This window comes from Oncorhynchus gorbuscha, linkage group LG08, assembly GCF_021184085.1.
Source record: "Oncorhynchus gorbuscha isolate QuinsamMale2020 ecotype Even-year linkage group LG08, OgorEven_v1.0, whole genome shotgun sequence".
Taxonomy (NCBI): Eukaryota; Metazoa; Chordata; class Actinopteri; order Salmoniformes; family Salmonidae; genus Oncorhynchus; species Oncorhynchus gorbuscha.
The window spans coordinates 51,580,776-51,652,864 of NC_060180.1; the positions used below are offsets into that span (position 1 = coordinate 51,580,776).

General features: G+C 42.5%; 1 protein-coding gene across 2 annotated transcripts; it reads left to right on the top strand.

Annotated features, from left to right (window-relative positions):
* The first annotated feature begins 22,198 nt into the window (after positions 1-22,198).
* On the top strand, positions 22,199-35,546 carry LOC124041789 (vacuolar protein sorting-associated protein 4B). Of its 2 annotated transcripts, XM_046359816.1 has the most exons (13): positions 22,199-22,357; positions 23,811-23,922; positions 27,213-27,313; positions 28,852-28,963; positions 29,342-29,492; positions 29,597-29,655; positions 30,995-31,114; positions 31,376-31,532; positions 31,754-31,902; positions 32,014-32,095; positions 32,406-32,625; positions 33,320-33,460; positions 33,612-35,546. In XM_046359816.1, the coding sequence occupies exons 1-13, from the start codon at positions 22,337-22,339 to the stop codon at positions 33,711-33,713; spliced, it is 1,527 nt and encodes a 508-aa protein (XP_046215772.1). In that variant the 5' UTR covers positions 22,199-22,336; the 3' UTR covers positions 33,714-35,546. The 2 variants fall into 2 exon arrangements, with proteins under 2 accessions (XP_046215772.1, XP_046215773.1); XM_046359817.1 differs by lacking the exons at positions 22,199-22,357; positions 23,811-23,922; positions 27,213-27,313 and adding an exon at positions 27,645-27,875.
* Positions 35,547-72,089: the final 36,543 nt, after the last annotated feature.

The following is a 72,089-nucleotide window of genomic DNA, read 5'->3' on the forward strand; positions in this document are numbered from 1 at the left end:
TCTGTTACTTCCCCCTTCTTATATAAAAGTGACAGCACACCAACAGCCATTGATCCCCCCGGGACCCCCGTCTCAAGGATGGCCTTCAAGACTTCGAGGACCACTGGTCCAAGTATACCCCAAAACTTGAGATAAAACTCAGCCGGCAGCCCATCCATCCCAGGCACATTCCCTTTTCCCATCCTCCTAAGCGCCCTCTCAACCTCTTCTAGTGAGATCTGGGCCTCCATCACTTCTCTAATGTCCTCCGGCAACCGCCTGGACAAGTGTTCTAAAAACACATTTCCCTGCTCTACATCTATTTCCCTTTCCTTAAATAAACCTTGGAAATGATCAGTTGTCACCCTGACCATATCCTCTGGTTCTCTAACTATACTACCATTTTCTTCCCTAACACCATGCATTACCTTCCTACTCTGTCTGGCCCTAACCAACTTAAAGAACATAGCAGAACAAGTCTCATTATGTTCTAGAAAGCCACTATGCGCACGCTCAAGGAAAGCTTGAGCCTTCCGCTCCTGCAACTCCCTGAGTTGCGCCTTTAGGGTTGCGGATCTCTCCCAGTCAAACGACCCGCCGAGGTTGCTTGCCTCGTATTCGAGTTCAATTAACCTCTGGATACGATCCACCTCCCTCCTCTCCTCCCTTTTTTCCTCTTGCAACACCCTATTATAAAAGCCATAATCCTCACCTTAACTAATTCCCACCACTCTAACACCCCCTCGCACATGGACCGGAGGCCCTCAAGCCTCCAAAAGAAACCATAAAACCCGTCAACAAAAGCCTGCTCCTCCAGCACATCCCGATCTAGCTTCCAGTACCCCCTACCAAAGTGGCAGACTGGCGACCCCACCTGCAGGAGCACCCAGTCGTGATCCGAAAAGAAAACAGGCAACAGCCGCCCAGACAACTTACCCAAAGACCTGGGTACAAAAATATAGTCGAGCCTCCGCTCAACCACCCTGGAGTTGCGCCATGTAGGACCGTCCATTTTCGGAGTAGTGTGCAGACCACCATCTACCAGACCATGGCAAGCCATTAGCCTGGCAATGGCGCCCGCACTGCTATCCCCCCCCTCTTAAAATCCCCCCCCTATCACTAATTTCCTATTTGTGACACACAGGGGCGTCAGACAGTCCACCATCTCCCTCCTGTCTGCCACCACCTGTGGCCCATACACCACCACTAATCTAAATTTACAATCCTTTATCGTGACATCCACCCCTATAACCCTCCCCCGCATTACCACAAAAGAATCCTCCACTTTTACCTCCCTGTGCCCACACAAAATCCCTACCCCCGATGAGTGCATCCTCCCAACACCCCAAACCGACTCCCCCTTGTCCCACTCCCTCTTAAACCTACTAACATACCCTCCATCCCTCAGGTGAACCTCCTGTAAAAAAACAAAAATCAAACCCCACACCCTCCAAATAACTAAAAACCGCCCTCCTCTTAACAAAATCCCTTAAACCCCTCCATGAAAAATAAAAACATGTAATACACTCAAATTCTAAACCCAGACAGAAAAAAACATAAACAGGAGACTCACCCGATGCTCCCCTGCTCCATATCTACCGGTGAGAACACCATCTGTAATCCCGACATCCCCCCCTCTTCCTCCATCACACCATCCCAAGATGCAGGAATAGTATTTGGCTCCGGGGTGCCCTGCACCCTGGGTCTACCCCCACAATCCTCCCCCTCCCCAGTGTTGTAGCTGGTTTGGAAAAAAATTGGGAGGCTGAGTCCCCAAACAAAAACTCCCCACCTCCTCTTGTACCCAGTCCTGAGTCTTGTTAGGTGTGTCCCCACAACAGAAGTTGAGGGCCTGGGGAAACCAACAGCAACCCAGAGGTTTCTCCCGCCCCCATCACTCTCTTGGCCATCCCCTCCCCCTCACTGTCGGCCAATCGCCCCCTCCTCTTCATACTCTTCTTTGGTGATGGCGGCAGTGGAGAGATACCACCCCCTGCCAGCTCCTCCACCATACCCCTCATCTCTTCCACCAGTGCACTTTCCCCCAGTCCTCTTTCTCTTCCACCGTCTCCTTCTCCACCACTCCTCCCTCGCTTTCTTCTCTCTCATGCTCCTCCACTCGGATGCCTTCTTCCGCCGCTTTTTCTGGTTCTCCTACTCCCGTGCCTTCCGTTTCCTTCTCTCTTCCATCCGCCGCTTCTGGCTCCTCCTCCTTTCTTGTGGCCTTCCCCTCTGGACCTGTACTCTGGTCATGAGGCGTGCTTCCTTCCCTTCCTCTTCTTCCCCCATCCCCCGCTCCTGCTCCCCCCCCAGCCGCAGACGCATATGACCTCTGACGGGCCGGGCACCCCCGCCACAGGTGTGCTGACGAGCCACACCCATGGCACGTCTTAGGCTTGTCACAATCTCTCGCCTCGTGATCCTCAGATGCACAAAATCTGCATTTTCGTGTACTGCACGAGGCGAATATGTGACCGTAGGCCATACAGTGCCTGCAAAATGGGGGCTAACGTGCATAAAACAACGTCCCCCTGTCAGCCCCTAGGGAGAACATAGCAGGAGGATGGAGGTAGCCACCATGTCCCTTTGGGTCCTCTCTGAGGAGGGCCTGGAAGCCTCTCCTCCCATTCCAAAACCCAAGGGAGTCTTTGAGGTGCCTTGCTGAGGAGACGTTATCCATGTATCTCCCCAGAAAAGCCCTCGCCTCTTCGTCCTTAACGTAAGGGTTGTAAATGTTGACAGTTACAACCCTAAATTTATTCTTCGCCAGGCTTGTTATATCGTAGTGGCACATCGGCCTCTCACCTCCCACTGCTCTTGCCCTTCTCAGGATATCATCGTGTTTTTCTTCTGTATATAGTGCTACGTCGTATGCTCCCTCCAGCGAGTTGCCTTGGAAACAAAACACGTCCTTCACAGTCAGCTTTAGAATCCCCATCAATATTATCCTTCCAAAGAATTCCCGTCCTAAAGGCTCCAACTCCTTTTCCTTCCAAGCAAACCGAATCGTGTTGGCCAGCCCAATCCCAGGGACCGACCGTGTTGATGTATTTAGCACCATCTCCGCAAGGAGAATGGTGCTCGTTCTCTTCTTCCAAAACAAGTAAAAAAGAAAAAACAAAGTGACCGAGCCTATCTGGTGAAACTACACAGAGACAGGAACAATCACCCACGAAATACAAAGCGAAACCAGGCTACCTAAATACGGTTCCCAATCAGAGACAACGAGAATCACCTGACTCTGATTGAGAACCGCCTCAGACAACCAAGCCTATACAACACCCCTAATCAGCCGCGATCCCACATACTACAAACCCCAATACGAACATACAATATAACATAAACCCATGTCACACCCTGGCCTGACCAAAAATATAACGAAAACACAAAATACAACAACACAGAGTTACACATGGAATAAACAAAACATACAGTCAATAATACAGTAGAACAAAAGAAAACAAAAAGTATATATACAGTGAGTGCAAATGAGGTAAGTTAAGGAACATATGAAAGCTGGTGGTTCCTTTTAACGTGAGACTTCAATATTCCAAGGTAAGAGGTTTTATGTTGTAGTTATAGTATTTATAGGGCTATTTCTCTCTATACCATTTGTACGTACCTTTGACTATTGGATGTTCTCATAGGCACTTTAGTATTGCCAGTGTAACAGTATAGCTTCCGTTCCTCTCCTTGCTCCTACCTGGGCTCGAACCAGGAACACATCAACAGCCACCCTCGAAGCAGCGTTACCCATGCAGAGCAAGGGGAACAACTACTCCAAGTCTCAGAGCGAGTGGCGTTCGAAACGCTGTTAGCGGGCACCCCGCTAACTAGCTAGCCATTTCACATCGGTTACACCAGCCTAATTTCGAGAGTTGATAGGCTTGAAGTCATAAAGAGCGCAATGCTTGAAGCACAGCGAAGAGCTGCTGGCAAAACGCACGAAAAAAGAGAAGTCTCAATGTCTAACCAAATAGAGGAGTCATCATTTGTGATCCAGTCAAAAATATAACAAAAGGTGGGCACACCATTGATAGAACCTGATATTGGGCAGGTCCAAGCCATAGAACTTGGCAGCTGCAATATTGCCATCTTAAGTCTTGGCTTGCGTTTACTCCATATAAAAGGAACTTAGCCATCCATTTACATCCTTTATTATCTTATTGGAGAGTAATACTGTGATCATTTAGATTGGGTAAAGTAGTCTAGGTAAAATGTACATTTTCAAGAGGGATATTCTACCCAACCAAGAAATCGGGAGAGAGTTCCAGCGCTCCAGATCCTGTCTTATTGTATCAAACAAGGGAACAAAATTGGCTTTGTACATTAGCTGGAATTTAGGAGTTACAAATATACCCAGATACATGAAACCTGAGGGAGACCATTTAAAAGGGAAGGGGGGAGAAATATTAGGTACAGAGTGTAGGCTACCAAGTGGCATAGCCTCTGACTTAGTAAGGTTAATCTTGTAGCCTGAGAATTCGCTGAATAATTCAATAATATTAATAAGAGATGTAATTGAAGTCTCGGGACTAGAGATGAATATCAGGACATCATCAGCATACAAGCTTATTTTATGGTGATCATCACCAATGAGCAGCCCCTGTATAGCAGGCGTTACCCTGATGGCCTCGGCCAGTGGTTCCATAACGAGTGCAAAGAGGAGGGGGGATAAAGGACAGCCCTGTCTGGTACCTCTGTGTATAGAGAAGCTATTTGACCTTAGCCCATTAGTAAGGACAGCAGCCTGAGGATCATCATATAAAAAACTTTCACCCATTTTATAAAGTTGTCCCCCAGACCAAATTTATTTAGAGCAAATAATAGGTAAGACCACTCCACACGATCAAATGCTTTCTCAGCATCTAGGGAGAGCACAATACCATCCATAGCACTTTGTTGTTAGGCTTGAATTACATTAAGAAGCCGCCTGACATTGTTGCATGACTTACGGCCCCTAATGAAGCCGGTTTGGTCTCCTTTCACAATTAGTGGCAGTGAGTCCTCTAATCTTGTGGCTAGAATTTTAGAAAGTAATTTTCTATCCACATTCAGAAGGGAAATTGGTCTGTACGGATAACTTTTTTTTAAGTAGAGGTGTGGATCAGAAACCCAGTCAGTATCTGGTGTGACCACCATTTGCCTCATGTAGCATGACATATCTCCTTCGCATAGAGTTCAGGTTGTTGATTCTGGCCTGTGGAATGTTGTCCCACTCCTCTTCAATGGCTGTGTGAAGTTTCTGGACATTGGTGGGAACTGGAACACGCTGTTGTACACGTCGATCCAGAGCGTCCCAAACAAGCTCAATGAGTGACATGTCTGGTGAGTATGAAGGCCATGGAAGAACTGACATTTTCAGCTTCCAGAAATTGTGTGCAGATCCTTGGGACATGGGGCCGTGCATTATCATGCTGAAACATGAGGTGATGGAGGCAGATGAATGGCACGACAATGGGCCTCAGGATCTTGTCACGGTACCTCTGTGCATTCAAACTGACATCGATAAAATGCAATTGTGATCATGGTCCGTAGCTTATGCCTGCCCTGTACCAGCTGTCTTCTGCCGGGGACTTGAGTGTTCCCTCCTTGGCGGTGGATGTCCCTCTAGCTACCTCTCCCTATCCTAGTCAATCAACTGCTTGGGCACAGCCTGTACCACCCCTCTGCTGGGCCGGGCTCTCTGGACCAGAGCTCTGTCCCTTTGGCTGTTGTGTCCTGCACGCAGGCGGCGTCTCAGCAGTCCTCTTCTCAGGTGAGTTCTGTGGCTCTGGCCTCCAAATCAGCTTTGAGACACAGGATAATTCCGGCTATTGTGATTAGAGGTCTGCCGATTAATCGGAATGGCCGATTAATTGGGGCCGATTTCAAGTTTTCATAACAATCGGTAATCTGCATTTTTGGACACCGATCATGGCCGATTACATTGCACTCCACGAGGAGACTGCGCGGCAGGCTGTCTATCTGTTATGCAGTGCAGCAAGGAGCTAGCTAGCATTAAAAGTATCTTATAAAAAACAATCAATCAATCTTAACATAATCACTAGTTAACTACACATGGTTGATGATATTACTAGTTTATCTAGCTTGTCCTGCGTTGCATATAATCGATGCGGTGCCTGTTAATTTATCATTGAATCACAGCCTACTTCGCCAAATGGGTGATTTAACAAGCGCATTTGTGAAGAAAGCACTGCCGTTGCACCAATGTGTACCGAACCATGAACATCAATGCCTTTCTTAAAATCAATACACAAGTATATATTTTTAAACCTGCATATTTAGTTAATATTGCCTGCTAACATGCATTTCTTTTAACTAGGGAAATTGGGTCACTTCTCTTGCATTCTGTGCAACAGAGTCAGGGTATATGCAGCAGTTTGGGCCACCTGGCTCGTTGCGAACTGTGTGAAGACCATTTCTTCCTAACAAAGACTGTAATTAATTTGCCATAATTATGATATAACATTGAAGGTTGTGCAATGTAACAGCAATATTTAGACATAGGGATGCCACCCGTTAGATACAATACAGAACGGTTCTGTATTTCACTGACAGAACAAATGTTTTGTTTTCGAAATGATAGTTTCCGGATTTGACCATATTAATGACCTAAGGCTATGTCATTATATTACAATTAAGTCTATGATTTGATAGAGCAGTCTGACAGAGGTGGTAGGCAGCAGCAGGCTCGTAAGCATTCATTCAAACAGCACTTTCCTGCATTTGCCAGCAGCTCTTTGCTGTGCTTCAAGCATTGCGCTGTTTATGACTTCAAGCCTATCAACTCCCGAGATTAGGCTGGCAATACTGAAGTACCTATTAGAATATCCAATAGTCAAAGGTATATGAAATACAAATGGTACAGAGAGAAATAGTCCTATAATAACTACAACCTAAAACTTCTTACCTGGGAATATTGAAGACTCATGTTAAAAGGAACCACCAGCTTTCACATGTTCTGAGCAAGGAACCTAAACGTTAGCTTTTTTTTACATGGCACATATTGCACTTTTACTTTCTTCTCCAACACTGTGTTTTTGCATTATTTTAAACAAATTGAACATGTTTCATTATTTACTTGATACTTGATACTAAATTGATTTTATTGATGTATTATATTAAGTGGCTCTGTCATAACCTCACATGGTCTCTCTTATCATTGCTATGCAGACGACACACAATTAATCTTCTCCTTTCCCCCTTCTGATGACCAGGTGGCGAATCGCATCTCTGCATGTCTGGCAGACATATCAGTGTGGATGACGGATCACCACCTCAAGCTGAACCTCGGCAAGACGGAGCTGCTCTTCCTCCCGGGGGAAGGACTGCCCGTTCCATGATCTCGCCATCACGGTCGACAACTCCATTGTGTCCTCCTCCCAGAGCGCCAAGAACCTTGGCGTGATCCTGGACAACACCCTGTCGTTCTCAACTAACATCAAGGCGGTGGCCCGTTCCTGTAGGTTCATGCTCTACAACATCCGCAGAGTACGACCCTGCCTCACACAGGAAGCGGCGCAGGTCCTAATCCAGGCACTTGTCATCTCCCGTCTGGATTACTGCAACTCGCTGTTGGCTGGGCTCCCTGCCTGTGCCATTAAACCCCTTCAACTCATCCAGAACGCCGCAGCCCGTCTGGTGTTCAACCTTCCCAAGTTCTCTCACGTCACCCCGCTCCTCCGTTCTCTCCACTGGCTTCCAGTTGAAGCTCGCATCCGCTACAAGACCATGGTGCTTGCCTACGGAGCTGTGAGGGGAACGGCACCTCAGTACCTCCAGGCTCTGATCAGGCCCTACACCCAAACAAGGGCACTGCGTTCATCCACCTCTGGCCTGCTCGCCTCCCTACCACTGAGGAAGTACAGCTCCCGCTCAGCCCAGTCAAAACTGTTCGCTGCCCTGGCCCCCCAATGGTGGAACAAACTCCCTCACGACGCCAGGACAGCGGAGTCAATCACCACCTTCCGGAGACACCTGAAACCCCACCTCTTTAAGGAATACCTAGGATAGGTTAAGTAATCCCTCTCACCCCACCCCCCTAAGTTTTAGATGCACTATTGTTAAGTGACTGTCCCACTGGATGTCATAAGGTGAATGCACCAATTTGTAAGTCGCTCTGGATAAGAGCGTCTGCTAAATGACTTAAATGTAAATGTAATGTAAATGTAAGTTAAAATAAGTGTTAATTCAGTATTGTTGTAATTGTCATTATTACAAATGCATTTTTTTTTTAATCGGCCGATTAATTGGCTTTTTTTTGGTCCGCCAATAATCTGTATCGGTGTTGAAAAATCATAATGGGTCGACCTCTAATTGTGATAGGGAGTTTGATAGTGAGGCATATATCTGTACCTGGGGCAAAGACTTTGGGTTTTCCTGGGGCAAAAGTTCAGGATATTACCAGGCTGTTTCCCGAGGCTGTGAGTCAGTCATCAGGGGCTGATACTGTCATGGTTCATGTGGGGCCGAATTACATTATGAAGGGCAGCTCAGAACAGCCTAATATGTATTTTAAAGAACTGATTGGATCACTAGTTGACACCAAAAAACTCCCCATAATATCTGGCCCTCTGCCCTCCCTAAATTGTGGCATTGAACGGTTCAGCAGTCTTTTAGCCCTCCATAACTGGCTTGAGGAAAGCCAGTGTGTCTATGTATGCGGATGACTCAACACTATACACGTCAGCTACCAAGCAGCTGAATTGACTGCAACACCTAACAAGGAGCTGCAATTAGCTTCAAAATGGGTGGAAAGGAATAAGTTAGTCCTAAATATTTCAAAAACTAAAAGCATTGACTAAACCCTAAACCTCAACTAAATCTCGTAATGAATAATGTGGTAATTGAGCAAGTTGAGGAGACTAAACTGCTTGGAGTAACCCTGGATTGTAAACTGTCATGGTCAAAACATATTGATACAACAGTAGCTAGGATAGGGAGAAGTCTGTCCATAATAAAGCACTACTCTGTCTTCTCAACAACACTATCAACCAGGCAGGTCCTACAGGCCCTAGTTTGGTCGCACGTGGACTACTGTTCAGTCGTGTGGTCAGGTACCACAAAGGGGGACTTAGGAAAATTGCAATTGGTTCAGAACCCGGCAGCACGGCTGGCGCTTGGATGTACACAGAGAGCTAACATTAATAATATGCACGTCAATCTCTTCTGCTCAAAGTGGAGGAGAGATAGACTTCATCACTACTTGTATTTGTGAGGGGTATTGACATGTTGAATGCACCGAACTGTCTGTTTGAAATACTGGCGCACAGCTCGGGCCCCCATGCATACCCCACAAGACATGCCACTAGAGGTCTATTCACAGTCCCCAAGTCCAGAACAGACTATAGGAGGCGCACAGTACTACATTGAACTCTATTCCACATCAGGTAACCCATGCAAGCAGTAAAATTATATTTAAAAAACAGATAAAAATACACATTATAGAACAGCAGGGACTGTGAAGCAACACAAACATAGACACAGACACATGCATACAAACACACGATAACATACGCACTATACACACGTACACATTATTTTGTGTTGTAGATATGTGGCAGTAGAGTAGTGGCCTGAGGGCACACACTAATATGTTGTGAAATCTGTTGTGAATGTATTGTAATGTTTAAAAAGATGTAGAACTGCCTTCATTTTGCTGGACATCAGGAAGAGTAGATGCTGCCTTGGCAGGAACTAATTGGGATCCATAATAAATACAAATACAAATGACCCCACTGCCACCATGGGGCACTCTGTGCACAATGTTGACATCAGTCTGCCATCTGCCCGGTACAGTTGAAACTGGGATTCATGCGTGAAGAGCACACTTCTCCAACATGCCAGTAGCTATTGAAGGTGAGTATTTTCCCACTGAAGATGGTTACAACGCCAAACTGCAGTCAGGTCAAGACCGCGGTGAGGATGACGAGCACACAGATGAGCTTCACTGAGACGGTTTCTGACAGTTTGTGGAGAAATTCTTTGGTTGTGCAAACCCACAGTTTCATCAGCTGTCCAGGTGGCTTGTCTCAGACAATCCTGCAGGTGAAGAAGCAGGATGTGGAGGTCCTGGTCTGGCGTCGTTACACACGATCTGCAGTTGTGAGGCCGGTTGGACGTACAGCCAAATTCTATAAAACGATGTTGGAGGCAGCTTATGGTTGAGAAATTAACATTAAATGATCTGGCAACAGTTCTGGTGGACATTCCTGCAGTCAGCGTGCCAATTGCACGCTCCCTAAAAACTTGAGACATCTGTGGCATTGTGTTGTGTGACAAAACTGTACATTTTAGACTGGCCTTTTGTTGTCCCCTGTACAAGGTGCACCTGTGTAATGATCATGCTGTTTAATGAGCTTCTTGATATGCCACACCTGTCAGGTGGGTGGATTATCTTGGCAAAGGAGACATGCTCACTGAAACAGACATGTAAACAAATATGTGCACAAAACTTGAGAGAGAAATAAGCTTTTCGTGCATAAGGAACATTTCGGGGATCTTTTATTTAAGCTCATTAAACACTTTAAATGTTGCGTTTATATTTTTGTTCAGTGTAAATAAAAACTAGATAATCAGGTCTAAAAACAAATAGAAATAAATAAGAAAACGCAAAACTATTTGAACTTTGCCGCCCACCAATCAGAGGCCTTTCAGTAGCATGGTATGACAGACAGCAGTAAGGCCCAGGCATGTCAGTCTCACATGGTCTGGAGCACTCAGGCAGATAAGCACATGTGGTCAGGGCTCCTAAAATACATTCCCCCAGAAAAACTGACTGCATGGGCGGCTGTGGGGCCGATCCATCCGTGGTGCCAATGTTCACCCTGTAAATTGTTTTAACTAGTCTCCCTGTACAGGTAGACAGCCTATTTTTAAAGTAATATGCTTGGGGGTGAGGAGAGGATGTCATTGGATTTGTTTTGGGAGGGCATATGTGGTTTTGAATAGTTAGAATTTCTAAGGTAATTAATAAAATGTGTGTCTCTAGTAAAAGAAAATATACACATCTCAACACATATGTAGGATATTGGATAACATCAAGAAACTTACAGCAGAAGCCTCTGATCAATGTGTTGACTTTCTTTCTGGGTGAACTGCTCCAATGCCCTGGAGACAAATTGCCTGAGGCAACACCCACCACTATGTCCAGTTACTGTCGACTACACAAACAAGTCCCCCTACACCCTGGATCCTGCCGTAGTATGAGGGAGTTCAAGGTCATCTCCTGACTTATGGCCGGCCTTGTCACGGGTCACAGGTCAAAAGCCCACAAGATAACACAGGCAGGCGGCTAGCCTGCTACTTAGGTGTGAGAGCTGCTCGCTTCAGGCAACATGATCCAGCAGCGGTGTGGTTGGGTTGATTTGCACAAGGAGCTCCGCCCCAGGGAGTTGGAAACTCCTTCACATGGACTGACTGCCTGAGATTTAGGACATGTACATACAAATACATATTTTGTCTAATACAAAGTTCCAGGCTAATTCGGACTGTTTCCTTTTCTAAATACGTCATGTTAATCCACAAAGGAAATCGGGTAACTTTTCTGTGCTATAAATGATATCATTCAATGTTCCACAAAAGCGGGAATCAGCCCTTGACGGATTGGTGCTGCTTCAAACGTGCACTTTACAGATCCGTCGGAAATGGCCACTTCAAAACCCACCCGGCTTCCCTTTGAACCGGATCCGATTTAACATGAACAATGATGGTGCCATTATCTAATATATCCCCTGGGAGAGCTGGAGATAAGACTGGCAGAGAGAGGGAGGGAGGCACCTGTATTAGTCTTAGAAGAGACCACAAAAACCATTCAACTGGATTCAGCCCTTAGTGACCGCATCATCTGTTCGTTGCATTAACAGAATCTACAAAGGCTTTGGACTGTTTCTATTGGGGAAGATGAATCAGAGAAATTCCTCCCAAGCATGAAAGAAACCTGAGTAGGAGTAGGCATAGATTGTGTTAAGAGGAAAGGGTGTGACCAAGCATGTGGCAAGTTAGCCTGACATAAACCTGACCTCCACATTACATTATTTTGACAAATGCTTTGTTATGACTGTAAAATCATCAAAAGGTTGTAGGAACCAACACTATTTGACAGACATCTGTGCTGAAAGCACACGGAAGTGTGGTTGACTGAATTATTTCAGAGGCATCGACAACATCCTTCCTTATCTACACACACCTCTGATAAGAAGACATGGCCTACACAAGATTGCATACACAGAGGGTTAATAACATTGTACTACTTTACCAAACTTAATCATTCTATGGGATACAGTATTTCCCTTGTATCGTGGACTGATAGCCTGCTTTAAGTTTGTTTTTCAGTTTCGCTGTGTCTCTCTAGATCTAGAAGGTATGATCATTGTGTGCAGAGCATAATATCTATGCAGTTTAACCAATTAACCAATAAACCTGCACGCTTTCCAATGAAAGCACACACAGCCTCATAAACACATTCTTGGCATTGACAAAAGCTTTAGGGGGGGGTAAAAACAAATGGATGACATAAGGGGGGAGGGGCCAGGTGAGCTTGGTCTGAGCCTCACTGGATCACAGTAGCTGTTTGATAGGCTGGGCGGGCCAAAGGGAAAGGGGGGGGCATGTGGTTGGTAGTTTCAGAGAATACTTCAGCCTCATACTCTATAGCACGCCTTAATGCAGTAATGGCGCTTTCCCTGAGTCCATATAAACAGAGCATTACCATGTCTTAAACTCAGACGTCCCTCACGCCGCCACGAGCTGAGCAGGTACTATATTTATCCTTTCTCACAGCCCCTCTGCTCCGTTCAGCTTAATTCAGCCCAGCTAAAAACAGAGATGGGAGAATCTGCAACCGTCACCCATTCTCTTCTTCCCACAGTCCTCCTAGGGAACATGGTGTGGTCCTCACTTTTAGAAAGATTTACTTTCTATGGATCTCCACTTGATGCCGACCCCTGATCCGCAGACCAAACCTGTTTCTCAATCACAAAGGGTCCAGCTCTGAACCCTCTTCACCCAGACCTGCAACCCCCCCCCCAGATATTTAACATCCCTCTGATCCCTAATCCCTGGACAGAATCCCACCCTCTTTCCCCTCACTGTGGATAATTGAGCATATGGTGCAATTTCATGGGCTGTGAGCCAAACTCCCGCAGCAGCCCCCACTGCAGCCACGGGTCATAATATATGCATATCCCCCAACCACAGGGGCATGATCTGAGGCTGATTCCTGGCACGCAGCCAGATGTGGGACATCACTCACATGACTAGCGCTGCCTGTCTGTCTCAGACAAGGAAAACTTAGAGGCTTGGCTATATTCACCCTGTGACATCCCACTGTTTTATTTCATACTCTCAACAACAGCCACCGTGAAGGTACAGCACTTGGCTGAGTAGGATGGAATCAATGAAAGCCCTCCAGGTTTGGATCACTCACCTGTCCCAGGTCCAAAGTGACGTTCACCTCGTTGTACATAGGCCCCCTGGAGAGAGGCGGGCTCTGCCACCAGCGCTCAGTGCCATCGATGGCGTTACTCACCGGGTGGGCCTTGTTTGGCTCGTTGGAGTTGCATCTGTCACAATACTGTCCCTGCAGGGTAAGGGCCAATGAAATGGTGTTACTCTGAGCCCAAAACACATATAACCACATATAAATAGAGTCCCACCAACACAAAGCCACACATTCAGTGCATAGTAAACTCGTATTCAAGAGAATTAATAAACCACAGTCACACATTTGCAGACAGTGCAAGTAATCACATGCATCAAGAAGGCGGCACTAGAGAAGATGGCTGATGTTTTACCTGCTCCTAACCTATTGGGTTTTTATTTTTTTTTTTTTTTGCGTTGTTTGTAACTTATCTTGTACATAATGTTGCTGCTACCGTCTCTTATGACCAAAAATAACTTCTGGACATCAGAACAGCGATTACTCACCACGAACTGGCAGCTTTTTTTTCTTCCTTAAACGAGACAAAAGGAACACCTATGTGAGAATGCTGTTTATTGACTACAGCTCAGCGTTCAACACCATAGTGCCCACGGAGCTCATCAATAAGCTAAGGACCCTGGGACTAAACACCTCCTTCTGCAACTGGATACTGGACTTCCAGACGGGCCGCCCCAGGTGGTAAGGGTAGGTAACAACACATCTGCCACGCTGATCCTCAACACAGGGGCCCATCAGGGGTGCGTTCTCAGTCCCCTCCTGTACTCCCTGTTCATTCATGATTGCACGGCCAGGCACGACTCCTACACCATCATTAAGTTTGCCGATGACACAACAGTGGTAGGCCTGATCACTGACAACAACAAGACATCCTATAGGAAGGTCAGAGACTTGGCCGTGTGGTGCCAGGACAACAACCTCTCCCTCAACGTGATCAAGACAAAGGAGATGATTGTGGACTACAGGAAAAGGAGGACCGAGCATGCCTCCATTCTCATCGATGGGGCTGTAGTGGAGCAGGTTGAAAGCTTCAAGTTCCTTGGTGTCCACATCACCAACAAACTAACATGGTCCAAGCACACCAAGACAGTCGTGAAGAGGGCACAACAAAACCTATTCCCCCTCAGGAGACTGAAAAGATTTGGCATAGGTCCTCAGATCCTCAAAAGGTTCAACAGCTGCACCCTCGAGAGCATCCTGACTGGTTGCATCACTGCCTGGTATGGCAACTGTTCTGCCTCCAACCGCAAGGCACTACAGAGTAGAGGTCGACCAATTATGATTTTTCAACGCCGATACCAATACCGATTATTGGAGGACCAAAAAAGCCGATATGGATTAATCAGACTATTTCTTTTATTTGTAATAATGACAATTACAAGAATACTGAATTAACACTTATTTGAACTTAATATAAAACATAAATACAATCAATTTAGCCTCAAATAAATAATGAAACATGTTCAATTTGGTTTAAATGATGCAAAAACAAAGTGTTGAAGAAGAAAGTAATATGTGCCATGTAAAAAAGCTAACGTTTAAGTTCCTTGCTCAGAACATGAGGACATATGAAAGTTGGTGGTTCCTTTTAACATGAGACTTCAATATTCCAAGGTAAGAGGTTGTAGTTAATATAGTATTTATAGGACTATTTCTCTCTATACCATTTGTATTTCATATACATTTGACTATTGGATGTTCTTATAGGCACTATAGTATTGCCAGTGTAACAGTATAGCTTCCGTCCCCCTCCTTGCCCCTACTTGGGCTCGAACCAGGAACACATCGACAACAGCCACACTCGAAGCCACACAAAAGCCAAGGGGAATAAATACTCCAAATCTAAAAGCAAGTGACGTTTGAAACAGTATTAGCGCACACCCAGCTAACTAGCTAGCCATTTCACATTGGTTACACCAGCCATTAGGCTGATAGGCTTGAAGTAATAAACAGCGCTGTGCTTGCGAAGAGCTGCTGGCAAAACGCACGAAAGTGCTGTTTGAATGAATGATCACGGGCCTGCTGCTGCTCAGTCAGACTGCTCTATCAAATCAGACTTAATTATAACACAATAACACACAGAAATACGAGCCTTTGATCGAATCCGGAAACTATCATTTCGAAAACAAAATGTTTATTATTTCAGTGAAATACGGAACCGTTCGGTATTTTATCTAACGGGTGGCATCCCCAAGTCTAAATATTCGTGTTACATTGCACAACCTTCAATGTATGTCATAATTACGTAAAATTCTGGTAAATTAGTTAGCAATGAGCCAGGCAGCCCAAACTGTTGCATATACCCTGTGCACTGACCGCAAAAGAAATGACACAATTTCACCTGGTTAATATTGCCTGCTAAACCGGATTAGTAGTTATAACTAGTGATTATGATTGATTGTTTTTTATAAGATAAGTGTAATGCTAGCTAGCAATTTACCTTGGCTTCTACTACATTTGCGTAACAGGCAGGCTACTCGTGGAGTGCAATGGTTAGAGCTTTGGACTAGTTAACTGTGCGGTTGCAAGATTGGAACCCTGAGCTGACAAGGTGAAAATCTGTCGTTCTGCCCCTGAACAAGGCAGTTAACTCACAGTTCCTAGGCAGTCATTGAAAATAAGAATGTGTTCGTAACTGACTTGCCTAGTTAAATAAAAGGTATAAAAACATTTAACAATTTTAAATAATTTAAAAAATTATCGGAAATCGGCACCCAAAAATACAGATTTCCGATTGTTATGAAAACTTAAAATCAGCCCTAATAAATCGGCCATTCCGATTAATCGGTCGACCTCTACTACAGAGGGTAGTGTGTATGGCCCAGTACATCACTGGGGATAAGCTTCCTGCCATCCAGGACCTCTATACCAGGCGGTGTCAGAGGAAGGCCCTAAAAATGATCAAAGACTCCAGCTACCCTAGTCATAGACTGTTCTCTCTGCTACCGCACAGCAAGCAGTACTGGAGCGCCAAGTCTAGGTCCAAGAGGCTTCTAAACAGTTTCTACCCCCAAGCCATAAGGCTCCTGAACATCTAATCAAATGGCTACCCAGGCTATTTGCATTGCCCCCCAGCCCTTCCCCTTCTCTTACGCTGCTCTCTGTTATTATCTATGCATATGCACACTTTAATAACTCTACCTACATACTACCTCAATTACCCCAACTAACCTGTGCCCCCACACATCGACTCTGTACTGGTACCCCCTGTATATAGTCTAGCTATTGTTACTTTACTACTGCTATTGAACTACTTGTTACTTTTATTTCATATTATTATTAATATTTTTTAAACTGCATTGTTGGTTAGAAGCTTGTAAGTAAGCATTTCACTGTAAGGTTCACTGTAATACCTGTTGTATTCGGCGCATGTGAATAAGAAGATTTGATTTGATTTGAATTGTAGAAACAATAGTAATAGCGATATCTGGAAATACTGCAACATTGGGGCCCTTCTTTGTGTAGGTTTTAAAACCTCTTTGTGTTCCAAAGGTATTGAAACTCCTGAAGGGGCAAGTCTACTGTTGAGAGGGCATTCTCATTGCAGAGCTCAGGAGTTAAACACAATGGTAAAAACTATTTCTGGCAGGGGGACAACTTGGTCAGAGCAGGCAGAATTGCCACTGTTCCCCATGGGGACTATAGTGACTCATTCTGGAACCTGGCTGCAAAAGCAAGGAAGCATGGAGGACCACTCAACTGTTATACCAGTTTAACTGTAAATATGGTATTTCACGTGGGAATATATAGATGTATGTATGGGACGAAAAAAAAATCACAAGAAAATCACTTGCTTGCAAAGGAAACAACTTCCTTACTTTGATTGAATAATACAAACACGATTTATTCTGTGCTATGGGTTGTGTTTCTGTTGGTATCTGTCCATGTTACGTCTTCAGAACAATGCTATTAAGACGTGCACATTAATAGGCTACATATGTCTTTTACGCATGCACTCATGCCAGCCAACCTCTTGCGTAGCTAAAACAAACATTTAAACTGTAAATATTATTATTAAAGGCAGAAAGGTGGTGATCAAAACGTTTAAAAATGAAACAACAAATAATGAAACCGAAAATGTCGTTCACTCATTACCTGTATCGTTTGACTAGGAAGTCCAAAGGTAGGTCCTCCGACAAGTTTACAGTACAAATCAGATCTCGGTCTCCCCGCTTCATCTTCACCGCAAGTTGCGGTGGCGGATATCCGTGACCCCTCCGCGAGGTTGAAGTACGGGGGGCTCAAACTAAACCCGGTTATTTCGTTAAAAGACACCTGCGCGTAAACGTCCCGCCAAAATAAGAGCATCAAAGTAAATAATAAAGCAACAAGGTGAGCTCTCTTCACCCCCCTCGCCATGTTCCTTCCACCTCTATAATCTCTGTAGATGCTCAAATAGAATTGCAACTCGCAGTTCAAGTTATCTAGATCCCCGTGGAATAATACGCAATCTCCACGCATAAAACAATCCAGTCCCCTTGAGCCTGACTTGAACCAAGTGTGCTGATGTAAAAGTTTCACTTGTGTCTCTGCTGCTGCTGTTGCCTCTGTCTATGTGCTTCCCCTCTACGTGTTCCCTCGTGAAATAAGCACTTGCTCCGGTTTCTCCCTAATCAAACTCTGCCACCCGAGGCCGTATCAAGTGTCAATACAGTCATTGGGTGTCACCAGTGAGTTATAGCCTTGACTTGGGGCCAAGGTCTCTCTATAAATTATCCCGTATTAAATCACGTTCAAGCCAAAGTAGAAAAGTATCAATAACGCAAGAAAATATTTCACTAGACATTTTTGGAGACAAAGTTTTGACACCAGCTCACAGATATTTTTTTGTGTGCAATTATTTCAAAATACAGCGGTCATTAACCGATCATTGTGATTCCTGAATCATGGCCAACCTTCAACTGACCACTGATTTGTTTCACAATAAAATGCGAGATTGTATAGTCCAATTATAGTGGCCTAATGCAAAACAGTTATATGACAGTTGCAGAGAACCACTGAGTCTTGATTTGATTTGCTTCAAATAAAATAGACTGCATGAACAATTGTTGACAGAGAGAAAAACTGGAATGTAACTGGCAATGTTAAAAAAAACATCCATCAATCCCATCTAAAAACAGACTGCCGTACTGAGCCACACCCAACCCAGATTCATCCAGAGACACACTCCCTTCTCCTGCATACCTTTGCCATTTCCAGTGCCAGGTTTAGTGAATATGTGCAGGGTCTGAACATAGTGGATTATCAACAGATTATATCCTCTACCGAATTAGTCAAATTACAAATGTGGTTTATCTATTCAATTGGGCAACAGAAATAATGTGCTATTTAGATAATATGTCCTATCTGCTCCCACCTTTGTGGACTATTCTTTGCAAGTACAATATTCACTAACTGTATTACCCAGACTACAGGACAGGCAGTAGTCTACCCATCGTTATCACAAACCACTGGTCCTAGAGCGACACCTTGTGGAGATCTACATCAATCTACATCAAGAGTCTCACAAGAGTCTCACAAGAATTTACAGCACTCCCAAGCACAAAACACACAGCACTGCTGCAGTGTCACATCCCTGACATCCCAGGGCAACAGGAGCTTCTATATCATGTTCTAGATCAGCACACTCGCTGTGTTTAATCCTGTTGCTGTTGACCTCACACCGATAGATCTGGTAAAATAAGGGTAACATAAAAAATCATATTATGTACTTACTACCAGTGGTGGTAAAAGTACCCAATTGTAATACTTGAGAAAAAGTAAAGATACCTTAATAGAAAATGACTCAAGTAAAAGTCACCCAGTAAAATAGTACTTGAGTAAGTCGAAAAGTATTTGGTTTTTAATATACTTAAGAATCAAAAGCCTTCAATTCCTACTTTATTGACTCTGTCAGGGTAGTGACACAGAACCCCTCCACTGGTTTCTGGGGCTCAGTGCTAGTGAATGACGCTCAACCTGTCTTCATCATAAGGGAGGTTTCTGAGTCAAAGGTGAACTTGGTGATTAACTCACTGAAGAACTCTAAAGCCAAAGATGTATTTGGGCTGGACCCTACCATTCTTATAAACTACAAAGAGTCACTCATTGGCCCCATTACTAAGGTCACCAATACATCTATTGGTCTCTGGGTGTTTCCAAGGGTATGGAAGTCGGCCATAATAACGGCCATCTTTAAAACAGGCGACCCTGCTGACGTGAGTAACTACAGGCCCATTAGTATACTGCCTGTGGTGTCAAAGGTTGTTGAAAAGTGTGTAGCAGAACAACTGATTGCCCACCTCAACAACAGCCCCTTCACATTACACTCCATGCAGTTTGTCTTCAGAGCGAAACACTCCACAGAAACGGCCAACTGCTTTCTTCTGGAAAATGTGAAGTCCAAGATAGACAAAGGGGGCGTTGTTGGGGCTGTTTCTGGACCTAAGGAAGGCTTTTGATACTGTTAACCATGAGATTCTCATCACAAAATTGTCCAAGTTCATCTTTTCCCCCGATGCCTTAAGATGGATGAAATCATATCTTGAAGGCAGAACTCAGTGTGTCAGAGTGAGCAATGAGCTGTCGCCCACTCTTAGCTATGATGTGGACGTGTCCCAAGGGTCAATACTGGGGCCCCTCCTGTTCAGCCTGTACATTAATGATCTGCCTTCTGTCTGTACTGGGTCTGAAGTTCAAATGTATACAGATGATACAGTGATATATGTGCATGGAAAGAGCAAACAACAAGCTGCACAATAACTTAATACTGTAATGGTCCAGGTTACAAAGTGGCTCAGTGACTCGTGTTTGCATCTCAATGTGAAAAAAAAACTGTTTGCATGTTCTTCACAAAGAGGGCAACAGATGCTACTGAGCCAGATGTTTATGTGTCTGGGGAGAAGCTCCAGGTGGTATCTGATTTTAAGTACCTTGGCATCATACTTGATTCCAACCTTTCTTTTAAAAAGCATGTGAAAAAGGTCATTCAAATAACTAAATTCAACCTAGCTAATTTCCGATTTATACAAAATTGTTTGACTACAGAGGTAGCAAAACTGTACTTCAAATCTATGATACTCCCCCACTTAACATACTTCTTGACTAGTTGGGCCCAAGCTTGCTGTACAACATTAAAACCTATTCAGTCTGTCTACAAACAAGCTCTCAAAGTGCTTGATAGGAAGCCCAATAGCCATCATCACTGTTACATCCTCAGAAAGCATGAGCTCCTGAGTTGGGAAAATCTTGTGCAATACACCGACGCATGTCTTGTATTCAAGATCCTAAATGGCCTGGCTCCCCCTCCACTCAGTATTTTTGTTAAACAGAAAACCCAAACATATGGCAGCAGATCTACAAGGTCTGCCATGAGAGGTGACTGTATAGTTCCCTTAAGGAAAAGCACTGTGAGTAAATCCGTTTTCTCTGTGAGAGCTTCCCATGTCTGGAATACACTGCCATCAGACACACATAACTGCACCACATATCACACTTTCACAAAATGCATGAAGACATGGCTAAAGGTCAATCAGATTTGTGAACATAATCCCTAGCTGTGTAATGCCGCTTTCCATGTTGTCTGTAGCTTGTGAGGTGTGGAAACACTTTGTTGCTTTTATGAATTTTGTCTTGCTGCTTTTTGTTCTATGTTGCTCTGTCTGTATGCTACATCTTTCTCGTCCTATGTTGCTCTGTCTGTATGCTATGTATTGCTTGTCCTATGTTGCTCTGCGTGTGCTCACTGCTCAATGATTGTCTATATTGTAATTGTTTTTAATAACCTGCCCAGGGACTGCGATTGAAAATAAGCTGGCTGGCTAAAACAGACACTTTCACTGAAACGTTGATTAATGTGCACTATCCCTATAAAAATAAAAATAAACTCAAACTCAAAAGTAATTTTAATTGCTAAAATATACTTAAGTATCAAAAGTAAAAGTATACATCATTTATAAATCCTTATATTAAGCAAACCAGACAGCACCATTTTCTTGATTTTTTACATTTAGGGATAGCCAGGGGCACACTCCAACATTCAGACATAATTTACAAACGAAGCATGTGTGTTTAGTGAGTCCGCCAGATCAGAAGCAGTAGGGATGACCAGGGATAAGTGCATGAATTGGACCATTTTCCTGTCCTGCTAAGCATTAAAATGAAACAAGTACTTTTGGGTGTCAGGGAAAATGTATGGATTAAAAAGTACATTCTTTTCTTTAGGAATGTAGTGAAGTAAAAGTAAAAGTTGTCAAAAATAAAGTAAAGTAAAGTAAAGTACAGATACAACCATAAAACTACTTAAGTAGTACTTTAAAGTATTTTTACTTAAGTACTTTACACCACTGCTTACTACATTCCTTTACCCTGGCCCTTTATTTGGATTTGATGTAGACTTTTTTCTCTGTTTTATCCCCTCTAGGGGAGTTTTAAACTTCCTCTTTGCATGAAACTTCCTCTTTGAGGCGGCAGGGTTGCCTAGTGGTTAGAGTGTTGGACTAGTCCCCGAACTGACATGGTACAAATCTGTCGTTCTGCCCCTGAACAGGCAGTTAACCCACTGTTCCTAGGCTGTCATTGAAAATAAGAATTTGTTCTTAACTGACTTGCCTATTTAAATAAAGGAGAGAAAAAATGAAGGACAGATACGGGTGAAGGTTAATAATGTCAGCCTATTATCCTACTGTGAATGTTTTCCTGGGCTGTTGACTATACTTGCATAACAAGTTTGTCATTATGACTCACAGGCAGGCGGGTCTCACCCCTCAGCATTGTTGTCATTCTTTTCAACAGGAAAGTCTCTCAGACGCATGTGTGCTGTGACGAGCCTGTGAGATAAGCAACAAGTTAATGGCTCTGTGGGTAAACGAAACAGAAAAATCAAGGGTCTCAGACTGTTTTGGTTCTCAGTAGCAACTGACTGCCTGAAAACTTCCAATGGAGCCAACAAATATACAGGTAAAGTGACTGACTATTAATGTAAATAGCACTTTATCTTGGTAGACACATCTATGCTTTCCTGTAAATGAGTAATGTTTATGGGCCTATGAGTTTGATTCCACTTGTCAGAGTGAGACTGTCAAGCCGTCTTGGGGCTAGTGTCATCATAGAACTGTAGTCACGCGTGTGTTTCTTGTATTAGCGCTGTGTTGTCACTTTTGAGAAGCTGATCAACTTGTTTACTTACATTCAAACAAACTAAAATAGTACAGTATGTTATAAAGAGAAGGTCTATTGTGAATTTGTACTGTACGTGCAATCGCTACACTACAGCTATTGGTTTCATTAACAAAGATGAGCGCCCACATTTGAGATATATCTGCTGGACAACAGCTTGTTCCAGAGCCAAATAAAGCCATTGTGAGCCACTTAAAATAGTGTTTCACTTTAACACAGCTAAGAGAAATTCAGTAGTGGCTTGTGATGCTGATGCTACATCTCCATGTATTCCATGATCTAATCAGAGCATAAGAATGCTATGAGTCTGTCTTGTCAGGTAGCCTAAAGGTTAAGAACATTGGGCAAGTAACTGCAAGGTCACTAGATTGAATACACAAGCCAACTAGGTGAAAAATCTGTTGATGTGCCCATGGGCAAGGCACTTAACCAAACTTGCTCTGGATAAGAGCATCTGCTAAATGACAAACATGTCCCACTCAAATGAAGCAATGAATGTAGACATAATAGGAGACTATGTGATGAACAGTGACAGTGAATGATGCTGTGACTGAGTAGCAGCAGTGCCCAACTCCTCCTACTTTCTTCTGCCACACTCCTACCTCTCTCCAACACTTTTCTGCCCAACTCATCCCTCCTTCTCCCACTCCTTTCTGCCCAACTCATCCCTCTCTCTCCCACTCCTTTCTGCCCAACTCATCCCTCCTTCTCCCACTCCTTTCTGCCCAACTCATCCCTCCTTCTCCCACTCCTTTCTGCCCAACTCATCCCTCCTTCTCCCACTCCTTTCTGCCCAACTCATCCCTCCTTCTCCCACTCCTTTCTGCCCAACCCATCCCTCTCTCTCCCACTCCTTTCTGCCCAACTCATCCCTCCTTCTCCCACTCCTTTCTGCCCAACTCATCCCTCTCTCTCCTACACTTTTCTGCCCAACTCATCCCTCTCTCTCCCACTCCTTTCTGCCCAACTCATCCCTCTCTCTCCCACTCCTTTCTGCCCAACTCATCCCTCCTTCTCCCACTCCTTTCTGCCCAACTCATCCCTCTCCCTCCTACACTTTTCTGCACAACTCATCCCTCCCTCACCCACTCCTTTCTGCCCAACTCATCCCTCCTTCTCCCACTCCTTTCTGCCCAACTCATCCCTCTCTCTCCTACACTTTTCTGCCCAACTCATCCCTCTCTCTCTTCCACTCCTTTCTGCCCAACTCATCCCTCCCACACTCTCATTTCAGAAAGCTATAGCTGTAGCACAGAAAGCCTCCCAGGAGGACCAGGCTGGGAACTTCACAGAGGCTATCAAATCTTACCAACACGCTGTCAAGTACTTCCTGCACATTGTAAAACGTATGTAACCATCACTCCTGAAGAAATGGACCAAATGTCATACGGACAGGACATGCAATTCAGTAGCCGCAGAATTGTAATGGGATCTGATGCTACAAACCCGTTACAGCATGACTAGTGTAAAGTTCAGCAAGGATTATTTCAACTAACCTGTTCTTGGCAATACTTTCTTAATTCTCGATTTGGAAGAATAGTATTTTATAAATGTCCGTATCCAGTTGCATGTGGTTCTCAAAAAAACAGATAAAAATCAGAAAGATATTAAAGACACGTTTTGTATTGCTACACTTTACACTAGCCAAGATGTGAGGGGTATGGAGCATCACATACGGTAATTTGAGGCAACTAGACGCCCTTTAGCAAAATGTTTAACTGCTGACACACAAAAAAAAATCTTAGTTTGGTTCAAATGTGGCATGTGGATGTTGGCCATGAAGGACGGGGCAAACAAACTATGAAGGAATATAAATGGCTACAGTTGACACATTTATTTTTATTTAATACATAAATCAAAGGGGCATCCAGCTATCGGGAAGGAGGCAAGATCAGGTGGGAACATTCTAGCCAATGATCTTTTGTAGAAAAATATATCAATACACCCGTAAACTAAGCATTATAAAACTTATATTCAATCAAATAAGCCTCACCTATCAAAATAGCAATTCACTTTCATCTTGACCAAATTCAACACTCTCTCATTGCTCATCAAACAAAAACACTTCACTTGGTCTGCTTAACTCTAGAACGCTTAATCTGCGTGAACCGATTGTGGGTGTAGTCGACCCTCTCACTTTTCCTCTTCCTCTCTGTTGTCAGTCAGTGTCCCACCTGGGAGAGCTGTGAGGCTGCTGGTTTGTTTGGTGGCCTTGAGGCCTTTCAATTGATTTTGACTCTTTAGTTTGAGCGTGCTTTTTTGTAGTTTCCTTTATTATATGTTTATTTTGGGTCGAATACTAATCTGCTTGGACTGGCTGACCATGGAAGTCACGACTGTGTTGGCCCTGGACTAGTCTGATTAATCAGGCTGTAATACACAATTCATTTGTATATACAGCCTGAAACTAATGGCTGAAAATCATGTCAAATGTTCCTTACAAGCCAGAATGTTGACAACAGACAACCGGTAGAGTAAGTTTAAATGTAATTTTATTCAACATTCTGGCTTTTAAGGTTGCGGTCTCCTTGGGTGGCAGGTAGCCTAGCGGTTAAAAGCGTTGGGCCAGTAACTGAAAGGTTGCTGGTTTGAATCCTGGAGTTGACTAGGTGAAAAAACTGTCAATGTGCCCTTGAGCAAGACACTTAACCCTAATTGTTCTTGTAAGTTGCTCTGGATAAGAGTGTCTGCTAAATTACTAAAATGTCATGTACATTCATTGCATACGCTTACTTCTCACCTTTATTTTCTAATCAGGTTACAGGCCATGTAGCTTGCCCTGAATGGTCAATCCGATCGCTGCTGTGGCCGTACAGCACATTTACTACGATGTGGCCGTACAGCACATTTACTACGATGTGGCCGTACAGCACATTTGCTACGATGTGGCCGTACAGCACATTTGCTACGATGTGGCCGTACAGCACATTTACTACGATGTGGCCGTACAGCACATTTACTACGATGTGGCCTCCGCATAAATCAGAGCATTCATCCTTCACGGAGCAGAGCTGTTGTCAAAGGTAGTTTGTGTTTATACAAGGACCTCCCGCCCCCACCTACTGTCAACCAATCATGTCAATGCGAAGCGATACAGAGCCCTCCGCGAAGATACAAAATTTGAGCGGCACACGGCGATGCGGTACAGAGCTCCAATTAGCCTCTCGAGGCACTGCAATTCCCTCTGTACGGAGCCTCCTGATTGCTTTGGTGGAGCAAGCAGAAATGGGCTTTAAGACCCCAAGGCATGACAAGTGCAGCAAAATCAGTAGGCTAGTTATTGGTTTCGTAACACTTTATTAAAAACGGATAAAAATGTTCTCTCTAAGCAATTTTATTATTTATCTTTAGGCTCCCCTAATATATATCTATACAGTTTATAGATCTAACTTCATTGGATTATGCATAACTTTATGAAATATTACATCAATTTACCTCAATCATTTTGTTGGAGTGATTTTATTAGACAGATAACATTTTTAGTTGAGCAAGGGTAGTGGTAGGCACGAAACGTGGCGATGCTTTCAAATTATGTAGGCAACGCCACGCACATTGACGTGGCACGTGCACAAGACGGAAGTACATGCATGTGAGGCATTCATGTAACCGAAGCCTGCAAGAGTTTACATGGTTTCAAATCAAATCGTATTTACCAGGTGATAGAAATGTAAACGGCAGAACCAAGACTAAAAGTAGTCGGGTAAACAATACATTCTTGTGGGTGTCTTTTGTCATGCTGCTGAAGGACCGACCGCACAGACAACCGGTATAAGTTAATTGTATTTTATTCAACATTCTGACAATGTTGCATTGCTATGTTTCGGACTGTACAAGCAGAGGTGTAGGCTACATAACCAATGAATTGGTTGAAACCTCCTTTACAAGCTAAAGACTATACAAACATCTAGAAGCAGACCATCATAACATCACATAATTTTAACAGGCCTTTCTCAAGCAGACCGGTAGGTGCATTTTCAACACGAGAGACGGGCTCATAGCCATGGGAAGTAAGGGTTGCTGAGGGTCCTGCAGCACCCCTTGATAAATCTAAATAAAATATTTTAAAATGATAATACATTAACAAAATGACAGAAGACTCTGGGGGAAAAAGAGGTACACACTTCTCAAGCATCCGCGGGTGGGCACGCAAGGACCTGTAGGAGCAGAGCTCGAGAAGGGCCAACATGAAGTCAACAAAGTATCAAAATTAATTTGACAAACTGAAGAAAATAATTTAGCTGGAGATTCAAAAATAACTGGAGACGTTGCTAGCCATAAGGGGAGTATTTAGCAGTAGTAGCCTGCACAGAGAAGAAGGATGGATATTGGCATGTCAGTGATTACCATGTGATGTGCAGCCTACCCTTTGCCTGGCTACCCAAACTCCTTGCTCCGGGAGAAGGTTGCAATTGTGGCAGCAATTCGGATCGTTCCTGCACGTAGGTATTCCAGCATCTGCAGGAACCCCTCTTTATACTTATATTGGTCCATTTTTAAGCAAGGATTGCAGTCTCAGCCTGAAATATGTAGCGAACAAAGAGCAGTGGAAGAATTCCGTTTGAGTCATCAGGCAAGCCGAAACTATGGTTTCTACAATAACCTGTGTCACCGTCAACAACTTAACTCCTCTCCTCAGGTGAACCACAGGGTAAAGAGGGCAACCAGAAGATCAGGGAAAAGTGTCAACTGTACCTGGACAGAGTGGAAGAACTACAGGAGTATATCGAAAATAAAGAGGTATTAGACAGTGGAACATTCAATAAACCATGTATGCTAAAATGTCGGTCATTAACGTTGTCCAATGCATATATTCAATTATATTACGAATTCCTAATTCTATGGTCCGATGTAAATGCCAGTGTAGGCCTAAGCCTATGTCAGCCTAATTGGATTGACCGTTTTCCATTCATCTGCCTGGCAACTCTATGGAGGTAAGGATATAGCTAATAGGAGATGTGCACTCTGCATATCCTTCACATGTCAACATGATCCTAACCCTACACATTTGACATTTCATCCCTCTACAATATTGTATTGCCACCCAGAGATGGGTGCGTCTATGAATGACGCGAACATTTCCCGGTCACGTGAGAGTTCTAAGAGAATCAACTCCGTGTCTGATTACGCGGAAGTGTATTATTTTGTATTTATTAATGTATAGTTATTCAAAGATCTAATAAAAGGCTTGGATATCGACTTTGCCGGGCTGCAATTTAAGTATTAAGAAAATAAAGAGCCTGTTCGTTTCATTTTTTATTTTTTTACGAGTAATCATATGGCTGCCAACAACAATTTACAGGTAAATTGGGAAAGCTAACGTCGGCTAGCTACAGTAGCTAGTAGTTAGCAAAAAGACAAACCACCCAGTTAGCATGGCACTAGTTAGCGAACGTTTGCGAGCTAACTGTTATTTGTAGATCTACTGTGATTATTTTTTTCTACGTGTCGTTAGCTAACTGATTGTTATTTATCTGGCTACGGTAATACGCTAACTTGTTAGCTAGGACGCTAGTTAGCGGAATTGTTGTTTTTTGTTGCTTCGAAGTCGCCAACTTGAAAGGACAGAAGTTAATGTTGACAGTAGTCACTATCAAGTTATTTTAAGCCTGATTGAAGATGGTTAGTTAACATCAGCTTGCTTTGATAGCTGTCTCGTCTTGGCCTTGTTGACCGGTTCATTTTTAGTTCTAAATGTGCTCCCCTCCGCAACAAGGCCAAGACGAGACAATCCGAAATTTGAATAGCAACCAAGTACATTGATAATGTTAGTAACTAACTACCATTATCTAGCTATCTGTCTAATCACAAAGCTAGTTTCGTGAGCTCATTGTTGATATAGCTAACGTTAGCTAAACTTACTGTCTGAATATGTTAATTAACTAGTCAATCGGATTAGCCTATTTGATTTAGTCATGTCTTCCCTGTCAGTCAAACTTTTTGTGGGAAGTGAAATTGCAACATACACTCTTACAGGTGGCCGGTCACATTTTGAGCTATGTATGTGCCATGTAGCACTTCATGGAACATGTACATACACAACTGTAGCTCTAAATAAAGCCTTGTATATGGGGTCAATGTTTTTGATAGATAGGAACAGTTACTGTACTTGCTTCTAGTTACTGTAATTAGAACTACGTGCTTGTGTTATGCCATTGCATCGAAGAGTTATTTAATTGTGATTGACCAGATCAAACTTATCTTGCAGCGAATCCTTTCAATTTGTTTTTACTGTTGTCTTTGTTTTCATTCATAATGTTCTCATCCCTGTTTTTCAGAAAGCCATAGATCTGGCCAGCAAGGCGGCCCAGGAGGATAAAGCTCAGAATTACGACGAGGCCCTGCGTTTATACCAACAAGCTGTTCAGTACTTCCTACACGTAGTGAAATGTATGCTTTAAGACAACGGGATATTTGCATCATGGTCTTCTCTTTTAGGGTTGTAATAGTCTCTGGATTGTTCAGTCCATTGGTTTGTGTGGAGTTGTTTATCACCACCTCTGTCTCATATAGGCTAATGGGGACATTTTAGAATCTCACTACAGTAATGACCTGTCAAAGGTATCTGGGCAACTATTGGAACCTATCAGATGAATCTGTCCAGTGTCTACTTCTACTTATCAGCAGAATGCGTAAATCTTTTCCATTTCTCAGAATGTCATAGTCTAGGGGAGTTTACTGTAATTGTGATTTATTCATACATTTTCTAAATAAAAACATATTCTTCATATGGTATTTAATAGAATTCGTCCATTTCTCTCCTGCCAGATGAATCCCAGGGCGATAAAGCCAAACAGAGCATCAGGGCCAAGTGTGCCGAGTACCTGGACAGAGCAGAGAAGCTCAAAGAATACCTAAAGAAGAAAGAGAAGGCTCCACCTGCCAAGCCTGTGAAGGAGTCCCAAGCCGATGACAAAGGGTGTGTGCAGGAGCAGGCTTTGTTATGTGTGAGAAGGGTTTAGCCTGTTATACAGAGTGATTTGGAATGTGATGAGTCAACCTATTTGGATTATTATTGTGCAGGAATGAGAGTGATGAAGGAGACAACCCAGAAAAAAAGAAGTTTCAGAACCAACTTTCAGGTTAGTTATCACTTACATACTGTGGTAGTTTCACTTTGTATCACAACACTGACATACTATAGAATTGTGACAAAGGTTATTTGGCTCATTTCCACTTTACTTTCAGTTTTCCCATATCCTGTTGAGATGTCTAACTCGTTTACATTGGCTTGTGAAAGTGTTCAACCCCCGTGGCATTTTTCCTTTTTTTTGTTGCCATACAACCTGGAATTAAAATATATTTTTTGGGGGGTTTGTATCATTTGATTTACACAACATGCCTACCACTTTGAAGATGCAAAATATTTTCTGTGAAACTAGACAAAAACAACAGAACTTGAGTGTGCATAACTATTCACTATTCACTATTCATTCAATACTTTGTAGAGCCACCTTTTGCAGCTGTATGTCTCTGAGCTTGGCACATCTAGCCACTGGGATTTTTGCCCATTCTTCAAGGCAAAACCACTCCTGCTCCTTCAAGTTGGATGGGTTCCGCTGATGTACAGCAATCTAAGTCCTACCACAGATTCTCAATTGGATTGAGGTCTGGGCTTTGAGGGATAACTTCTTAAGGATTATCTTTGGTCTCTTTGTTGCCTCTGATTAATGCCCTCCTTGCCTGGTCTGTGAGTTTTAGTGGGCGACCCTCTCTTATCAGGTTTGTTGTGGTGCCATATCCTTTATAATGGCTTTAATGGTGCTCTGTGGGATGTTCAAAGTTTCAAATATTGTTTTATAACCCAACCCTGAGCTGTACTTCTTCACAACTTCGTCCCTGACCTGTTTGGAGAGCTCCTTGGTCTTCATAGTGCCGCTTAGTGGTGTTATAGACACTGGGGCCTTTCAGAACAGAACAGTAACTATACACTGAGATCATGTGACACTTAGATTGCACACAGGTGGACTTTATTTAACTAATTATGTGACTTCTGAAGGTAATTGGTTGCACCAGATCTTATTTATTTTACCTTTATTTAACTAGGCAAGAACAAGTTCTTATTTTCAATGACGGCCTAGGAACAGTGGGTTAACTGCCTGTTCAGGGGCAGAACGACAGATTTGCCTTTCGGTTACTAGCCCAACGCTCTAACCACTAGGCTACCCTGCCGCCCCAATTATTTTGGGGCTTCATAGCAAAGGGGGTGAATACATATGCAGGCACCACTTCTGTTTTTTTATATTTTTTTTATTTAAACAAGTTATTTTTTTCATTTCACTTCACCTATTTTGTGTATTTCCATGACATGAAATCCACATAAAAGTCCATTCAAATGCAACAAAAATAGGAAAAACGCCAAAGGGGGTGAATACTGTAAAATGATTTGTATGTTCCCATCATACTGGATGTGTTTTTCAGGGGCTATTGTTATGGAAAAGCCAAACATCAAGTGGAATGATGTTGCCGGATTAGAGGGAGCCAAAGAGGCCTTGAAGGAAGCTGTTATTTTGCCAATCAAATTCCCACATCTTTTCACGGGTAACGTAGTGTTACTGCCTCAGATCGCCACAGAATTAATGAGGAAAGAACAATTTTGAATGTATGAAAAACATGCTGAAACCTCCACTGTTGGAACATTTGATCAGCCTTAGGTATATACTGAAAATAAATTAATCCATTCATTCTTGTATAGTATACAGTCAATTGGTTATTACCCTTCATTCATTTGTTAATGAAAACCTTAGTCTATTTCTGCCCCAATGTTATTCACGACCTCTCCCAACAACCTCTGTCTGTCAGGCAAAAGAACGCCGTGGAGGGGGATCCTACTCTTCGGTCCTCCTGGAACAGGGAAGTCCTACCTGGCTAAAGCTGTGGCCACAGAGGCCAACAACTCCACCTTCTTTTCCATCTCCTCATCTGACCTGGTATCCAAGTGGCTGGGAGAGAGTGAAAAGTGAGATTTTACTCTTCATCCAGGGAAACATGGGGGATTAATTGTGGAGAGACGTAAAGTCCAATGCTGCTGTTTTATCTGTTTGTAATTTAGACCTAATATTAAGCCTAGTCCTGGACTAAATAGCTAATTTAATAGAGATTATTTTAGTTCAGTATTAGGTTTAATCTGTGTCCCGGATACTGCTCACCTTGATGTTGATGCTCCTTTCTCCTCTCCAGGTTGGTAAAGAACTTGTTCACCCTTGCACGGGAGCACAAGCCCTCCATCATCTTCATAGATGAGATAGACTCGCTGTGCGGCTCCAGGAGTGAGAATGAGAGTGAGGCAGCTCGCCGCATCAAGACAGAGTTCCTGGTTCAGATGCAGGGTGAGAGAGCCAGAAAACGATACGTATCTGGATATTATAGTGGACTGTATTGGTGTTTTGCTCATATTAAGTGAAAATGGTTGTAAATTGTTCATGAGAATTTTTCCACAGGGGTTGGGAATGACAATGATGGTGTACTGGTGCTCGGGGCCACCAACATCCCTTGGACGTTGGACTCTGCTATCAGAAGACGGTGATGTCACATTCTTACACTGGCTTAGCCTACCACCTCAACAGTGTACACAAATAACTTGTCCTTAATGATTCTTGACTGTGACCCCAAAGCCATAAAAATGTATGATCACTTTTACCACTCAGCTTGAACATGCTTGGTGATACCGTGAACACACTGGACTGAAGCTAGGAAACTCAGCAGCACTGCTTCTTCACTTTTTGTTGCTGCTCAGACCTACCCTGTAGATGTATTATTCTTCCTGTAGATGTATTCTTCTTCCTGTAGAATGTGTGATACATTCAGTATAACTCATCCTTAATTATCTCAGGTTTGAGAAGAGGATCTACATCCCCCTGCCCGAAGAACACGCCCGCACCTTCATGTTCAAGCTCCACTTGGGCGCCACACCCACCAGCCTCAACGACTCTGACTTTGTCACCCTGGGAAAGAAGACAGACGGGTACTCAGGGGCTGACGTCAGCGTCATCGTCAGAGACGCGCTTATGCAACCAGTCAGAAAAGTTCAGTCAGCCACTCACTTCAAGCGGGTACGTCTCCATAATGACAACCATTGAATAACGTTGTCTATTTATTTTTCAGTGATAATCCCTATATCAAATTTTATTTGTCACATGCTTCGTAAACAAACCGGTGTAGACTAACAGGGAAATTCTTACTTACACGGTGAGGAAAAAAATATAAATCATAGAAAAATAATACCACAAGGAATGAATACACAATGAGTAACAATAACATGGCTATATACACCGGGTACCAGTACCGAGTCCATGTGCAGGGGTACGAGGTGATTGAGGTAGGGATAGATCATAAACAGTAGCAGCAGCATATGTGCTGAGTGAAAAGAGGGTCCATGCAGATAATTGGGTAGCTATTGGTTAACTATTAAGCACTGTTATGGCCTGGGGTTAGAAGCTGCTCAGGGTCCTGTTGGTTCCAGACTTGATGCATCAGTACCGCTTGCCGTGCAGTAGCAGAGAGAACAGTCAGACTTGGGTGGCTGGAGTCTTTGACGCTTTTTAGGGCCTCTGACACCGCCTGGTATAGAGGTCCTGGATGGCAGGGAGCTCTGCCCCAGTGCCGTACGCACTACCCTCTGTAGTGCCTTGCAGTGGGATGCCAAGCATTTGCCATACCAAGTGGTGACGCAGCCACTCAAGATGCTCTCAATGGTGCAGCTGTTGAGTTTAATTTGTAACACTGCAAATTACATTGTTATTGAAGGTACGAGGGCCATCGAGAGACAACCCCGACATCATGGTAGATGACCTTTTGACCCCATGCTCTCCAGGAGACCCGAATGGCATCGAGATGACATGGATGGAAGTCCCTGGGGAAAAGCTATGTGAGCCAGTTGTTTGTATGGTGAGTGTAAAAAAAAATGTATTAAGTTATCAATAATAGTTTATTAATATTATTCAGTTATCCGTTTCCCCGACTCAATGGTAAACTGTTTCTGGGAAAACAAGACTGTTGAATAACCTTTTGATCATGTCTCTCTTTTTATTCTTCGCAGTCTGATATGTTGAGATCCCTGACCAGCACAAAGCCAACAGTCAATGATCAGGATTTGGACAAACTGAGAAAATTCACAGAGGACTTTGGACAGGAGGGCTAAATTGGGTCATTTTAGCCAAACCAAAGCAAATATTATTGATTGTCAAGTGTTCCTTCTCTCCTCTCTGTCTTATTCACACTCTCCCCCTCAGGCTCTGTTGGCTTATCACATGACTGCTCTACTAATAGAAATATAATTACTAGAACGGACCTCTCCATTTAAGTAATCTATTTCTTTGGCTCGACTGAGCTTGGTCCATTGACCACAAGGGGTTAAACAAAGACTGGTATTTTCTTAGATGCTCCCCATGTCCAAAGGATTATGGATCTCTTCACATGTCTGAGGTAGACTAGATTGGTGAATGGAAAGCTACATGGCAAGTAGGAGCATTGGTGCAGCACCTTGGGCTGAATCCTAATATGTAAACAATGCTCAACTCGATCATTTGCATACATCATGCTTTGAAGTCAATGGGAGTTTGATCTGGAAATTGCCGATACAAGCATGTTAACAAAATTAGCATGCTTCTCTTTGTATAGAGTGCTTATTTAACTTGCGCAATAAATATCTGAGCTAATTTTCCAATTACCCATCCAATTTCCTTCAATCAAATTGCACTTCGCTTTTCAGTGTGAGCACCGATATATTCCACTTCTTTTTGTACAGGATATTTTTCAAATATTATTGGTGGAATTTATGACGGTGTCAAGGTGATGAGAATTACATGGGTTTGGATACTTGAAGCACAGCAAATGTACAGGTGTAGGATCTTAATTTTATCACTCTGTTGCTGCAGGAAATGCAAACTTCTTGTATATTCAAGGTTTAAAAATACTTCTCAAGTTTGTAATTTCCACTTTAAAATGTCAGACTTGATTTGCCCTAAGGAAAAATGTATCAACACCTGTTGTTGCAGGATTAATTTCCTGCTCTGAAGAACTGGTCATATTAAGATCCTGCATCTGTATGTCATTCTACATACAGACATTTGTGGGGCTTCGGCTACGGTTAGAATAATTTACACACTCTGGATGGAAGTTGCTTTGGGACATATTTTATATGTACATTTGTTTTTCCCCTCCAGAAGAAAGGCTACTCTGTTCATTGTCATTATGATTCAAACTGTCAGGATCATCAACGTTACTGGACCAGAAAAACCTTTATAATATAGTCACGGATTCAATACTTTTTTCCCCCTGACCATCCACACACTCTACATGTAACCCCTTTGCTGATCTTCCTAACAAGAACTAGAAAGAGATGATGCTGTACTGAGATCCAGTCAAACTGTCTTAACAGTGTTGAAGAAACAACACGACTGATATGTTGGTGTGAATGGAATTTTGTGGGTAGCCTGAAATTGACATTTTAGGCACAAAAGAACACCCTCATGGCATGTCCTTTTTGTTATTGCATTGGAATGCAGTTCCAAGCAGGTACTTGGTTATTACCTTTTAAGATGTGGCCATTTTAAGTGGAAATGCACACCATGTGCCTTCTAAACAAGTAGCAAGATCATATACATTGTTATTTTTATTTTTTTTGGAAGTTGATATCCAGTAAGACACAGCTATATTGTGTATTTTGTCATTGATGCTATGAAATATAGATTTGCACATTTCATGTAAACTGGCTTTTAGAGGTTGTGTATCTCTGCTCTTAGTGTTGGCATTCTTAAGAATTTCAAGGTGTTGGGTACGTCTTTGGTGTGGTCCCAATTTGTAAGTCGCTCTGGATAAGAGCGTCTGCTAAATGACTTAAATGTAAATGTAAATGTCTTCACTTTACTGTAAAACATGTCTTGTAGAGAATGATACAGTATATCAGCGAGTGGAAATGTCATCAGAATTCCTCTGCCATGCATATGTAAATAAATGTCATATTAAGATTTGACATATTTGTAAAGTATTGTCTCAAGTTCCAGGTTGAGGAGTCAAAGGAATCTTCACAAATGTCAATCTCTCACTTGACAACAATGAGGAGGATATAACTATTCTTATTGTCAGGTCATGTAGGTATAATAAGTGTGCCAGTAGCGGTGCATGGGAAAAATCACTGGGGAAGCCAAGCCAGAAAATGTTTGCTCTATAACCTGTTACTTCATATGCCTTGACGCAGTGATATTCAGCGTATTCAAACCCCTTCACTTTTTCCACAGGGTAGCCTAGTGGTTAGAGCGTTGGACTAGTAACCGGAAGGTTGCAAGTTCAAATCCCCAAGCTGACAAGGTACAAATCTGCCGTTCTGCCCCTGAACAGACAGTTAACCCACTGTTCCTAGGCCGTCATTGAAGATAAGAATTTGTTCTTAACTGACTTGCCTAGTAAAATAAATGTAAAATACATTTTAAAAGGGGTGTGGTTTACCGCGCTCTTTGAAATAAAAGCTGTCCAGTGAGAGCCGCGCCCACACAGACAGTTTTTCCTCGGAGAAACGCACTAGCGACCTAGCTGACTCACGGGATTTAGGAAAGAAATTAGGCACATTATTATCAGTTTAGGAAATAACCAAACTATTTTTGTGTTTTTTTTCCGAGACACCCGAGGACAGCCACAGAGTTCCCTGGCGCGGAGAAAATAAAATCTAAAACCTGCGAGGACCGAGGGACACCGGAGGAATCATTCCAAGCAACAAGGTGAGCTGAAAGCTGCAGTCGGCAGTATAGAAACAATATCCACACGTTATCGCCGCCCTGTTTTATATTGTTCAAGAACCTAACAATCATTCATAAATCCAAAAATGGATGTAGCAACCGCTGATTGCCCCTTTTAAAGTAAAGTATAGGCCATATAATTGTCAAATGAATGTGTTTCAATCATATCATGGGGTCGTACCAAATCCTCAACTTATGAGGATTCTGTGTTATGCACTATAGCCCGTTACCATATATGTGATTGAATATTATCTGCTGTTGGCTTGTGTGGATGAATCTGTTATGCAACATAGCTGACTTGAGAAGTGGTTAACCAACAGAAATTTCAAATCATTGTTGGCTGACTGCAGATAGGCAGGGGGGAGAGGCAGGGGGGGTGACACAAAAAAATCTGTCACATACTCAGTCACAAGACACGTGCCTGGCTGCAAAAGTGTGGGTGGGAGTGAGCAACACTGCTCACTTGAACACAGTGGATCTACTACCATCTTGATATCTTAACTCTGGAAAGACTCCACCACTAGAATCCACCAAGAGATGGCCATTACAATATCCTACTGGTCCTCAGCTACCTCCATTATAACATCCAAAATGTCATCCTTGGTTTGATTTTATTAGGTACAATACATGCTTGGATTTCTGGCTGGTCTATTAGCAGGGGTATTTCTTTACGTTGTGGTTGTCTATTCGTATGTATGCTGTCACTGTTATATTATTAGAAAAACCCTACCCTGCCCCCCTTCCTCCTGAGAAGTGATCAGCAGTCATACCACACTCTGAGCCCACCCGCCACCTGATCATCCTGTCCTCTGAAAGAAAGGAGGCAGGAAACTGTGGAAATGTATATATTTGCATAGCAAGTCGGTCATACCAGTTCCGGATCTCCTCTCTGACACCAGCCTGAAACATGTGACCTCACAGTATACCTACAGTCTGAGCCGAATGCTTAAGAACTATTAGAGAAGAATCAACACACTTCACAATCACCACTATAATATAAAACATTGATATATATAATAAAACAATGAGCAGACAGCTGTGAATATCAGAACAAATAAACATGGTAATATCCTGAATGTGTAGCTTATAGAGACACACAGGAAGTGTGGTGTAGAGAGAGCTCCATGACTACACCCAGAAAACCCCTAGTCTCCCAATAATGGCCCACTGTTAAGTGTGTGTGTGTGTGTGTGTGAGAGAGAGAGAAAAAAAGTGAGTTCTGTCTGAGGAGAACAGGGAAGGTGAGGCTACAGAAATGTGTCTGTTATTCAGCTGACTGCTCTTCCCCTTTTCAACTGAGTCAGTCCAGCTTGGACAACTTTTCTCAGAAACAGATAGTACATGTGGTTTCCATGGACACAGAGTTGTACAGCTCCTTGGAAATGTCACTAAACTGTTTAGTAAAATAGGAGGTTCTACATCCCAATGTGGTCCCTCTAACACCAGTCTGAAACATGAGACCTGACAGTACCTACTGCTCATTGCAGTGCAATAAGTGGGCTGCTCTGCTTGCCCATTGTTGGGTTCTAGCTTGAAATACACTTATTCACGTTACCATACTAGACCTTATTGGTGCTTTACATGTATAAGGAATGTATATGTTAGGGCCAATGGAGGGTGGATAACAACTAGGTGTATGGACAGTTACTGACTGACACAATGGAGTGCAGAAAGCTTACATTATGTCAAAACATGCTATTGATAAATGTCATGGCTCGTAAAGAGGGAGGCACAGGGCAACAGTCTTGTTTCAGTCACTGATAAGGTAGGACAGTCATAGAGTAGCGAGGAATTCGGCCCGAGGTCAGGTCAGATGAAGTGAGAAGGAACAGTCCTATTGCGCACACACACTTCGAACTCCCAGGAAGGTTCTAGCATCAGGCAGGGCCATGACTACACCAGTGAGAGGAACCCATTAAGTAGCAACAGAGATGTATTGGCTGTCTCGATGTGCAAGGAGTTGACTCCACCTAGTCCGAGGGTATAAATGCAGAGCATTCAGAAAGTATTCAGACCCCTTTACTTTTCCCACATGTTACGTTATAGCCTTATTCTAAAATTGATTAAATAAATACAATTCATCAATCTACACACAATACACTATAATGACAAATGTATAAAAATAAAAACATACCTTATTTACATAAGTATTCAGACCCTTTCCTATGAGTCCCAAAATTGAGCTCAGGTGCATCCTGTTTCCTTTGATTATTCTTGAGATGTTTCTACAACTTGATTGGCGTTCACCTGTGGTAAATTCAATTGATTGGACATGATTTGGAAAGGTACACCTGCCTATATAAGATCCCACAGTTGACGGTGCATGTCAGAGCAAAAACCAAGCCATGAGGTTGAAGGAATCGTCCGTAGAGCTGAGACAGGATTGTGTTGAGGCACAGATCTGCGAAAGGCTACCAAAACATTTCTGCAGTATTGAAGGTCCCCAAGAACAGAGTGGCCTCCATCATTCTTAAATGGAAGAAGTTTGGAACCACCAAGACTCTTCCTGGTGCTGGCCACCCGGCCAAACTGAGCAATCGGGGGAGAAGGGGCTTGGTCATTGACGTGACCAAGAACCTGATGGCTACTCTGACAGAGCTCCAGAGTTCCTCTGGAGATGGTGGAACCATCCGGAAGGATAAAAATCTCTACAGCACTCCACCAATCAGGTCTTTATGGTAGAGTGGCCAGACAGAAACCACTCCTCAGAAAAAGGCACATGACAGCCCGCTTGGAATTTTACAAAAGGCACCTAAAGACTCTCAGACTATGAGAAACAAGATGAAGCCAAGATTTGGCCTGAATGCGAAGTATCACATCTGGAGGAAACCTGGCACTATCCCTACGGTTAAGCATGGTGGCGGCAGAATCATGCTGGGGGGGGGGGGGTGTTTTTCTGCAGCAGGGACTGGGAGATGAGTCAGGATCTAGGGAATGATTAGTAAAGGGACTTAATACTTATTTAAATGTGATATTTTCAGTGTATTTTTTTTAAATAAAATTGCAAACATTTCTGAAAACCTTTTTTTTGCTTTGTCGTTATGGGGTATTGTGTGTAAATTGATAAGGGGAGAAAAACATTGAATCAATTTTAGAATAAGGCTGTAACGTAACAAAATGTGGAAAAAGTCCAGGGGTCTGAGTAATTTCCAATGCAGCTGTATGACCCAGTAGGTGAATAAACTTGGTTTGAGCTTTTTGCTAGTCCTCCGTTTGAGTTTCTACTCAGTTTGTTCAGAACCTAACACCATTCAGATAAGTCAGTCCTGCTTGGACAAAACATTTCTTAGAAACAGACAGTATATCGGACCAGTTCTGTGAAGTACACTGAATATTATACAGTCCTTCAAGGATACTGCGATTCTGCGGTCGCATAATTCAATGCAGAATCAACCAATCAGTGCATATTATGCAAGAGCTTGCAATTTTGACCAATCCCTGCACTTTTAGCACATAAAAGGGTCCAATCAAAAGCGGGTTTGACCAATTACTGCACTGTTACCTTTGAAAAAGGCCCAATCCAACCACACGTCAACAAAGTTTTTCCCCGGCCTGTCAGCATATTCACGTGAGAATGATGGTTGATAGGCAGTACAATGAACAGAAATCACTCTCATTTGCCAATAAAAAAGCAGCTAAACACTAAACACTTTCCAAATGTTTTACATGAAAGTAGGGGGGGAATTGTTTTGCACTCCGTCCAACTTTGTGCTGGCACACAAGAGAAAGTCGACAATCAACAGTCACTTCGAATTAGCAAAGCATATGAGAATATCAGAACATTTCCCACATCAGAGGCAGAGCACCATGACGGAAGTGGTAGCAGGGAACACGTGGCAAAGCTCTGAAAGAAGAATAAAACATATCATATCCTTACGGTAAACCTCTTACAGATTAGTCAGAACAAGACTACCTCCTCAACCAAACAATCAGAAGTAATCAGTCATCAATTTCACAGTCAGTGCACAGGTGCTGCACATGAGCTAATCAAATCACTCAATCTTATTTATCCACCATCTTTGATGTACCTCCACTTCATCCACCCTCTTGGCAGGAGGAGGGGGTGTCTGGAAACACAGCCTGTCTTTAGTGGAGTCTGTTTTGACCATGTAAGATACAGAGTTTCTATTGTCTTGTGCATTTCTGAAGAAATTATCGTTGAAGGAATTCAATCCCGAGAACCAGCAAGACACCCATCACACCACAGGAAGTGGTGGCACCTTAATCGGGGAGATTAATAATATAATTATTATTATTATTAGCAGTCTCTCCCCTCAGCAGCTTCCACTCTATCACGCACATCATCAGACCACATCCCCGCCCACGCTCCTGCCAGTCTCTACTATATAAAGTAGAAGCTGAATGCAAGAGCTGTTAGATGAGTTGCCAGTTGTACGGGTATCAACGCACTAGAGACCTAACTGACAAACTCACGGGATTTAGGAAATAAATTATGATACACAATTTACATTTTTAGGACAATTTTATATTTTTAGACATCCGAAAATTTCCACCGGCGAGGACAGTTAAGGAAACCCGGAAATTCCGAGCAACACAGGTAAGGTTAAAGCGGAAATCAGCTGTAGAAACGATCAGTGAAGTCAGTTCAGCTAAACCTAGGTGTGTGTGTATATGTGTAGGCACACCAAAAACAAACAAATGACCCATTAATTATCACCACAATATTAGGTTTAAAGGTCTGTGGAACGGCATAATGTCAACCACTACTCAACGTCATCATAAATGTACTAATTTATTTGTGGAAAGCTCATACGGTGCATCATGAAATAACACGCGCAATCAAGTAACAAGAAGGCTGGCTTGAAATGCCGACATACATCGGCGGCAGGTGAGTTTGAAGAAGTAACTTTTCACCATAAAATGTCACCTTTAGATGAAAGGGATTAGTTTCACTAGGGGAGGCCGGATGATGTAATTATGTGCACGAGCAAAACACCACATCTGTAATGTTAGTTCCCATCCGGATCTGCCATGCCAGTAATTTGTACACGGCAGAAGAGTAACAATTCCAGACAGAATAACCTACTGTTTTTTTGGAGAAAAAAAAACTAAAGTCCTCTGATAATAGCCTACTAGTCCCGTGCGAATCGATGTTCATGTGTTTTGAGAGACATTTCAAAGTTTAACAGGTGTTACTCGCGGTTTGCGTAAGAAAATAACTGTTTCAATCAATTTAACGAAGTGCTGCGCAAAGCCTATACCGTTATATGAAGGGCCTACTTTCACAATGAATACGTTTTGTGCGAATGAATTGAACATAGGCGCAATATTGTTGTATGATTTAGTTAGCTATTTAATGCAACCCTTGTTGTTAATGGATCGCAAAGCAGCATACAACTGAGCTAAACTTTGGAAATGACAAGTCTACTTTCTCATCCATAGCCTTAAAATGTCATATCAAGTGCAAGTGCGCTGTTTAGGTCACAACTGAAGGCTGGGGGGGCATTTACGACGTCTCTTACTGCGGATCGCTAAAATATCCTAATGAGTATGAGCACACTTCCACCATTCAAATATAATGGCGATACTGTAATGAAACAGCAGGGAGCAGGTCTCGATCTTCGAGCCCGAGGTCCGGCGCGCTACCGACTGTGCCGCAAAAGCATGACCAAGCGGCAGAGTCGATTTCCGCGCTTATAAAAACCAGGGTCGTTACAATACTATTCCATATACTTGGGAAACTAGCTGGAGTTGTCAGTGTAGACTGTCACCTAGAATAACGAGGCAGTTTGGTCAAAACTAAGACTGTCCGAATCATCCTCTGGAATAACTGACAATTCTGGCGTAATAATTACATAACCAAAATTATCTAGTAATACTAGTGTAACCCGTGCTGTACTGCACCGCTGTAACTCTGGTTGATTGAGACTATAGACGTGGACTTTGGAGATCAGGTAGTTTTAATTAAGCAGAATTCACTCTGCATCCTGCATCTACACCCAAAAGAAAATAAAACATTTGTAGAGCACATACATTATGCGAATCGTCGCCTCCTTCTACAGCAGATGCACAATACAAGGGTCTGGGATCATTCGAGGAGCTAGACATCGTTCACACATACAATAGCCTGCTAATTCCTTAGCCAGCTATTAACCACATGTTAATATCATCCTAAAAAGTACAATTACGTCTTAACAATACCATCCACTTATGAGTAACCTCTAAATATAAATTTTTCATGAACAAAACACTGTCTTTGTGCTTAAAATAATCAAACTTTTCTGAAGGCGAAAGAAAAAGCCTGCCTACCTCTCATAGTGCATCAAAATGATTTGAGCACGCAGGGCAAAACGTAAGTACACACTCCCCTACTCCCAGGATGCAGGCATGCATAATAACAAATCAACATGACATATTAATATATAAACCTGGTGAAATTCACACAGTACTTTAACAACTGTTACACTAGTACCGTTTGAAAGGGGTTCTTATGCAATCTACTCATTACATTAGGAATAGTAGCCTATACTTACATTAGCCTGCAAATGCGATGATGGATGCATGCAATCCTCTGAAGGATCGGACCATTTTTTTGTTTGTTCCAATTTTCGCCTAAAATGACACCCAAATCTAACTGCCTATAGCTCAAGACCTGAAGCAAGAATATGCATATTCTTGATACTATATGAAAGGAAATACTTTGGAATTTGTGGAAATGTGAAATTAATGTAGGAGAATATAACACATTAGATCTGGTAAAAGATAATACAAACAAAAAAGCATACGTTTTCTATATAAAAAAAAAAATGGAATAATTTGTGTAATGCAAGAGAGCGGCCAGACAGTGATGTGGGATTCTAGGTGTAATTTAGGAGTTTCAGACTGATCCATTGAAGAACTACATTACTAAACAATATTTTGTATCAAGTCTGCCAGGTGTCCTTCACGAGTTTGCCCAAATGTGCCGAATTGGTCAATCAAATAACATTTTATTTGTCACATGCGCCGAATACAACAGGTACCTTACAGTGAAATGCTTACTTACAAGCCCTTAAACAACAATGCATTTTGGACACCAAGGAACTTGACGCTCTCAACCTGCTCCACTACAGCCCGGTTGATGGGAAAGGGGGTGTGCTCGGTCCTCCTTTTTCTGTAGTCCACAATCATCTCCTTTGTCTTGGTCACGTTGAGGTTGTTGTCCTGGCACCACATGGCCAGGTCTCTGACCTCCCTATATATAGGCTGTCTCGTCATTGTCATTGATCAGGCCTACCACTGTTGTCATTGTCAAACTTAATTGTCAAACTTAATGATGGTGTTGGAATTGTGCCTGGCCATGCAGTCATGAATGAACAGGGAGTACAGGAGGGGACCGAGCACACACCACTGAGAGGCCCCTGTGTTGAGGATCAGAGTGGCGGATGTGTTGTTACCTGCCCTTACCACCTGGTGGCGGCCCGTCAGGAAGTCCAGGATCAAGTTTGCAGAGGGAGGTGTTTAGTCCCAGTGTCCTTAGCTTAGTGATGAGTTTTGTGGGCACTATGGTGTTGAACGTTGAGCTACAGTCAATGAATAGCATTCTCACATAGGTGTTCCTTTTGTCCAGGTGTGAAAGGGCAGTGCAATAGAGATTGTGTTTCTGTGGATCTCTAGGGGCAGTATGCAAATTGGAGTGGGTCTAGGGTTTCTGGGATAACGGTGTTGATCTGAGCCATGACCAGCCTTTCAAAGTACTCCAAGGTTACAGATGTGAGTGCTATGGGTCTGTAGTCATTTAGGCAGGTTACCTTAGTCTTTTTGGGCACCGGGAATATGGTGTTCTGCTTGAAACATGTTAGTATTACAGACTCAGACAGGGGGTGAATGAAAAATGTCAGTGAATACGCATGCAAGTTGGTCAGCGCATGCTTGGAGTACACGTCCTGGTAATGTGTCTGGCCCTGTGGCATTGTGAATGTTGACCTGTTTAAAGGTCTTACTCACATTGGCTATGGAGAACATGATCACACAGACATCTGGAACAACTGATGCTCTTATGCATGCTTCAGTGTTACTTGCCTCGACGCGAGCATAGACGTTATTTAGCTTGTGTGGTAGGCTCGTGTCACAGGGCAGCTTCCCATTGTAGTCTGTAATAGTCTGCAAGCTCTGCCACATCCGACGAGCATAGGAGCCAGTGTCGTACGATTCAATCTTTGCCCTGTATTGTTGCTTTGCCTGTTTGATGGTTCGTCGGAGGGCATAGTGGGATTTCTTATAAGCTTCCGGGTTAGATTCCCGCTGCTTGAAAGCGGCAGCTCTACCCTTTAGCTCGGTGCGGATGTTGCCTGTAATCTATGGCTTCTGGTTGGGATATGTACATACAGTCACTGTGGGGACAACATCATCGATGCACTTATTGATGAAGCCAGTGAATGTGGTGTACTCCTCAATGCCATCTGAAAAATCGCAGAACATATTCCAGTCTGTGCTAGCAAAACGGCCCTGTAGCTTAGCATCTGCTTCATCTGACCACTTTCTTATTGACCGAGTCACTGGTGCTTCCTGCTTTAGTTTTTGTTTGTAAGCAAGAACCAGGAGGATAGAATTATGGTCAGATTTTCCAAATGGAGGGTGAGGGGGAGCTTTGTATGCGTCTCTTTGTTTGGAGTAAAGGTGGTCTCGTTTTTTTCCCCCCTCTGGTTGCACATTTAACATGCTGGTAGAAATGAGGTAGAACGGATGAGTTTTTCTGCATTAAAGTCCGCGGCCACTAAGAGCACAGCCTCTGGTTGAGCATTTTCCTGTTTACTTATGGCCGTATATAGCTCATTGAGTGTAGTCTTATAGCCAGCATCGGTTTGTGGTGGTATGCAGCTTATCATGAGATGCTCACCTGAGGTAGAGCAAAACATTGAGACTTCCTTAGATTTCGTGCACCAGCTGTTGTTTACAAATACACAGACCGCCACCCCTTGTCTTAGCAGATGCCGCTGTGCTATCCTGCTGAAAAAGCTTCAAACCTGCCAGCTGTATGTTATCCATGTCGTTGTTCAGCCACAACTCGGTGAAACGTAAGATATTACAGTTTGTAACGTCCCGTTGGTAGGATATACATGATCATAGTTTGTATATTTTATTATCGATTAATTGTATGTTGGTTAATAGGACCGATGGTAAAGGTAGATCACCCTCTCGGTGACTGATCCTAACAAGGCACCCGAATCTTTGTCCACAATACCTCCGTTTCTTTCTCCTGCGAATTACGGGGATGAGGGCCTTGTCGGGCGTCTGAAGTAAATCTTTCCTGTCCAACTCGTTGATGAAAAATGATTCCTCCAGTATGGGGTGAGTAATCTCTGTCCTGATATAAAATAGAAGCACTTTTCGGTCATTAGACACAGTGGCAGAAAAATTATATACAAAATAATTTACAAACAACGTGAAAAAATACACAATGGCACAATTGTTATAGGATCGTAAAACGGCAGCAATCTCCTTCGGAACCGTTGTATTTCTCAATTTATACATTTTCAAGTACATACAGTTGAAGTCGGAAGTTTACATACACTTCGGTTGGAGTTATTAACTCTTTTTTTCAACCACATTTCTTGTTAACTCACTATAGTTTTGGCAGTTGGTTAGGACATCTACTTTGTGCATGAATCAAGTCATTTTTCCAACAATTGTTTACAGGCTGATTATTTCACTTATAATTAATTGATTCACAATTTCAGTGGGTCAGAAGTTTACATACACTAAGTTGACTGTCTTTAAACCGCCGTCTTTAAAAATTCAAGAAATTCAAGAAAATTATGTCATGGCTTCAGAAGCTTCTGATCGGCTAATTGACATCATTTGAGTCAATTGGAGGTGTACCTGTGGATGTATTTCAAGGCCTACCTTCAAACTCAGTGCCTCGTTGCTTGACATCATGGGAAAAATCAGAAGAAATCCGCCAAAACCTCAAATAATTGTAGACCTCCACAAGTCTGGTTCATCCTTGGGAGCAATTTCCAGAAGGTACCACGTTCAGCTGTACAAACAATAGTATGAAAGTATAAACACCATGGGACCATGCAGCTGCCATACTGCTCAGGAAGGAGATGCGTTCTGTCTCCTAGAGATGAATGTACTTAGGTGCGTAAAAGTGCAAATCAACCCCAGAACAACAGCAAAGGACCTTGTGAAGATGCTGGAGGAAACAGGTACAAAAGTATCTATATCCACAGTAAAACGAGTCCTATAGCGACATAACCTGAAAGGGCGCTCGGCAAGGAAGAAGCCACTGCTCCATAACCGCCATAAGAAAGCCAGACTACGGTTTGCAACAGCGCATGGGGACAAATATTGTACTTCTTGGAGAAATGTCCTCTGGTCTGATGAAACAAAAATAAAACTGTTTGGCCATAATGACCATCGTTATGTTTGGAGGAAAAATGGGGAGGCTTGCCAGCCGAAGAACACCATCCCAACCGTGAAGCACGGGGTGGCAGCATCATGTTTTGGGGGTGCTTTGGTGCAGGAGGGACTAGTGCACTTCACAAAAAAGATGGCATCATGATTGTGGAAAATTATGTGGATATATTCAAGCAACATCGCAAGACATCAGTCAGGAAGTTGAAGCTTGATCGCCAATGAGTCTTCCAAATGGACAATGACCCCAAGCATACTTTCAAAGTTGTGGCAATATGGCTTAAGGACTGCAAAGTCAAGGTATTGGAGTGGCCATCACAAAGCCCTGACCTCAATCCTATATAAAATTTGTTGTCAGAACTGAAAAAGTGTGTGCAAGCAATGAGAACTACAAACCTGACTCAGTTACACCAGCTCTGTCAGGAGGAATGGGCCAAAATTCACCCAACTTATTGTGGGAACCTTGTGGAAGGCTACCCAAAATGTTTAACCCAAGTTCAACAATTTAAAGGCAATGCTACCAAATACTAATTGAGTGTATGTAAACTGCTGACCCACTGGGAATGGGATGAAAGATGAAAAAAAGCCTTCCCTCTACTATTATTCTGACATTTCACATTCTTAAAATAAGGTGGTGATCCTAACTGACCAAAGACAGGGAATTTGTACCAGGATTAAATGTCAGGAATTGTGAAACTGAGTTTAAATGTATTTGGCTAAGGTGTATGTAAACTTCCCGACTTCAACTGTACATGTTGATCTTCCATCCTCACAGGCCAGGGACACAATGTATGAATTTATGGTTGGATCAGAATCACCATTATAATCATTGGCCAGTACGGAGAATTAAATAAAACCACAAGTCCAAATCCCTATCTAAATCCATGGCTAATTTAGGAAAGGGACAATTTTAGTAAGGTAGCTACTCACCGGAGGACTACTACACAACAAGATGCAACAATAAAAAGATTTGTCAACGTTTGGCTTCTGTGTTGTGATTGGTGTGAAGCCAAATCCAAACTGGCTTCCCTTGACACTTCCTGTGGTGCACCAGGACCATTCACAGCTGAGCTCACTCAGTTTAGTTCAATACTGATTGGCTATTATTGTTTTATTTTGATCAACGGAGGCCAAATGCTTGCTGGCTTCCCTTGCATTCAATAATATGGTGGCAACAATGTCATACTGTATGTATGAAACACAGAGACAAAATAAAGTACATTTTGTATGTTTTTTTTCTTCTTGGTAATTTTTTGGGGGAATACAGCCATGAATACACATCACTGTAAACTGTGCCTCCCCCCCGGAATACACAGGTCTCGAATATATTGGCATAACTAGGCTACACAGAATCACGGTAGACTCATTGTAAAAATGTATTTTGGTGCACCCAACTTGTCCCAACTGCCGACTGAGGTTTGGTTTACGGAGCGCTATTTGAAATAAGGACTGGTGTCGTCATATACCAAACGATCGAGTTCTGTCGTGACCCTATAAAACTAGCAGGTGGAGCTAGGTGGCAAGAGCTGTCGGGTGAGCGCGGATTTGGGCACACGGCAATGCAGCCAGTTGTTACGCAGAGAAACGCACTAGAGACCTAGCTGACAGACCCACAGGATTTAGGAAAGAAATGGGACTACATTCTTTTCATTTTAGGCGGGAAACGTGACTTTATTTTTGCAGAGACATCCAAGGACTGCCGCTGAGTTCCCTGGCGCGCAGAAATTCTAATCTTCAACCTGTGAGGACAAATAGGGACACCGGAATCATTCCAAGCAACTCAGTTGAGGTGAAAGCAGCAATCGGCAGTAGAAACACTATCCAAAAGTCAGCGCCGCCCCTGTTCCGGTAAAAATCTGAGGGATGGGGTTAGAGAAATGTAGCTACTGAAATTAAGACAGAGCTATGAGTGCAAGGATTTACCATCCGTGATTTCAAAATCATAGATTTAACCTATATGGTTTGAGGCTATATATTTTTTGTTTACATTTACTTTGTATGCAAACATTGGCGTAAAACAAGTTTATATGTTTGGTTCTGATGGGATACGACAGTTGAACTAAGCGCATGAGGCATTTATAAATTCTATTAGCCAAGAACCGCCAGTGCCTTACGAAAGTATTCATCCCCTTTGGCATTTTACCCATTTTGTTGCCTTACAACCTGGAATTAAAACATATATTTTCTTGAGGGATTGTATCATTTGATTTACACAACATGCCCCCCCAAAGTCAATATATTGTAGAGCCACCTTTTGCAGCAATTACATCTGCAAGTCTCTTGGGATATGTCTCTATGTTTGGCACGTCTAGCCAATGGGATTTTTTTCCATTCTTCAAGGCAAAACTTCTCCAGCTCCTTCAAGTTGGATGGGTTCCGCTGGTGTACAGCAATCTAAGTCATACCACAGATTCTCAATTGGATTGAGGTCTGGGCTTTGACTAGGCCATTCAAAGACTCTTAAATGTTTCCCCTTAAACCACTCGAATGTTGCTTTAGCAACAGACTGAAACAGGTTCCCATCAAGAATTTCCCTGTATTTAGCACCATCCATCATTCCTTCAATTCTGACCCGTTTCCCACCCAGTCCCTGCCAATGAAATACATCCCCACAGCATGATGCTGCCACCACCATGCTTCACTGTGGAGATGATGTCCTCAGGGTGATGCGAGGTGTTGTGTTTGTGCCACACAAAGCCTTTTCCTTGATGGCCAAAAAGCTACATTTTTGTCTCATCTGACCAGAGTACCTTCTTCCATATGTTTGGAGTCTCCCACATGCCTTTTTGGAAAACACCAAACATGTTTGCTTATTTTTTTCTTAATGCAATGTTTTTTTTTATGGCTATACACTGTACTTTTGTTTATCCGATGTGTAACTGTTGTTTTTTTGTCAAACTGCTTTGCTTTTATCTTGGCCAGGTCGCAGTTCTAAATGAGAACCTGTTCTCAACTGGCCTACCTGGTTAAATAAAGGTGAAAAAAAAGGCCCAGCTCTGGAGTGTAGAGCTTAAAGTGGTCCTATGGACAGATACTCCAATCTCCACTGTGGAGCATTGCAGCTCCTTCAGGGTTATGTTTGGTATCTTTGTTGCCTCTCTGATTAATGCCCTCCTTGCCTGGTCTGTGAGTTTTGGTGGGTGGCCCTCATGGCAGGTTTGTTGTGGTGCCATATTTTTTCAATTTCTTAATAATGGATTTAATGGTGCTCTGTTGCAGACTCTGGGGCCTTTCAGAACAGGTGTGTGTGTGTATACTGGGATCATGTGACACTTAGATTGCACACAGGTGGACTTTATTTAACTAATTATGTGACTTCTGAAGGTAATTGGTTGCCCCAGATCTTATTTAGGGGCTTCATAGCATAGGGGGTGAATACATATGCATGCACCACTTTTCCATTAAAAAATATATATATATATTTTTTACCCCTTTTTCTCCCCAATTTCGTGGTATCCAATTGTTTTAGTAGCTACTATCTTGTCTCATCCCTACAACTCCCGTACGGGCTCGGGAGAGACTAAGGTTGAAAGTCATGTGTCCTCCGATACACAACCCAACACAATGAAATCTAAATAAAAAAACTATTTAAATTAGGTTGTAATGCAACAAAATAGGAAAAATGCCAAGGGGGTGAATACTTTTGCAAGGCACTGTATAGATCAATAATTTACAAGTCCAAAAATGGATGTAGCAACTGCTGATAGCCCCTTTAAAGGAAAGTATATACTATATAACTAGGCCTATGCATGCGTTTTTTAAAATCATATCACAGGGTCGTACCAAATGGTCTACTTTTCTATTTGTTATTTTATTATAAAAGCTTAGTCCTGCAACTTCAAAAATGGCACTGGGTGAAAAAGCATCAGTCTTTCTCACGCAAATTATGTAATTCCATAGAGCTGGTCCACATGCTGATTTGGGATTTGCGGCATCTTTAGGGAAATATAGTTGGACTGTGGTCAGGGGGATGCGGAAACCATGATAGAGTATTAGATCTGTAGAGATTTATGGTGATTAATATACAACGCAGAGAATATTCCCTGTATAAAACACCTGCTGGATATGTACTTCCCTACTTTTTACATAACAAAAAAAATAATTATGTTAATCATCTTCTCCACAGCTCGAACAAATGGATTGGAGAGGTAAGTGAACACACCTCTCAATATTTTGACCTCAGTTTTGCCGTCTTAGATTTCTCACCAGGGCTTTAAATATGCATCATCACCTCTGACTAAATGGCATGAACTGTAGTTGATCCCTGTCCTACCACTTCCCTGTTGTGATCTATAGTCAATTTGAAAAAGCACTATAGCCTGAGATTAATTTGTTGATTTTCTATTATCATTAAATTTCAACAGCATTTTTTAAATTATATTTTTACCAATAATGTCTGGAGCTGACATGGGTATTGAAAATAACCCACATGCATGAGCTCTTGTTTGCTTTATTTCAGTTCCATTTCTCTGTGCAGTAGCATGTCTTGTGTCACTGGTGTCACAGTTTTATGCCACAGGTGAGCTGTCCTCATACCGCTATGCATGTGTTCACATTGTGTTCACCTATTTAGACTGACTTTTATTGGCATTGAAGTAGCTTTCCCTGACATAATAGCCTGACAAAATAGCTTCAATCAGTGTAATATTATTATCAATCTCAGCGCCTGGCTGGAATGTTACTGTAATCTTCTCTACAGGAATAAGGGAGGCCATATTGAATAGCAATAAGTTTGAACCATCAGCCAGACAGTATGCTCTAGCTTGTCAACAATGAGGAAAAATACCTCGTCTGAATATTTACAAGGCCTCTGCTATAGGGCACCCAGAAATCTCACCATTTAGTTAAAATTATACAGTTGTATTGTTAATTGTGGTGTACATTTTTATTATAAATGTAAAACAAAAACCTCACAATTGACACTTTTTTTGTCTCTTGTTGTAATGATCTGCCTGATGAGTCTAGGCCCAAGCCTCCAAATGCTCTGTTAAAGTAATCCCTCTTCCCCCAGGTGGTGTGAATAAATCTCTCTCTACAGCTCAGAGCAACTTGTCTCTGTGTTTCATCTGCATGACTGAGAGGTGTCAAGATGTGAAAAAGATTTTCAATTCAATGAGCGATGACAAACTTTGGATGCAAGGTACTGAAACGTCTGCCCTTCTTGGCTGTTCCCTGACCTCGTCTCCCTCTTCTGGGAAGTGTGTGCCATGTTTTGAGGACCGCAAGGTCTACATTGTGTGCCTTGACATGCCCAAGGATCTCAAACTGGACCTGGAGTGGGGCAGTGTTAGCATTTCCCTTTCCAACACTGAAGCTAGTGAGTACAACTTTGAGATGGTTTAGGTTTGACATGGGGGGGACAGAACCGTCACCATATTTTGGTGACACTGAATGTCTAATGCATGGTGCCGTTATAATTAAGCATTAAGGACAGAGGGGGTGTGATATAGGGCCAATATACCATCGCTGGGGCATACCGAAGTGCTGTTCTTGCAGTGCCTTCGGAAAGTATTCAGGCCCCTTGACTTTTTCATATTTTGTTATGTTACAGCCGTGTTCTAAAATTGACTAAATAGTTCCCCCCCTCAATCTACACACACTACCCAATAATGACAGAGCAAAAACAGGTTTCTAGAAATGTTTGCAAATGTATGGGGGAAAAAAGCTCACATTTACATAAGTATTCAGATTCTTTACTCAGTACTTTGTTGAAGCACCTTTGGCAGCGACTACAGCAGGCCTGGGCAATTATTTTCCATGGAGGGCCACATTAGAATATATTTTTGCCATTGCGGGACAGAATCATATTACAGGATTATACATCATGTGTATGACTGTGACAGATATATCTACTGTAAATCACATCCAGATATACTTATTTTACTTTTTTAACATGCACAGAAATAAACTACATCCATGTTCTCCTTTTGGTAGGTATATTCCTTATTAAACATGCAATGAACTACAGTGGTAAAATTACACTGCATTCAGCACCACGGACAGAACTCTTGTTAACGGGGATGCACAAGAGAGAGTTCAACATTACATTTAAACTGCTCAATCAGTGTGAGGAGTGAAGTCTCCGATGGGCATTGACTAGAGCAGTGAAGTCGGGTATAGTTTCTGACGTCGCTATGCGCAGGATTGCTGAGAGTCAGAGATGATCTGTGCCTTGACTTCTATTTCATCACTGAATGTCTGTTCACATACATCAGTTGACCCAAACAGTACAAACATCTTCTGAGCATGACACCTAGAGATGCATAGAACCTTGTCAGTGACATTGTTTTGAATAGTTCTCCAATCACTGCATCAGACTGAAGATCGATAAACTCAAGTTACAGGTCAGTTGGAGCGTTATGCACATTGAAGGTGAAAGGAGAGGAAACCAACAGCATGTCATTTTCCAACACTTTGAAATCCTCAAAATGATGAGAGAACTCACCGTTCAAAGCACACAGCAGCGATGTTAACTTCTCCCGCTGGTCATCTGATAGGGAACAGACTAGTAGTGTCGGAAGGTGGGTGATTCACGAGGGACATGAGGTCCATGGTGAAGGCAAAATCAGCCAACCATTCTTTATCTTGCAGTTGAGGGTAATCCACATATTTTCATTTACAAAAACTCAGCAATCTCCTGGCTTCAGGTCCCAAACCTTAATAATAATAATAATATATGCCATTTCATTTACAAAAACAGTCATGTGTGCATACATTCTACGTATGGGTGGTCCCGGGGATCGAACCCACTACCCTGGCGTTACCAGCGCCATGTACCAACTGAGCTACACAGGACCTTCTCCGCTGTCTCACGTTTGTGTGGTAGGGGAGATCTGCATGACCCGAATCTGTCTCTTCCAATAGTGAGACAAACTGCCTGTGGTTTAAAGATTTTGCTCTTATGTGCTCTCCACTTTAGTGACTATCCACAACATGGCTCATTTTCAGAACACATTTACAGAGCACCTCCTGATGAATAATGCAATGCAGGAAAATAATTTTCTGGTCTGGGTTCAGCTCAGCTACTTGATCTTGTATCCTTTTGAAAAGCGCCAATGTTCTTTTTCCTGTCAAGTTTGGGAAACCATCAGTGGTCAGACTGGATAACTTTTCACAACTCAGTCCCAGCTTTGCCACACACTTATTAACCTTCAATAAATCTTTCCCTGTGGTTGTGCTCTTCTTTGACTGCGCTGAAGCAAGCTCCTCTGTAATTTCAAAGTCTGGGGTTATGCCTCGTAAGAATATCAACAACTGCGCCGTCACGTGCATCACTGCTCTCATCCAGGGCCAAGGAAAAATAGATCATCTTTTACCTTGCCTTTCAACCGTTGTTCCACATTCTCTGCGACGTTCTCAACAAGCCATGTCACTGTTCATCTTGACAGGGAAACATTTTCAAACAGCTCTTTGTCGGGGCAAAGTATTGCTGCAGAGTCAATTAAACATTATTTAATGAATTCGTCCTCATCGAATGACTTTCTATGTTTAGTCATTTTGTGGGACAGTACATGGTTAGCTCTCGCAATTCTGTCGTTTGCTGAATGCAGTTTTGTGAAAAATCCTTGCTGCTTTCGCAACTGAGAAAGCAACTCTTTCAATGCCTTTGCCCTCTGCTAAGAAGACATATTCCTATATTTCTCTGCATGCTTCGTTTGGAAGTATCAGGACAAGTTGTGGTCTTTGAAGACAGCGATGTTCTCTTTGCACACTAAGCACACAGCTTTCCCTGATACCTCAAAGACATATTTTGATGTCCACTCTTGTTGGAACACCCTACATTCATAGTCTCCTCTCCTTTTCTTTGAAATACTCATTTTTGTGCAATTTCTAGCTAGCTACTATTTGTAACTGATGTGTGTCAGCTAGTCAGTCACTCTGTCCTCGTGTCGTTATTTATACGTGCCTTCAAAATAAATGTCCCACAAGCAGTGGGAGTTAAATCATTATACAAAGGCGAGTATTCATTGGGCTTTTAATTTGAATAACAAATATATTTTTCAAAACTACTATCACAAATTCTTTGATCTGAGCATGATTGCGCGGGTCGTATTGAATCAGGTCGCAGGCTGCATACGGCCCCCGGGCCCGGTCTTTGCCCAGAACTGGATTACATCGTGACATCTTCTTGGATATGACGCTACAAGCTTGGCACACCTGTATTTGGGTACAGCTATTTTCAGGTCTCTCCAGAGATGTTCAAATCTGGGCTCTGGCTGGGCCACTCAAGAACATTGAGACTTGTCCCGAGGCTACTCCTGCGTTGTCTTGGCTGTGTACTTAGGGTTGTTGTGCTGTTGGAATGTGAACCTTCGCCCCAGTCCGAGCGCTCTGGAGCAGGTTTTTAATCAAGGATATCTCTGTACTTTGCTCCTTTCATCTTTGACTAGTCTTCCAGTCCCTGCAGCTGAAAAACATTCCCACAGCATGATGCTGCCACCACCATGCTTCCGCATAGGGATGATGCCAAGTTCAATCTTTCATTTTATCAGACCAGAGAATGTTTCTCATGGTCTGAGACTCTTTAGGTGCCTTTTGGCAAACACCAAGCAGACTGTCATGTGCCTTTTTAGTAAGGAGTTGCTACCATCTGGCCACTCCATAAAGGCCTGGTTGGTGAATTGCTGCAAAGATGGTTGTCCTTCTGGAAGGTTCTTCCATCTCCACAGAGGAACACCAGAGCTCTGTCAGTGACCATCAGGTTCTTGGTCACCTCCATGAACAAGTCCCTTCTCCCCCGATTGCTCAGTTTGGCCGGGCTTTGCTCTAGGAAGAGACTTGGTGTTTCCAAATTTCTTCTACCTGACCTCGGCACCCATTCCGCACTAATCCACAGCTCTCCAACCCTATCAGTGACCGCAACCATGGGATTGCCTTTTCCCTTACTAAGTAACTTTCCAAGCCCCTGGCTCATATCCAACCTTTATTGACCCCACCATATACATTCCTCCTTTGAAATTATAACCCAACAACTGAAACCAGACTGTGGCCCTTCTCCTTTCCATAGGATACCTGATGTCTAACAAGAACACGTTCTGACAGAACGTAAACATCCTGCATTCCCCTCTCTCTCAGTAACATGAATATTTCAAGTTTAGAACCCATCAAAATGTAAGAATGGGAGGTCACTGTCTTCTTGGGGACCTTCAATGCTGCAGACACTTTTTTGGTACTGATCCCCAGATCTGTGCCTCGACACAATCCTGTCTCAGCTCTACGGACAATTCCTTCGATCTCGTGGCTGTTTTTGCTCTGACATGTACTGTCAACTGTGGGACCTTTATATAGACAGGTGCTTGCCTTTCCAAATCATGTCCACTCAATGGAATTTACCACAGGTGGACTCCAATCAAGTTGTAGAAACATCAAGGTTGATCAATGGAAACAGGATGCACCTGAGCTCTTAGCAAAGAATCTGAATACTTGTGAAAATAAGGCATTTCTGTTTTTTAATCCATTTTAAAATAAGGCTGTAACTTAACAAAATGTGGAAAAAGTTGAGGGGTCTGAATACTCTGAAGGAACTGTATATAAAACCCTTAGCCGTGGTATATTGGCCATATCACAAACCCCTGAGATGTCATACTGTTTTATAAACTTGTTACCAATGTAATTAGAGCAGTAAAAATAAGTAATACCCGCGGTATACAGTCTGATATACCACTGCTATCAGCATCCAGGACTCAAACCACCCAGTTCATAATGAGCATGTATGACCCCCTAATAATGTCTTCGTTCATTTGTACCATCTGCACAACACGTCACTCACTCTAAGCTTTCTTTACTCTCATTTCAGCATGCCCTAGACTGAAGGAAGCTGGACCTGTTGGTCAAGCTGGACACAACAGTAAGTTTAGTGTTTGAGTTTCCTAGTAAGAAAACAAATCTATGTAGTGCACTTTACATTAGTGCACTTGTTAGTTTAATTATTACTTTAATCGTATTGTAATTAACAATTGATACACTGTACTTATATTGTGCTAAGGTTAGCGCATGGTGTAACCATTTTTATAGCAGTGACTCCAACCAGTCACTCCTGAGCTTTTCCTAGCTGATCTGTTGTATAGTGCCTCACCTATTTACACACCGAAAAATGTTAATGTGTTTATATATTTTTTGCAAATGTAAAAAAGACATACAGAAACTTATCATGGCTCAGGAGTAGACCCAGATGCAGACAGTTCAGTTAGCACGGCTCAGGAGGAGACCCAGATGCAGACAGTTCAGTTAGCACGGCTCAGGAGGAGACCCAGATGCAGACAGTTCGAAGTAAGTTTATTACAAAAACGGGGCAGGCAAACGACAGGTCAAAGGGCAGGCAGAGGTCAGTAATCCAGGGCAGTGTCACAAGGTACAAAATGTCAGGAAAGTTCAGTGTCAGGGCAGGCAGAATGGTCATAACCGGGAAAAAGGGGGACTAGAGAAACAGGAATATGGGAAAAACGCTGATAGGCTTGACAAGACAAACTGGCAACAAACAGAAAACATGGGTATAAATACACTGGGGATAAATGGGGAAGATGCGTGACACCTGGAGTGGGGTGGAGACGAGCACAAAAGAACGGTGAAACAGATCAGGGTTGACAAATTTACATAATTATTCACATCTGAGTCGATACATGTTCGAAGCGATTACTGGTTTGACTTTCTAGGTACGTCTTAAGAGTTTTGCACACCTGGATTGTACAATATTTACACTTTTTAAATTCTTCAACGTTTGTCAAGTTGGTTGTTTTCTCGACAGCCATTTTGAAGTCTTGCTATAGTTTTTCAAGGTGATATAAGGCAACTATAACTAGGCGGCCTCCCAGGTGGCGCAGTGGTTAAGGGTGCTGTACTGCAGCGCCAGCTGCGCCACCAGAGAGACCCTGGTGGCCCAGGCTCTGACGTAACCGGCCGCGACGGGGAGGTCCGTGGGGCGATGCACAATTGGCCTAGCGTCGCCCGGGTTAGGGAGGGTTTGGCCGGTAGGGAAAATCCTTGTCTCATCGCGCACCAGCCACTCCTGTGGCGGGCTTGGCGCAGTGCGTGCTAACCAAGGTTGCCAGGTGGACGGTGTTTCCTCTGACACATTGGTGCGGCTGGCTTCCGGGTTGGATGGTGCTGTGTTAAGAAGCAGTGCGGCTTGGTTGGGTATCGGAGGACTTTCAACCTTCGTCTCTCCCGAGCCTGTACGGGAGTTGGAGCGATGAGACAAGATAGTAGCTACTAATCAATTAGATACCACGAAATTGGGGAGAAAAAGGGAAAGTAACATTTTTAAAACAAATGTAAAAAAAAGCTAGGCCACTAAGGAACATTCAATTCAACATAACCCATGCAAATTATTATTGTGACAAAGTGTGCACGAAATAACCACGACAACAGAAATCTACCTTCAAACTCTAGGGTTATTTATAAACACACGGTAATGGGTGGAGCAGGAAAAGGGGCTGAGCTGGACCCAAGGAAAGAAACAATAAGTATACAAAAACACACCCCTAAGCTAGACTAGCCTACTTTAACAACAGCTAACTAACTAACCAAAAATACAGTGGGTGGTCCGCCCAGTGTATTTAACAAAGTTCACCTACGGGTAGTGTATGCCCATGGGCGACTTGTCTTGGTTTCCCCCTTTTCCCACCAGCAACAAACAAACGCCATAACCAAAAACAATACTCACAGGTGATGACAAAGTGCTATGGAGGTGCTTTAAACAAAAGAGAGGTTTAAGACACAAAGCGAGAGTGAAACACAGAGACCTACAGACATGGTATTTACAGAGAGATTGAGCTGAGCTGAGCTCTAGAACAAACAAATGATGGGGTTTTTAAACCATGGGGAAGGAACTGTGATAGGTCAGGAAATAGGAGGAGGTGTGTCTTCTGATTGATGATTGATTGGGGAGTGATGATTTTCACCTGTGAGGGGAGAAGGAGAGAAAAGAAACACACACAGGATACACACAGACACAGGATAACTGTATCCGTAACAGTCGTCTTGGTAAGCAACTTCAGTGTATATTTTGCCTTGTGTTTTAGGTTATTGTCCTGCTGAAAGGTATTTGTCTGGAAAGCAGATTGAACCAGGTTTTCCTCTAGGATTTTGCCTGTGTGTCACACCTTTATCTGTTTCACCTGTCTTTGTGCTTGTCTCCACCCCCTCCAGGAGTTGCCCATCTTCCCCATTGTCCCCAGTGTTTTTATACATGTGTTATCTGTTGGTCTGTTGCCAGTTAATTTTGATCGTCAAGCCTACCAGCGTGTTCCCCCGTGCTCCTGTCTGGTTCTAGTTTTCCCGGTTTTGACCATTCTGCCTGCCTGCCGTTCTGTACCTTTTGGACTCTGATCTGGATTACTGATCTCTGCCTGTCCTTGCCTGTCCTTGCTTGACCTGTTGTTTTGCTTGCCCCCTGTTCTAGTAATAACTTTTGTTACATCGACACTGTCTGCATCTGAGTCTTCCCCAAAACGTGATACTGTGCTTAGCTCTATTCTGTTTGTTTTTTATAAAAGAAAAACTCCCCAGTCCTTGCCATGATAAGTGTTAACACATGACACAATGACTAGGTTCCAGTTTAACAACATTTACTTCATCGTATTTCCACAGTACACAGTTGCCATTGCACCCAGACCAGGTCCATCTCCTGTGAGACTACTGTGCAGGTGTACTAATAACAGTGATAGCACCGTAATAACAGAAATATAGGGATACTTAACATGAACTTCACAATAAGCATGCCCATGACATTATGCAGCCACCATCATGTTTGGAAATATGAAGAGTGGTACTCCGTGATTAGTGTGATGTTGGATTTGCCCCAAACACAACGCTTTGTATTCAGAACATGACGTTTCCTGAATACTACACTTTGCCACATTTTTGCAGTTTTACTTTAGTACCTTTTTGCAAACAGGATGCGTATTCTGTACAGGCTCCTTCTTTTAACTCTGTCATTTAGGTTAGTATTGTGGAGTAACGACAATGTTGTTGATCCATCCTCTGTTTTCTATCTCAGCCATTGAGCTCTGTAACTGTTTAAGTCACCATTGGCCTCATGGTGAAATTCCTCTCCGGCAACTGAGTTGGGAAGGAAATTCACTGCTCGACTAAGGGACCTTACAATTTTCTGTATTTGTTCGGTACAAAGATTAGGTAGTCCATTTTAAAAATCATGTTAAACACTCATTGCACACAGTCCATGCAACTTATGGGACTTGTTAAGCACATCTTTACTACTGAACTTATTTAGGCTTGCCATTACAAAGGGCTTGAATACTTAATGACTCAAGACAATTCAGCTTTTCATTTGTAACCATTTCTAAAAACATACTTCCCCTTTGACACGATGGGGTATTGTGTGTAGGCCAGTGACTAACACAACAATCTTGAAAAAGTCCAGGGGTGTGAATACTTTCTGAAGGTACTGTATGTAATCATTCCTGTACGGTCATTACAGATTGCTCCAGCAATGTTTTAATTTAATATTCAAACCGTATTTTAACGAAAACATGTCTCATGGTTATTTTCCGTGACATTAGCCGATTCTATAACACAGAGATCAGCAGTCTGGGTGTTCTCAGTGTGTTTTGTCTTTAACAGGGGGAGTCAGGTCTTGCTGGGCATCCTGGTGAGTAAACAAAACCCACAGAACAGCAATGCTCAGTTCGAGCTTCAGCGTGTACACCAAGAATAAAGATACAAACTCTGAATACTTTGATGTGGTGGTGTGTGCAAGAGACTTTGTTGTTCGTCGAATATTCTACAAATCAAATCTGAAGATAAGCAATGGGTAGTAGTGTATATCAGTGTTTGACAATTCATTTTCTTTGTGTTTAACTGCTCTCCCTGTCCTCTTCTCCCACAAAAATCCAAACCCAACACTTCAATCTCTGATGGCACTGGGAGCTTATACAAAGGAGCAATGATCGCTATTGGCATGTTAGCAGCTGCTGACATTGTCGCTTAATACAGAAGCCAGACCAAATCAAGTGAGCAGGCAGGGGGCAGGGGTGATACAGGGTTTACTGGCTCAACAAATGTCCATTTTATATTGTAGAATAAAGGATTAACACACATTTCTTGCTAACAGACTATAGTTTTGGCAAGTCGGTTAGGACATCTACTTTGTGCATAAGACAAGTAATTCTTTCAACAATTGTTTACAGATTAATTCACTGTATCACAATTCCAGTGGGCCAGAAGTAAACATACACTAAGTTGACTGTGCCTTTTTAAACAGCTTGGAAAATTCCAGAAAATGATGTCATGGCTTTAGAAACTTCTGATAGGCTAATTGACATCATTTGAGTCCATTGGAGGTGTACCTGTGGATGTATTTCAAGGCTTACCTTCAAACTCATTGCCTCTTTGCTTGACATCATGGGGAAATCAAAAGAAATCAGCCAAGACCACAGAAAAAATAATTGTAGACCTCCAAGTCTGGTTCATCCTTGGGACCAATTTTCAAATGCCTGTAGGTACCACGTTCATCTGTTCAAACAATAGTACGCAAGTATAAACACCATGGGATCACGCAGCCGTCATTCCACTCAGGAAGGAGACTCGTTCTGTCTCCTAGAGATGAACGTACTTAGGTGCGAAAAGTGCTAATCCCAGAACAACAGCAAAAGACCTTGTGAAGATGCTGGAGGAAACCGGTACAAAAGGATCTATATCCACAGTACAACGTGTCCTATATTGACATAACCTGAAAGGCAGCTCAGCAAGGAAGACCCTGCTCCAAAACCGCCATTAAAAAAAAGCCAGACTACGGTTTGCAACTGCACATGTGGACAAAGATTGTACTTTTTGGAGAAATGTCCTCTGGTCCGATGAAACAAAAATAGAACTGTTTGGCCATAATGACTATCGTTATGTTTGGAGGAAAAAGGGGGAGGCTTGCAAGCTGAAGAACACCATCCCAACCATGAAGCACGGGGGTGGCAGCAACATGTTGTGGGAGTGCTTTGCTGCAGAAGGGACTAATGTACTTCACAAAATAGATGGCATCATGAGGGTGGAAAATTATGTGGATATATTGAGGCAACATCTCAAGACATCGGTCAGGAATTTAAAGCTTGGTCGCAAATGGGTCTTCCAAATGGACAATGACCCCAAGCATACTTCCAAAGTTGTGGCAAAATGGTTTAAGGACAACAAAGTCAAGGTATTGGAGTGGCCATCACAAAGCCCTGACCTCAATCCCATAGAAAATGTGTGGGCAGAACTGAAAAAGCGAGTGAAAGCAAGGAGGCCTACAAACCTGACTCTGTTACACCAGCTCTGTCAGGAGGAATGGGCTAAAATTCAACCAACTTATTTGTGGAATGCTACCTGAAACGTTTGACCCAAGTTAAGCAATTTACCAAATACTAATTGAGTGTATGTAAACTTCTGACCCACTGGGAATGTGATGAAAGAAATAAAAGCTGAAATAAATCACTACTCTTATTCATTATACATTTCACATTCTTAAAATGAAGTTGCGATCCTGACTGACCTAAGACAGGATATTTTTATAGGGTTTAAACGTCAGGAATTGTGAAACTGCTTTTAAATGTATTCGGCTAAGGTGTATGTAATCTTCCAACTTCAACTGTATTAGGAAACAAATCCAGTGCCTTCAGAGAGTATTCACACCCCTTGACTTTTTCCACATTTTGTTGTGTTACAGCATGAATTTTAAATGTATTGAATGAAAAGCTGAAATGTCTATAGTTAAGTATTCAACCATTTTTGTTATGGTAAGCCTAAACTTCAAGAGTAAACATTTGCATAACTAGTCAGATAATAAGTTGCATTCACTCTGTGTGCAATAATGTTTAACATGATTGTTGAATTACTACCTCATCTCTGTACCCCAACACATACAATTGTCTGTAAGGTCCCTCAGTCGAGCAGTACATTTCAAGCCCAGATTCAAAGACAAAGACGAGGGAGGTTTTCCAAAGCCGTGTAAAGAAGGGCACCTATTGCAGATTTTTTTTTAAACGAGACATTGAATATCCCTTTGAGCATGGTGAACATTGCTTAAAAATATAAAGTGGTACTCTGATTATGTTGTTGGATTTGCTCCCAAACATAATGCTTTGTATTCAGGACAAAACATGCATTTTTTTGCAGTTCTACTTTAGTGCCTTCTTGCAAACAGGATGCATGTTTTGGAATATTTGTATTCTGTACAGGCTTCCTTCTCTTCACTCTGTCATTTTAGGTTAGTATTGGGGAGTAACTACAATGTTGTTGATCCATCCACGGTTTTCTCTTTATCACAGCCATTAAACTGTAACAGGTTTAATATCACCATTGGCCTCATGGTGAAACCCCTGAGCGGTTTCCTTCCTCTCTGTCAACTGTGTTAGGTAATTAATTCACAGGTCTGTATATAAACCCATACGTCTCCTGCAATAGAGCCTTTGGCATTTATACAGTCCTGACCACACAAACACATCACTGAGTACCACTCTTTATGTATTGTCCTCACTGCATGTGTAAGTGTGGTTACACTTTACGTTAGTGCCCTTACTGTTTATTATAATCACAGTATAACAAGTGTAGTAAATTGTTACTGTACCCACATTGCACTTCGCGTTAAGGTTACTGCTGTGAATACAATACTTACACTAATTGTAACATGCGAGATATGAACCCGGGTCTACCATGGGAGAAACTATCTTGAACAAGAGAGTTCCCTACTGGCCCGAAGGGGTGCAGGCAGGGCTATACATCACGTGACTAAGCAACCATTACTGACTCATGTCTGCTTCATGGGTACGTGAGTAGTAACACAGTATTAAGGGCACTGTAATGTAAAGTGTTGCTGTAGTATAAACTCCACTGTCCATTCATTCTGGTTTTGTTTTTCTCCATAGACCCAATTGTCTTGACCATCTTTTTCTGCATCGGAGCTGGCTTCATCACAATGTAGAATTAAGTACCTTACGGTCATTGTTTTGAATTTAAAAAAGGTCAAGAAAGCTAAGACAAATTTCAAAGCAAGAATTTTGCTAGGACAAAAAAGGTTTGGAATGCTCTTATTGGTCTATTAACTAATTTACTGCCTGGTGGAAAACTCCATCCCACCAAAACAGGCAGAATTTTCAGGTGTTTTTTTTCCAAACTGAAAAGGGCATGATTTTCACAGTATTATTCCAATCTCATACTGTGGAAATATATAAAACACTGGAAAATCTAGTTTGACTGCGTGATATGGTGGGGTTGAACCCAGGTGTAGACAATGGACCAGACGAGGAACTAATGATTTTAAGGATAAACAAATACTTTACTGTGAATAGATAACCGTAACACAGGAGAAAACAAAAAACATTCGGACTAGAAACTCACTCGGGACAAACACATCAAAATAAAACAAAATAAAGCTTCTGCAAAGAGAACAGAAAACACCACTTTTAAAGGGGGAAAATCATGAGGAAATGGGAAACGCCCGAGTGTAATAAGTCTCTGATGCCAGGAAGAACCAGGACAGACTGCAGTGGGCCTTTAAGTGTTACTGAGATTTTACTATACAGTGTTTTTGTATGACCAACTTTTATGCAAGAAAACAAATAGATGTGTAAATGCAGCCTTCTCTGTTTTGTTCGCTCTGTCACTCTCTGCTCATGCCTAGATTATAAATGCCTTAATGTCAATGTTGCCTTGTATGTGAATTACATGTAATGAAATCCATTTGCCTTGGACAGACAATTCTCAGACCTTTCTTGATTTGTTTATTCCTGTAACTATTTAATAGTCCTTCCGTATTGCTCAATCATTATTACGGAGTCAGATAAGTATGTTAATATACTTTGTTCATATTAATTGCATGGTGTCGTATCACAGGTCGCATGTGAGGTATAAATAATATTTATATGATAAATGACCTCACTCCACTTCTAATGGTTGTGTTTGAATGATGTCTGGGGTAGGGAGCATAGCAAAAAAGGCACATTTCTGCTGGCCATCTGTAGAGACATGTGGGAAGCTTTGTGTGGTTAAGCACAAAGGTGACATGGTACAGATGGAATAACATGCCAGAAGACAGAATCACCCAAAAAGTTTAACTGGGACCAAATTATATATTTTTTGCTAAACTGATTTCCAGTGTATTTACAGGAACAAATGACCATGTACAGTGGCGTCAGTTCAGCTAAACCTACAGTATGTCAAACTGTGTGTGGGGTTTGAAGCCCATTTCTACAGAATTTAAAAACTCAAAAATGCTATTTGGAGAACAGCAATAACAAAATAATCAGCCCAGACACATGAATTATCAGCTCAATATTAGGTTTAATGGTCTTTGGAACAGCGTGTACAATACTCAAACATCAAATTGATCGATTTACTTGTGGAATGGCCCATACAGTGCAACATGAAATGCGTAATACACGCTAACAAGTCACAACAAGGCTGATTTGATGCCGACATCAATGTGAAAAGTAACCGGTTCATAAAACAGCTGACCGCGGAAATAAACTGAAACACTGAAACAATAGGCATAGGCCTACAGAGGAGTGAATTAAGCTTATAATCGACAAGGACTCATGAAGACAAACAAATTTAACCGAAGAATGACGAAAATCACGAAATAGAAAAGGAAAATCATTTTGCCTTTTTAAACCTATGGATTTCGAGTAGTCAAATCTCTGATTGTGCCGCATTCAGAGATTTTCCTTATATGTGCGCCCAGCTAATTTTTGCATTTGCCTGTCTGCATTATTTGCCAGGGAAAGGAAACATTCTGCAAATATTGAAGCATTGTATCAAGGTGGCTCTGACAATATTGAAACATATCAAAAGAACAGTATAAAAAGTAAAGCAAAGCAGCTCAGAATATTGATATTGCAACATACAGTGCATTCGGAAAGTTCAGACCACTTGACTTTTTCCACATTTTACGTTACAAAATTCAAACATGGATTTTAATCTACACACAATACCCCATAATGGCAAAGAAAAGTTTCGTTCCATATTTCCTCACTAGAAACACCCCAGAAATGACATTTTACATAAGTATTTACTTTACGCATTACTTTGTTGGAGCAGCGATTACAGCCTCGAGTTAGTTAGCCCAACTAAGGGCTAACTCATTAATGATTTGCATTCTCAGCTGTCATTTCGTCACTGCACATTTGTTATAGCCTGCCATTATTTATGGTCTTTGAAGCCAAAAACATGTATTTTGGAGAAAGGTGTTATATAAATATTCATACACATAGCTCATATATTATACAGCGCTAAGCTAATCCACCTGACTCAAGTCATTTCACGTACCCCTGCTAAAACAGGAACCAGGTCACTCTCCCTGCAATACAACTACCCCCTCATCTCTGTTGTTTCACGACCCCCTCTGCTCTCCTATCTCAGGATCCCCTGACACAGATCTCCTTGTATAAACACACATCTCACCCCCCTCTACTGGTCGGGTGCTCAGAACAAGACTCTGCTGTGCACCAATGGGGCTCCTGCTCTGGCTAGAGCAGGTCCGCCTCCAACCCTACGGGACCATTCAGAAGGCGTCACGACTCTACCTACTTTATTCTATGTATAAAAATGACTGTAAACCTTTTGTACAAGTCTCTTTTTCACCTGACTCCTTACCGAGTTATATGAACTAGATCCGTGCACGTAAAACTGCGGGACAAGATATCTTTTGACTCAATAAAACTGCCTTTTGTTACAACTGAAATCCACTTTGTCCAGCGCCCGTGATTTGGTCTCGACTCTCCAGTATTTAAACACTAACAAACGCTCTAAATAGCAAGTTGTTCAGTTATGTTTCTTTTCATACTAATACATGAAACCAAAATTGCACTAGCCAACTAGTTGAGTGAATGAAAATATCAATTAGTCCTACAGCTATCACAATCTGTTTTAATCAGTGGTTGGAACCCATATTGGAAATGAAATATTTTGTTCTATACATATTTTTTTGTTCCGTTCCAATGGTCCAACCAGCAAAATAAAGTTCTGAACTGGTTTGAACCCAAAAAAGTACTGTTTTATATTGTTCCTTTTTAAACCTCAAACAACCGCTTGCTGTGGAGCGGGTAAGCAATTTAATCTGTATAGGAAAGTCCTTTAAATTACGTTTTTATTTTGCTGTAATAGCAAAATACATTTTGTGGGTAAGAGAAGATGGAGGAACATAGCCACAGGAAGTAGGGGTGCTGAAACTATTCAGACCCCTTGACTTTTTCCACATTTTGTTATGTAACAGCCTTGTTCTTAAATTGATGAAATTTTTTGTTATCCATCTACACACAACACCCCATAATGATGAAGCAAAAACAAGTTTAGAAATTTCTGCAAATTTATTACAAAGAAAAAATTATATTGAATTTACATAAGTATTCAGACCGTTTACTCAGTACTTTGTTGAAGCACCTTTGGCAGAGATTACAGCCTAGAATCTTCTTGGCTATAATGCTACAAACTTGGCACACCTGTATTTAGGGAGTTTCTCCCATTTGTCTCTGCAGATCATCTCAAGCTCTGTCAGGTTGGATGGTGAGCATCGCTACACAGCTATTTTCAGGTCTCTCCAGATGTTCGATCGGATTCAAGTCCGGGCTCTGGCTGGACCACTTAAGGACATTCTGAGACTTGTCCCGAACCCACTCCTGCATTGTTTTGGCTATGTACTTAGGGTCATTGTCCTGTTGGAAGATGAACCTTCACCCCAGTCTGAGATCCTGAGCGTTCTGGTGCACATTTTCATCAAGGATCTCTCTGTGCTTTGCTCCGTTCTTCTTTCCCTCGATACTGACTAGTGCCAGGTTTCAGTGCCTGCCACTAAAAAAATACCCACATCACGATGCTGCCACCACCATACATCACCGTAGGGACGGTGCCATCCAGACGTGATGCTTGGTATTCAGGCCAAAGAGTTCAAGCTTGGTTTCATCAGACCAGAGAATCTTGTTTCTAAATTGTCTGAAAGTCTTTAGGTGACTTTTGGAAAACTCCAATCATGCTGTCATGTGCCTCTTACTGAGGAGTGGCTTCCGTTTGGCCACTCTACCTATAAGGCCTGATTGGTGGAGTCCTGCAGAGTTTGTTGTCCATCTGGAAGGATCTCCCATTTCCAAAGAACAACTCTGGAGCTCTGGAGCTCTGTCAGAGTGACCATAGGGTCCTTGGTCTCCTCCCTGACCACGGTCTTTCCCCCCCTATTCCTCAGTTTGGCCAGGCGGCTAGCTCTAGGAAGAGTCTTGGTGGTTCCAAACTTCATACATTTAAGAATGATGGAGGCCACTGTGTTCTTGGACATTCAATGCTGCAGAATTTTTTGGGTATCCTTCCCCAGATCTGTACCTCGACACAATCCTGTCTCTGAGCTCTACGACAATTCTTTCGACCTCATGGATTGATTTTTGCTCTCTGTGTGAGTCTTTCAAAATCATGTCCAATCAATTGAATTTACCACAGGAGAACTCCAAGTTGTAGAAACATCAAGGATGATCAATGGAAACAGAATGCACCGGAGCTCAATTTTAAGTCTCATAGCAAGGGGTCTGAATATTTATGTAAATAAGGTATTTCTGTTTTTATTTTTAATAGCTTTGCAAAAAATTCATGTTTTGTTTGTTATGTGGATGTATTGAAGCAACATCAAGACATCAGTCAGGAAGTTAAAGCTTGGTAGCAAATGGGTCTTCCAAATGGACAATGACCCCAAGCATACTTCCAAAGTTGTGGCAAAATGGCTTAAGGACAACAAAGTCAAGGTATTGGAATGGCCATCACAAAGCCCTGACCTCAATCCTATCGAACATTTGCAAAAACATTTGCAAAACGTGTGAGCAAGTAAGGAGGCCTACAAACCTGACTCAGTTACACCAGCTCTGTATGTAAATATATGTATGGGCTGCTTAGATACACAACTGATTTGACTCATCAACTGAATATTAAATGGTCTTCAATCTAGACCATGATTAGTTTGAAGCATAAAGCTGCTGAAACAAAAGTGCCCCGCTATAGATAGTCAATACGTGCTAAAGATAAGGAGGGTTAGGAGTGTTATACTAGTTGTAATAAAATAATTCACCTCCAGGGGATGAATAAGCAGCTTTGCAACTGAACTGGTTCTTCCAGTGTAACATAGCAGCAGCTTACAGTATAGAAACATGCCTGCATGGTGTGAATTCTGAATTCGGCTGGTTACCATGGACACAGAGGGCAGAGTCGAGGGGAAATGCCCAGACACACTAGCTGGACATTCTCAGCAGTCACGCGCCACTCTCAGCCCTTCCTCAACATGAGCTACTATAAACAGAAGGGAGACAAGAGAACAGGGTGTAAAGAGGAGGGGGGGGGGGGCATTCCTGAAACTATCTGCAATTACTCCACTTGTTTATAAAGCTATTAAACAGAAACCGCACTTAATTGCACCCATATGAAATGTCTCTTACAAAACACAAATTCAGTTGGATCTGATTATTACCAGTCAGGCTGTCAGACACCACAGCGCACGAGGTGCATCTGAGAAAAATAATGAGTAGGAGTACTGGCCACACCCATGTAGATACATTGAACAAGAATATAAAAACACAATATAAGGAAAATCTGTCCATTTTTATTAATTCATTAGGCACTAATCTACAGATTTCGAACGACTGGGAATACGCATATGTATTTGTTGGTCACAGATACCTTGAAAAAAAGGTACGGGTGTGGATCAGAAAACCAGTCAGTATCTGGTGTGACCACCATTTGTCTCCTGCAGCACGACACATCTCCTTCACGTAGAGTTGATCAGGCCGCTGATTGTGGCCTGTGGAATGTTGTCCAACTCCTCTTCAATGGCTGTGTGAAGTTGCTGGACATTGGTGGGAACTGGAACACGCTTTCGTACACGTCGATCCAGACCATCCAAACACGCTCAAAGAGTGACATGTCTGGTGAGTATGCAGGCCATGGAAGAACTGAATTTTCAGCATCCAGGAATTGTGTACAAATCCGTGCAACATGGGGCCGTGCGTTATCATGCTGGAACATGAGGTGATGGTGGCGGATGAATGGCACGACAATGGGCCTCAGGATCTCATGATCTCTTTGCATTCAAATGGCCATCGATAAAATACAATTGTGTTCATTGTCTGTAGCTTATGCCTGCCCATACTATAACTCCCCCACAACCATGGGGCACTCTATTCACAACGTTGACATTAGTAAACCGCTCGCCCACACAAATGCCATACCGGGATTCAACCATGAAGAGCACACTTCTCCAGTGGCCATCAAAGGTGAGCGTTTACCAGCTTAAGTTGTTTACGACGCCAAACTACAGTCAGGTCAAGACCCTGGTGAGGACGACGGGCATACAGATTAGCTTCACTGAGATGGTTTCTGACGATTTGTGCAGACATTATTCAGTTGTGCAAACCCACATTTTAATCAGCAGTCCAGGTGGCTGGTCTCAGACGATCCCGCAGGTGAAGAAGCTGGATGTGGAGGTCCTGGACTGGCGTGGTTACACGTGGTTGGTGGTTGTGAGGTCTCTAAAAACAAAGTTGGAGGCGGCTTATGGTAGAGAAATTAACATTGAATTCTGGCAATAGCTCTAGTGGACATTCCTGCAGTCAGCATGCCAATTGCATGCTCCCTCAACTTGAGACATCTATGACATTGTGTTGTGTGACAAACCCGCACATTTTAGAGTGGCCTTTTATTGTCCCCAGCACACTGACAGAGAAGAAATGCTCACTGACAGGGAAGGAAATCAGCTTTTCGTGCATATGGAACATTTCTGGGATCTTTTTCAGCTCATAAAACATGGGACCAACAATTTACATGTTGCATTTATATTTTTGACCAGAATAGATGGTAGGGAGTTGGTATTTGAACTGTGCAGTTGAAGGCTACTTTGGAAACCCCCCAAATGGAGTTATGTAATCACAGAATACTTCAATTTTACAGTTTAAACCACACCATCATGTCCACAGTTCGGGAGAGACTGATGAGTTCAAATATTTGTGGAATATTTGAACAAAATTCAAAAGGTACTCACGCCATCCCTTCACATGGTTTAAGAATAGGTAAAGACACATTCACATATGAAGACAATGTTCCCTCCTGTACTCTTCCCTTTCTGATATTCTGCATAGCGCCAGAGACATGTAAAAGACAAGCCTGACCTCTCCCCTCTCTGGGTCCCAACTGACTGTGCTCCAGCTGAGGGAAGAAATGCAACTGCCAACACCAGAGTCATTAGAAATACATTATAATAAAAAGTATATCACATAAGAATATTATGCAGATAAGACATCTTAATTACTTGTTACCCAACTAATTCTGATTCATCCACCACACTCTCTTCTTTCAGTCTTGTTTGACCAAAAATGAGTTTGACAATGACTCATCGTCACCTTACGTTACATCAAATGTGTGCATTTCTTTAACTGCACTCCTGTCCAGATTGTTTGGCTCACTGGAGAAGGTCAACTATATATTTAGTAACAAAAGGGCTTGCCTGTTTTCATGTTATTTTGGCATTAATACATGTCACATATCAGTTTCCAAACAATGTTAAAAAAATATATATATCATTGAGTTAATAATCCGCATGAAAACATGGTCTCTTTTTTGTTTTCATGAGTAAGGCAGGTCCAAAAAGCAGGTGTTTCAGTCTCGCTCAATGCTTTCTGTGGTGGTGGGGCAAGCCAGCAGAAAATACAGAGCGTTGCGTTGTAATTGGCTCAGTGTTCTGTCACTCATGGGGACACTACATCACCGCCAAGTCGAAGGGTGCTGCCATAGAGTTTCATTAGAAGTGCCCATCCAAGAAGACTCAAGGTCATTGGCCACAGATAAAATGTCAAATCACGTTATATGTACAGTAGCTTTGATTGGACTGATCTTAGCTAGCAGTCATCATCATGAATCAAGTAGACAATCTACTGGCAAATCCTTTTTAATTCTTGGCATATGAAGATAAATAATGAAGAGAAATTATAGATAAAATGTATCCGTACTCATCGGCCATTGGACATAAACATTACACAAGTTGGATAATCGCAAATTCAACAATGAGTGGTTTGGAAGGAATCTGTGACAGTGGCTGTGCGGTCCCAAATCTGGGATTAAGGGGCTCTTTTCCAAGATTAAAATGATAAACATTCGACATTGGCCATGCTGCCAATGAAACGTGATTTGTGCCGCGCTCAAAACAACTTAACTCAAACTGTGACAACTTGACTTCAGGGCAAGATTTACATTTGAAAATCACCACTGAGTATAGTAGCACGCTGCCATGGTATGTTGTTTTCTGCTGCACCTACTACTGTGTGAGTAACTGTAGCTGTGGCAGAACATGTGGCTGGGGGTGTGGCTGTAAATATGAAGAAAAAGTGCAAAATCACTACATGTGTTTCATGCACTGCCAAGTTTACTGGTTAGCTAGCTGAACTGGCCATGGATTTAATTCAGAAAATGTTTTGCATATG

Excerpts from the sequence above, each read along its gene's own strand:
- LOC124041789 (XM_046359816.1), top strand. The coding sequence starts at position 22,337 with ATGGAGCCAACAAATATACAG. Across the intron at positions 29,656-30,994 it reads GTTTCAGAACCAACTTTCAG|GGGCTATTGTTATGGAAAAG; the intron begins GTTAGTTATCAC and ends TGTGTTTTTCAG. Across the intron at positions 33,461-33,611 it reads GTGAGCCAGTTGTTTGTATG|TCTGATATGTTGAGATCCCT; the intron begins GTGAGTGTAAAA and ends TATTCTTCGCAG.